Genomic DNA, 72,089 nt, shown 5'->3' with positions numbered 1-72,089 from the left:
GAAGTCAGTATTTTGAAGAGTTTCAAGTCTGAGTGCAACAAATAATTAGACACCAGCACACTCTGTATCTACCTGGGACACTGCCAGCATGGTTTATTTTTTTTTGTTCCACACCCTCCTTTTCCTTTTAAATGGAGACACATAATTTTCTGTATCTCAGATTGTTCCACCTGCCTTTGTCAAGCTATAAATATACTAATGCTATGGTTAAAGATGAGCCATAATGCACAGAAGTATGTTTATCTGATAAAGCTGTGCAAACAATTCTGCATGTAACTGATATTCATCAGCATTTCAACTGCTAAGTAAGTTAAGTTTTATGCATTTTCAGCATTGAAGAGAAATATTAGCAGAAAGTAATCATGGTACTGCAGAACCTAGAAGATAGTACAATAATAGCATTTCTTTCTTATTTAGTAGTTTGTATTTCCAAAGCACCATACAATCACGAACAAATTAATCTAAGGCTTACACTGAATTTTAGTGATAAGGACATTAAAAGCCTTTAGCAAATGTTTAATTGAAATAACTGCTGCACATTAATTCCAAGAAACTTGTTTTAGTATCCCAGAGATTTAGCAAACACCTAATGAGAATGAACTCAGTATGCCCCAGTGCACAGAATTCTGTGTGTGCTATTCTTGAGTCTCAGCTAGCAAGAAAATGCTTTGAAATGATATCTTAGAAGCAAAGGAAGGACACATTAATAGAAAGAATCTAATGATACACTATCTCACGGAGCATGAGCAGAAACCACAGTTTTTAAGGCTGTCTTTTAGCTGACAGCATAGTTTTCCATTGAAAGAGAAAAAAAAATCACTTCGTCTTTTCAGTAGTTCTGAATTTGACTCCCTCTCTAAAGCAAGAGTAACTGTCACCTATTTTCCCCTCCAAACTAGTAACTGAATTCTAATAAGTCAGTAAAACCTGGCAGAGGATGCACTGTAATGAACCCAAAGGTTTTCTTAGCAAATTATGTTTCAAGGAAAAGCATCACTGCTTCCTCCTCTGCATTCTGCTCCCGCTAGGAATCTGAATCCTTTGGATTCCCTGCTAAACACCACTGTCACGAATGCAATTTTTGTTCAGAAACAATAAGAGTAGTATGCCAAGAAAAGAAACAAAAAGTGAAACTGCTTAGACAGTAAGTAAAACAAAAATGATACCTAACATAACAGCAGAACTTACTAGGCAGATATGAAGTGGATTCATTTCTCTCAATGGATATACAAACACGAATGTTTGCCTTAGTTCTAGAGACATGAAAACTTAAGTTACACTCCCTTGCATTGTGTTAATTATTTCTACCCTAAATGATGTCAGAGAAAATATTTATTATCAACTCCAATGGAACTCCAATTTCTCCAATAAATTTGGCATATATAAAATTGACTGATTCCGCCAAACAAAGTTTTACATCCATGAGTAATTCTATTTTCAACATTTTTATGAAACGGGGAAAAGAAAAAAACCTCATAATATAACATTCAGAAAACACTACACTACAGGAGAATTAAAATGGAATAAATCGTGAACAAATGTTGAATTGTGGGGTGGGGTTAAAGCAACTTCACATTAGTGAAATATCCTATGATGCCTTTCATTATTGATTCTCTGTCAGCATCAGGTTAGTTCTTTTCAAATTAGTTCTGTGGCTTGAACTTGAAAAGATTGTGATGCAGAGTCCACAGGTTCATTCTAATTGCTGTTTTTCCTGGTGGACTTAACCATGCCAACCTGCCACTCATCAGGACCATTTGTCTGTGAACAGACTTAATTAAACACCTCAAATCCAATTTCTTTGATCCTTTCCACTATTAAAAAAACCACACGCACTCCACAAGCTACGAAGAATTTTCTAAAGGAAAAACTCTTTAACATAACCATTGGCATTATTCTCTACTGTTGAAGAAATGGAGAACAAAAAACCAAAAAGATTAATTAGGAAGGGAAAATAAAATAGTTTTAGAGACAGCAAAGAATTTGTTAGCTCCTAAGCATTCAGTGGAAGATTAAAGAATGATTCAGAGCACTTACACAACTCTTCCTTACCCCCCCACCCCGCTTCTTCAAATAAGATCTTCAATATCCTGCACAGGCTTGACTTGAATATGAATTTTAATTTCTCTTCCTTCAGATTTAAATGGGTAACTGCATTATTTTTTGTGAAAGAGGTAAGTATTTTCAGCATTCTTTTTCATGACTTAAATATCCAGCACATTGGTTCAAATGGTGAAAGTGAAAACACCTCAAATATAAATGTGCAGTTTCATTAGAATGATTCACAAGGTGCTTTTACTTTCTATTCTTAACAAACTTTATTTATTAAATTGTTTCCAAACTACATTTAGCCACGTCTAATCTTATAATTGCATCTCCAAAGCCTTTTGCATTTAAAAAAGAATAAATCTCATAGCTTTGTAGCAGTTTATTCTGCATTCTGCATTCACTGCACCATCAAGTACAGCCTTCAATGTAGATTGCTGAGTTATAATTTAAAAGCATTTATTAATAATTAATTTATTAATAATTAATATATCTTACATTGGGAAATAACTTATTTGTATTTCAGAAAATGCTATCTCTGTAAGTGTTTTCATGAAAGAAAAATTATTGGCTATGGGTGATTTTGTTGTTCCAAAGTCTTTAATGCCTAGTGGGGTAATTCTCTCTTCTTGCTCTTAGTTACATATTTTTCAGAATTTTATGTCTACACAAAGGAGACCTGGTCTCTGCAGCCATGACTGAAGAGGACTTCCTACATAACAGGTACTTCACTGGTTAAGAAGTGTTTTACTACTCTAATTAAGGCTACACTAGCATGCACTAAATAAATATTCAGCCCAACCTCTAAATTTGAACAATACTGTGAAAGCATCTGTGAATTCATACCCTTCCCAAACACAGCGATAGCCTTTTGTTTTATTGCTTTATCAATCTGAAGTTTGGGAATAAAAAGTTTATGTCGTAAAGACATTTAAAGAAGAAAGGCACTGAGGTTTCAGATTTACTTTGAGCTTCTAAATCTATGTTCAAATATTGCCTCAATGGGTTCTGTCATTAGAATTTAGATCTGTCATGCTGTAAAAACCTAGAGGCTTATTTTCATGTTTGATGCAGCAAATTATGTGAGCTGCCTTGAAATACAATAGTAATCAATCTAGGAAAGACACACATATCCAAACCAGTGCATACATCCAATCTGTGTAATGCCATGCCTGATATTTCTCTTCCATTGAGTTTGCATCACCTCCAAGAAATATAAAGTAACACGACAGTGTCAAATAAAACAAACTAATGTAACATGATTGATCTCTGGTGTCAGGAGAGCCAGATTCATCCCTCTGTCATTTCTAGGGCCAGACAAGAGACATTTCCTTTAACACTCAATAACATATTGTATCTCTTAAGCTGCTATAACATCTGCCTCATACAAATGCATACATTAGCTTTTTATAATACTGGTAAATCCTCCTCCATACAAAATTTTTATTAACCCTACATGTCACTGGGATTAAGGGAAGGAAAATAAAAGTGCTGGTTTTTCTCAATACAATCTTTAATATGAATGAAAACCGCTTCCTGTAACAGGGGAGCAGAAGTGACTGACTTAGCCAAGATTCAAAGTACTATTGTAGGTGGTTTGCAGCAGCTTCTGCTGCACACATGCAATGCAGTTTCTCTGAGACTGAGAAAGATTGAACATTCACATATTTCAGATATACTCTTCTGGCAGAAAGACAAATTTCTGAATTTGAAGACTAAAAATATCTATGCTGAAAGTGTCAGCCCATTCTCTCCCATTCTCCCATTCTCTCCCATTCTATCAGTCTTCCTATTCATTTCTTCCGTTCTTTAAATTCTATTTTACATCACACCAATGTACATATGAGCAGCATCACTGATATAAATGAAGTTAATCAGTATTCAGCACAATATGCTTGGCAACAGTACTTTATTTTCTAACTGTTCTGGTTTATTAGGCTTTGAAACATCAGTTCTCATTTGGAGGGAAGCATAATAATGAGAAAGCAGAATCTTAAAAATTGTATCTGCTTGATAAGACTGTAACTTACAAACCAAGTATGTATGATGGTAATGCTGCCATCCTTCACCATAATATTAAAAAAAAAGAAAAGCCCTGAGTCAGCCCAGTTGTCCTTGCAGCTGCTGTGCTGCATCCAACATGTTCCATGGGTGAAGCCATCCAGAGGCAGCACAGAGGCCTGGCTGCTTTCTGTGTTCCACTCTCCCTGTACTTCCCCAGAATCCACGACTGTAGGTCTAGAGATGTTTGTGGGTACCACCTGTCTCAGTGCTTTCAGCACTTCCAAGGACAAAAAAACCTCAAACATGTAACACCAGCCAAACAGCCAGACAGTGTATTCATCTATTATTTGTGCCCATTGTAACTCTTGTTCTGCCAGTGTTAGTGCTTTACAGACATTCAGAGACATCCTGTCTTGCAAACTGAGGATGCTTCCACATCCCAATCCAAACAGTGTTATTACAACATGATTGAACATTTCCAAACTCCAAAGAGGGTGATTGGTAGCAAGGATGTGGGTGACAACCCACCTGCAAACACTGTGAAAAGGCCCAGGTAATCAGCACGTCCTGAACTCCAGTGGTGCCTGGCAGCACAAATGGCAGCTGGTTCAGAGATAGCCAAAAAAAACTATGCTTTCAGGAGAAGATTTACTAATGTGATATTTTTTGTTCTCACACATTGCTGCCACAGATGGTGCTCAGCAATTACCACCTTCACCTTATACTTTCATACCTTTTAAATCCATCCTGACTCAGAAGATTCATCACTCCTGTTTCAGATTTGCCATTAATAATGAAAAAAGCAGTATAATTTTCTAACGTATCAAACCAGCGAAGATAGGAGGGAAAAATCAATTTATAGATAAATTACAATCAATTCAGTAAGTGGGAGGTCTCAAACCTGCCAAACCAGTAATAAGTTCCAGTTCAGGATCTTTTGTTCAGTAATTGCACTTGGAAACTTTTTCTGATTACTCAAGTAGAGATTAGCACAACTTAAACACCATAGTTTATGGTTTTAACGGGAGCAGTAAGTCCCACAGTTCAGCTCTTTTGTCCTCCAGAATAAGGGTTGAGAGGTCAAGTTTTTTAAATTGCCAGGTTTTTTCCCCCCTGTGGGAAAAATTCAGAGTTGGCTCTTTCTGTAATGCTAAAGATGATTAGGACCAGATCAACTTTGCACATACATTTGAATATAAAATATATATTTACTCTTGAATTTCAGTCTGTTTCTTCTATTAATAATCCATTACGGAAGCTACATACAAATCTAATTGAAGCAGAAAACTCTTTAGAATACGTTATACTTTTTTTACTAAGTTTTTAGGTTTCTTTAGACAATGAAAATATTACGTGGAGAACATAATAATTTCATACGGTCTTTTTAGAAGGATTTTTGTTTCTGTGCACAATTAAAAAAATAAAATTTATTTGAGGGTTTGTTTTTTCTAAAGTCCTAGTGCTTATGATAGAGATTTTTAGATTAGAAAATAGCACAGGGTTGATTTTTTTACTATTCCAGCCTCTATAAAGAACATGAGGTATATTTGAAAGTTTGAAGAATTGTAGGATAAAATTTATCATGATCAAAGCTGAAAAGTGGCATTACATTTGATTCAATAAACTGGCATTAAAAGAAGGTAGAAAGAGGCCTGAGCAATATAGTGAATTTCATGTAGTCTCAAAACATTCCTTTTTCAGATTGCAATAACACTCATCTGTGTTGTCACTCGTTATAAGAGCTACACAAACATAGCACAGCCAGACATTGCTGTATTTTCTTCTGAGCCTTGCCAAATTACCAAGACAGATTATTCTTTGTAAGAATTCAGCAGCAAAGTGCATATATTCTTCTTCAAAATGCCGGGCTTTTAGTGCTTTTTGCTTAAAATAAATATGAGGAGAAGAATCTTACATTTGTTGGGTGTCTTATCAGTAAGTCTCCATGTTTTTCCAAGGCATAATGACACATAGTCAGAAGACAGGACTTTCTTGTGACACATATTTCCAACACTAGAAAGCGAAGTGCAGCAACTTCTACTACTTCACAAGTTTTCAGAAAAAAAATGTGGCAAATTCTGTTGCACTACTAACTATACTTTTGTCTTGAAAACACTTTTAAAAGATTGTAAATACCTTTTTCTTTGTACACTGAAGTGGCACACTTATGTGGTTAAACTGCTATTTATAAAATGTCACACTGTTCTTAATCCCCCAATCTTCAAAGTATTAGGATTTGATCTATACTGCAAATAGTACGGGTCAATTTTTTTCTGCAGAATATGGCTACAAACAGTTTGAGGTTATGTCTTAAGACCCAAAGTGTACATTTTTCTCTGTTTCCAAACAGTGTGAATTGACATCATTCTACTGGATACCAAGGCATCAGTACTGAAGAGTTAAAAGAGGCAAATGGGTCTGAATTCAGAAAAGACTCTCATCTACCATCTCTCATTACCCCAGCAAGTCCTAAATATGGTCTATTTTAGGAAGGTACTTACTGGAAAAATATCAAGCACAGGTAGCATGTCTCCTGAATCAGAATTTCTTGTAGAGAAAGTAAATAATTTTTTTCAAGAGAAACTAAACAAACTTGAAGTTAAATGGTCTGTTGGTCTGCCCTCTTTGTCAATCAGTGACAGTACTTCAAAACAGAATGAACATGAATTTTTCTTTTCTTTTTCTTAACAGTCTTACCCCACAATCCATTAGAATTTTCTGAGAAAAATCACTTAAAATAAATTAAATATACTGAGTGAGTATCAGGGAAAGGTGGTTTAACACAGCCTGCTCTGACTTCCATGAAGTATTCAACTAGGTCCAGTCACCAAAGGGTCTTAAATTAAGCTGACATAAGATAAGAGGAAGGTCCTCACAGGGATAACTAACTAAAAGAGTAGAAAGAAAAGCTGCAATAAACAGTCAATTTTCTCTGTGAAGGGAAGTTACAAGTGGAATCCCACAGAGATCTTTGCTAGGGCATCAGCTGCTCAACACATTCAGGAATGATCAGGAAAAGAGAATGGAGAGGAGATTGAGTTTTCTACTAATGGTAAATTTTTCAGGGGAAGAAAAACAAAAGTTGACTTCAAAAACAGAGTGGCACTGAGCGATTGAGGATAAAATGGCAGATGACATTCAAACCAGACAAATGTAAAGTAATGAACTCGCAAAAAAACCCCAAACAGTTCTCATTTTATGCATGCAGGGATTGATTCTGAGCCAGCTACTGCCAGAAGCAACAGAGATCTTAGGTTAAAACAACAGCCTTATGAACATATCAGTTCAGTAGCTTCAGAATTATTTTTAAACAGAGGAAAACCTCAGAAAATATGATGCTACTGGGTAAAGTCTGTGTTGTGCCCATATTGCAATTCTTATGTGGAATTCTGCTCCTTTCATCTGAGAAAAAGCATATAGTAAAAATTGACAAAAATTATCAAAGATAACGAAGTACCTTGCACAAAAAGAAGATATTTACAGGCTAGAACTCCCAAACTAGAAAAACATCAAACAAGAGCCAGGTAAAAATCATGACAAGCATGGAAAAGGTGAAAGAAAAATCAGTTGCCTCTTCCATTACAATAGCAAGAAAGCCTTAAATACAAATTCATAGGTGGAGGTTCAAATTAAAATCAGGCAGGCACTTCTTCACTTAATGCAAAGATGAACTGTGTAACTCCCTCAGATAAGATATACTGAATGCTATAAACACGCATGAATTCACAAATTTTGAAGAATATCAACAAAAGAAAAATCTTACATGCCATTAAAATCAAAAAGCCCATCCTGGATTCAAGTAGTCCTTTTTCCTCAGAAGTCACGAAAGCATTCACCTGACTTACCACAAAGTGTCAACTCCTCATATGCTTTTATTTTTACCCAAATCTGAGCTGGCATACCAATCTAGATGGAGCATTAGTCTAGCCTGTTATGAATATTTCGTGGGCTTTACAGACAGGATGCCATTAGCCAGAACAGTCAGCATGATCACAAAGCATTGCAGTGCCAGAATCCCAAGGGTAACTAATTCTCAGTGTGCAATGTTAACCAAGCAGTCTGTCTATCTTCAGCAATTCTCCTTAGCTTTGGTTTTTAAAAGACATTTCTAGAAACAAACATGTTCGTTTTAGAGGACAGATTTCCATTCTGGTGGCAAAAATAATTTTAAATGAGAAGCAAATAATAATACACATATTAATAATCTCACAGTTATCAGTAGGTTCAAAAGTCCTTTATAAGGGAAAGGAAGACTAATAATCTGTTCTGCAGAGAGGAATAAGTGGCAGAGCGAGCTGTACATAAACCAGGCCTCATATGCTGGGTCAGTGTTCTGTAAATTGAGCAGTGCAGTCTCCTTGGGCGTACAGGAAAACTTCAGTGAGAGTTAGAACAGGGATTTTATTCCACACATTATAATAAAAGGGGTTCTTTTCCTCCATTCAAATTGATTTATCCTCCAGTCTTACAGCCAGTCTGAACTGCAAGAAATGTGCCATAAAAGTCTGAAACATGTCATAAAAAAAGAATTAAAAAGGAAAGTTGCATCTCCCCTATGCTACTTACTATACTGAATGCAGGGGGGTTTAATTATAATTTCTAGTAAATTTGAAGTTCCCGTTTACAAAAATGCAGTGGCATTTTTTTTTTTTTTACTTCATAAACTGTATTCAAAATATTTACATGTCTTCCAATTCTAGGAAGAGAAAACAAAGGCTACCATTTTATAAAATAAAGGTGTATTTGAACTTGAAGGTTGATATACTACACATTCTGTGTACAGGTTTTAAAATCATGACAAATACATTTTGTTTTTAGGAGTCCTTCTTTGAACTACTATGCATGAGCTAAGACTAAAATCTGTAAAATAGTTAAGACAGTGGGGCTTTTTTGGGTGGTTGTTTTGTTGTGGTTTTTTTTTTTTTTAAATTCAAGACAAAATCACAGTTGCACTTAATGGGTTTTGATTTCTTATCCTAATGTTGAGAATTTGATGTTCTATCAACTGTATCTTAAGCAGCCTTTTCTCTTTACTGAAAAAGGTCACTGCTATGATAAACAGAAATGCAGGACAACTTTGGTCATCCATCTCTATGCTGATCAGCTAAGACAGCTTCAGAGCATAAGCAACTGTTGGTTGTGAGCCTACAAAAATAACAACTGAAGTTAAACATTTTGAGCAATGGGTGAATGTACCTCAGCAAATACTGAGTGATATATATTTCTCCTCTTTTCCCATTGCACGATTTAAAAAAAATAAAAAATATCCATACCCTCTGAAAAATTAGATGTGGCATTTAAATGCTCTGACTTGCTAAAAAGGGCTGATAATATTATTCTCCATCTTTAGTTTAATTCTGTTTTTTAAAAAGCCCAAAAATGTTCAGCATAGTTCAGAATAGGAAGAAATTTCCCCATCACAGGCTATGAACCCATTCTGTTCAGCATATCATTGAACATTCAGATTCTTGATTTTAGTCAGAATTGTTTGTAGTAACATTTCTGACTTTGGCTCCACTGATTTTACAACACCATATTCAACAACTGATATACTAGAAGTCCTAAACAAAAACATCACAAATTTTGCATCAAAGTCACGTTAGGGACACCACTAAAGTAACAGGATATATAATGAGAAACGAGCTGAAATTCAAATATTTATCACCCAAATGCCTCTGGCTACCCAATGCACACCCCAATGCAACAAGCTTGTAGGAATAGTAGGATAATAGGCAAGGAAATTGTAATGTTTAAAGACCAGTATCTTCAAAGCCATAGCAAAAAACTAACTTTGGGAGCTAAGCACAACCAAGAATAACCCGAGATGCCATAACAATTCCTTGACTTTGTAAGCAGCACAAAAGGAAAGGATCAGGTAATCCCAAGAAGTAGGCTCATTACCATGCAGACTGTGCAGAGATCAGTCAAACCTCCCTAAGCCTTGCTCACTGATCATCTCTGAGTTGTGATGATTCACTTTAAAGATCAAAGTGAGCAGCTGCTTGAAGGAGCTCCAACTAAGTCCATTAACATTCCTCCTCCTGAGAATGTCTTTTTGTACAAAGTTCCAAATGCAGCCAAAACCATCCCACACTGGGAGGATCAACAGGTTAGAAACCTATATGGCACTGAGATAACTGTTCAGGGGCTACAAGGACAGGTAAGGAAGGAAATGTGTCCCGCTGTCATATCAATGCATTCAGCATCAGAGAAGGATTCCAAATGGAATTTTGCAGTGTAAGAAGAATTTATTGCAATGCTAACAGGAGTTTAAATTTTAAATGCAAATCCTCATGAAAATTGATTTACAAATGTACTCTTCCCTTTTGTTGCTGTGTTGCCTTTGCTGGTAGTAATTTTTGTTTCCCCCTGATATCCAAGACTAAAAACTGACTGCAGGTAAAAGATTAGAGGGGACAGAATTAACCATGCCCTCATTTATTTATGGATGAAGCTCTGTGATGTAACAAACACAGGCACTAGTAGGTTGATGAGTAGAGGTACACTGTTATTTATTGTACAGAATTCAAATTGTGAGCTGAAGATGTCATAATTATTTTCTCATGGGTTGTTTTGGTATTTAAATTATTCTCCAAAAGCAATTTAATAAACTTCACAACACTCCTTAAGGATGATTAGAGCCAAAAGTCTCAATACAGTGAGTATTATAGTATGACACAGCCATAAGGATATGTAAAATATAACTTTCTGATTTTTCTTTTTTAATTATTTTGTTTTATCTCTGGGTTCTATATTGGGGGTGGGGGATATTTTTTACGGAAATAGAAATTTTAGATTCACTTCATGATCATCTGCCTCTTGATTACACGGTTAAGTGAGAGAAGGATTTTTTAAAAATTTCCTAGTAAAATTGGCAATAATTTTGACCGTGAAATATTTTACTTTCCAAAGTAGGGAACATGGCACTTCTTTTAAAAGAATATGATATTAATGAGAGTACTTTGACTTACAAAAGTAAAAATCTGTGGGATTTAAATAATGTAGCCAGTCGATTCGAGAGACCATCCGACATCTGAATTAATATTGATGATAAATTATTTCTCAGTAAAATTATTCATCCTCAGTAGGAAATTGTCATAATATGAGAGTGTTAAAGAAACAGTATCTCTTATCTATGCCTACATATGTTGTATGTAATCACTGAACAGTCATTTTTCATAGTGTCATCTATAACATATTCTACTCTATACATGGAATGAAGTCATGTTGCTTATTCACTACAAGTCACTGAATTCATTAACTTTATGTTAAAGTCTTACCCCCCTCAATAAGTGATCAGTGAAGGAGTTCTAGAACAGCTGCTCAGTGATAGCATTATTACAGAACACTCTTAAAGTAACTCTCTACAAAGGTTTAATTTTACAAATGTACAGATGAATTCCTTTAAGTGATTGTATAGTATACAAACTAAGTATTTCTTGTAAGCTAAGTGCATCTTCTCCATTCAGTCTCCTCTTTCTGGCTCAGTCAGGGGTTTGGGACCATATATATACAAATAATGTTGGTCAGGAAGATCACCTTGACGAGTTACACCTTAACTGAAGAGGAAATGGCAACATCAGATATAAATACAACAAAAAATGAGGGATAGGTGAGGTTTTTATCTGGGCTTGGTGTGATGTTGTATAAATAATGGGGACTGCACACAAGTGAACCACAGTGGAGATGTCTCAGGTGTTTAGATGTGTCAGTCCAGATGTTCATATAGAATGGTTGCAGATAATTGTTTACCACCTGAAGCATTTTCTTGTTGTTAGGAAGATGGAGGCATTTCAAATATTTGCAGAAAAAAATGTTTGATAAACATACCTTCTGGTGATTATTACAATACCTGCTGAGTAACTCATTCTTCCTGACAAAATCATGAAGACTTTGAGATCCAGTAAAGTCACTAAAGTACACTTAATTTAGTTACTAAAGTCCTTCAAGTCTCAGAATGAAGCATGAGCATAAATTGTGTGAAACACAAGCAGGTCCATCACCACAAACAGACAATCCAGCTCTTCCAGGAAGACAGAAAACCCAAGCAGGTCTTAGAGACTTTTCATCAGCATTAAGATATGGAAACAGATAGTCAAGGAATTTAAATGAGACACATTCATTTGGCCAGAATTGATTGCCTGTCCCCCAAATTATGACAACTTGAACCTTCATAAAAAATTATTTGTTTTACCTTAGAAATAAGTTTATAAATTTGAGAAAATGTGAGCAATATCAGAATATTTTCTGCTCAACTTCAGGGAGACATGATTCCAAAGAACTGGTAAGATAGAGTCCAACATTCACAAATTCACAGGAAAAATAATGCCATATTCTGTCTCATGTAAGTCTGCATATCCTAATTAAAAAATCTTTTCTGTGTACTTGAAATTAATGAACTTTCTCTGTACAAAATTCCTCTCACTATTACCTTTTTCTTAAATATAATTTTGCTAAAGAAACAACTTCATTGAAAGGCAAAATTCACAAAATACTGAAGACAATGATGCGGGAGTTCTTGTGTTTATAGCTCAGGTGTTTGGTAAATGACATTTTCATCCTGAAGAAATAAGTTGAATTAAATTGAACTTTAGAAGAGGTGTGGAATATAATTTTGTTTTAAAGACCTCTTTTCCAGTCCTTGATATAACAATTTAACATGGTCCTAATCTTGTTATTTTCTTCTTAATAACTAAAGCACTCAATGAAAATGTGAAAGAGCATGAAGGACTTTCAGCTTAAGGTATCTGTTAGCCAATCAGTTTTGCTTTACTAGGTAAAACATACTCTTAATTTAATAAAAAAAAGAAAGATTTATTTCTATGTTATAAACAGCTCTTGAGAGAGCAAAGTCATCACTATGATTACATTTGACCTTCACTGCTTGAGCTGCAGGAAAAATAATCACAATTCAGGGAGTTAATTAAAAATACACAATGCTGAACAAAATTGGAAACTGTTTGAAAATAGAGAGAAATTTTTATTTGTTAACTAAAGCTTCAGGTGCAGCTCTTTCTCAGAAAAAATAGACATTTTTTAAAAAATCTCTATTGTTATAATTATAGTAATAGTTTTTATTCTGTAATTTCCCAAATTTGCCAATCTCTTGAATACTATGGTATAATCCTGCTGTTAAAATTACATCTCTTGATAAAACAGATGTTCCATAGATTGGCCTGAAGTACGAATTGGTATTTTGCAAATCTGACAGTTTTTTCCTGATATTAAAATCAGCATATGTACACACATAAAAACATATAGTTTGTATATGTCCACCTTGAAACACAACCATTACATCTAAGGTAGACCCCAATGCAACACTGAAGTAGCTGATTCTACTTCCTTTAACAGATTTAAAATATATTAATAGATTTATCCATTTGGTCATTTGGGGAGGCTTCTGATTATTTCATAACATTGTTACTTTTGCATTCACTGCTTATAATAAAGAGACAGAAGAGCTACAGCCAAAGGGCTTAGTCAGAATGGGGATCTCAGTAATGCCATTCACTGAATAAACCAGAGCTGGTTCCTATCAAGGAAATGGATACCTGCACATTGTGTGTGTTATATCAGAGCACTCTAATGAGAAAGTAAACAACACTGAGGGTCAAATCAGAGGGCTGCAACATTCTGCTCTCTATAGGGAAAATAAGGGTTGAATTAAATTCTCTACAGGTAGCACAGCCACAGGTGGGGAAGTATTTTACTCTTTAGACAAACAAGCTGTTTGGAAAAAACATTTCCCAGCTTATTGTCACAGAGATCTTCCACTGATCACAGAAAACAACACTGTGATTGATCCTTCTTGTCTGTAGTATTTCAAATATGCTCACAAACTAAAAGTCTAGATACCGTTTATATGGAAGTTCATGGGGCAGCATGTTTGAGCCTAGGTTACTAAATATATAAAGTTTTATAAAACAGAATCCAACTTCCTTATATCCACTGCTTTTACTGTAAAGGATCAGCAGACTAGTTAAACAGCATTGCACATAAAAATATTGCTTGATAAACCTATCAATATATGAACTTCTCCATTGAATCACACTGATTTTATATGAATTTCCACCCTGGACTTAGTAGTATAGCAGCTGTCATGTTTATCACCTCCGTGTTCAATGCTGCCTTCTGTTATTTCAAGTCTTACCTCTTCTATCAGGCTTTGTTCCAGGCCCTATATTTATCCTTGCCCTTGATCTTCATGGCAACAACTGAGGGCCTTTATTCCTCTTAAGAATTTAACCCAGTAGAATCTTCTCTGTTCTAAACCAACATTAACTGAACCTCAAACACTGCGACAATTTGTTTTTCACAAATCAGACTTGGAAAGGACCCCAAGTATTCCTTTTACTCAGTGATAAACTCATGCTTGTACCATAAACTTGGTTCTGAAAAAAAGTCATTCCTTTGGTGTAAAAAAACTTCCTTGTTGACTTACAAGACCAATCCAGTTATCTCACAACACATTTTGAGCAGATAGTCTTTGCTCACAATGACTTGTATGCACACACATAATCTGCACATTAAATATTATTCTGAAGTAGCTTTTAAAAATGTGAGTTCTGCACAAATCAGTCTACAAGAAATAAAACACTGATTAAATACTCAGCTCTAATAATTCACTGGGATTTTTTATTAGTCATTAGCTATGTTTTCTGCAGACTTTAACCTGATACCATGCCTGAGACCAGGGGATCACAGCAAAATGTTGCTGCAGTTGCTTCTTCTAAACTCACCTATTTGATAGTTCGAAACTTCTTCCCTTTCTGAAGCTCAATGAAGCCTCTCCATCTCCTGCAAGCTGAGGACTGTGACAGAGCTGTGTTGCTGTAAAGAAAATGACAGATGAAGAAAATTTTATAAAGATCTGAAAAACTTAGTTGGACTTGCATGAGAGCTCCAACACACAGCAGGTGTGTCCAAAGCACTCATTTTAAAGTAAATGCAAGTGACTGTTCCAATACAATGACTTCAACATTAAATAGTATTGCTTAATCAAAGCACAAATGATATTTGTGACCCTCCAGATTCTGCAGTAGCTTCCACTTCTTGATAGTGCTTCATGCTAAAAATATTTGCTTTTAATGAGGTCATTCACTTAAGAGTTGGACTCCATGATCCTTTTGAGTCCCTTCCAAGTCAGAATATGAAATGAGCATGCTATGCAAATTTTGATGGCCAAGATATTGTCTGAAAAGGGATTGTTTTACATTAATGTATTTATACAACACAGATTAACTATGTTGCAAGATATCAAAAAATGAATAAAGATAGTTATTAACACATACTGCTTGTCAGGAAACTGTGAATCAGGCTACTTTGCAATTCCCTTCTACACGGAAAAAAAATGAAGCTTTGTTTCCATTTGCACCATTGTATAATTTTTTTTATTTTTGTATGCATTAGAATATTTTTCATTCTGTGAAAAATAAATTTATTCAGAACAGCTGCAAAACAATGCAAAGAATTATTGTCTTAAAGCTGGCACTGATTTCAAAGAGATAGAACACTCATTATTCTATCTAACAACCAGCATACTAAGGATCAACCAGATAAACATTCCAAATGCATTACTTTATTCCAGCACCCCATTTTGGTGTAAAAGGAGAATATTCATCTATGCCAGAAAGCATATCTAGTGCTATGTAGGGAAAATGAATTCTTTGAGCAGAATGTGGGAAGTGTCTATTTTGATCATCATGACTTAGATAAGCTTATTTGGTAGGCAAAAAAATTATGAAGCTTTCACTAAGGTGTCAAGTTGTAGCATATTCTTTATTAGCAACAACCAGAAAACATCAGGTGCATGGATTGGCTTTTCCTCTCCTTCATTTCAGTCAGGCAAATCACAACTTTTTTTAACCTTAATAATGGTTCATTTAAAAAAGAACCTAAGTTGTCCAAAATCTGTTCTGTTTAGTACTACTAGATCTCTTTCCAGATAAAACACAAACCATATTTTCATTAAAACAAAACAACTAAATAATCAACCTGGAATTCCAATGGCTGACAGACTTTTGGAAAAGATGAAAAGCAGTATGTTCTGTAGGAAATAGTTATTTTCACATTATGGCGTTTTTTTTTAGTCCAAAGTTAAAGTATCTTCCAAAACACAACAAGGATAATCTGGCCAGTACTGCTGAGGATGCTTTTCTATAGACACAAATGAAGGTTCACTGCAGTGAGAGAAAAAACGAACCCTATGTCCACAAGGAACTCAAAGGAGGACTTCTCAGTAACTTCTGATTCAGGACACGTCAAGTGTACTCTCACAGGCTTTGTCAGTCCATAGGATAGAAAACTATCCAGTCTGAAGTGTAAACAATTCCCCTTTTAACTTCCTAGTTTTAAACTACTAATTCTTCATTTATAACTTAGGTAGTTTAATAGGAAAGGTGTCTTTTTTTTAGATACTTTTCATGATTTTCCTATACATACAGTAAAGCAGTTTGATTAATGTTTTCCTGGGGGGAAATCTGAACTTGAAGCTTTATTGTTCTGGAAATCTTGATATTTCTTGGAGAAGCACAATATTTCTACCATATGTTTTGCTTCCTTTGCTGCAAGTAGGGACCAGGTTGCTGTGGCAACCGAGTTACAGGATGACTAGAGAGCTGTGTTTGCTGACACTATGCAGCAGGATTCCTGTCCTCCTTGAAGGAAGAATGTCATATATTACATTTCAATTGTTTAAAATAGGGTTGATTGTGGTGTCTTCTTGTTGCTTATACTTACATCATCTTAAAGGTCTGAAAGAGTCTCAGGAGCCAGTTGTCATGATAACACTGAATTCCTCAAACAGAGCAAGTGTCAGGTCAACCTGACTGTTTAATCATAAATGTGGTTTGAAAAAAACCACACAAAAATACGAGAACTAAACTTAAAAAGAAAGATGGAAAATACCCTCCAATTTAGGCTGATTATTCAACTTTCCTGTGATATGTCAGAAAAGGAAGTTCACTTTTCTGTCTGTTTTCAGGTTTCTTTCAAGCAGTTGTCAGAGTCCTTCCTTCATCATACTACCTTGATTTTATTTATACTGCCCAACAACTTATCATTTATTAAAATGAAGCTTCAGGGCAAATTTCTCACCTTTCTAAAGGTAATAAATGGTTTATCACTCAGCTTCCTAGGGCCACAATTTAATTGCTGGAAAAGGTAAGACCAGCCTACAGAACATGCAGGTGTCACCACTGTAACTAACGTACTCTCCAAGGTAAACAAAATCCTGAAAATAACTTATTATTAACCTAACATTCCTTTAGCTCAAAAAAGGGCTTGTCTTCATTAAAATTGCATCCAAATATCACTTATCAAATTGGCAGATCTCATTATTTAGATTTTGGCTTTAAAATCTAATCAGTGTCTTAGTCCCAAATCATTTTTATGCTCCTTCCTCATTACAAAAAATGCTATTTTCAACTTAATCAGTTTCACTACATAGTTATATTTCATTAGACACTAAAAAGCTGTGAGATTGGGGTAGTTATTAAAGAAAGCATTAAACCTAGAGCTTGGTTTCTGAGAAATAAAGTGCTCTACAGGACTCCTAAGAGAAGAGATCAGTGGAAACATCATCTTAACAGAAATTTAGGAACTATACCTTGCAACATATCATTAGACTTAAAATGCATTCTGTTTAAAAGAACTCTCAATCACATTCAGATGGAATTACTGCCATTCTACAACTAGAGTGACACCTATTTTTCCTGGGTAGGAACCTCCTAAATCAACAAGAGTAGCATTCAAACCTCAGGTGAGTTTTGACACCAAAGGCCAATCATGTGTCAGCTTTACTGGGGTGGGGGAGGTGGGGATGAGGAAGGAGCAAACCACAACCCCCCAGAATTTCAAGTTTTCTTTGGAGGTGGCAGCCATGTCAGACGGCGGTGAGCAAAACCCCATCGTTCTCATGGTTGGTTGATTGAAGGTTATGAGCCTGCTAAGTTGGAATATCCATGAAAATCCAATGAAATTAATATTTTGGGACCTTATAGAAGATATATGTAACTGCACTACAAAGCAGATATCTACTACTATGTTTTGGTTTTGAACACAGCAGCAGTTCAGAACATTTGCCCTACCCAGTCCTGATCTAAACTATAAATCAGAAATAGACCTGCAAGTTTATATCAACAAGAGTGCTAATGTTTCATTTTTGGCAACTGCCTTGTCCAACCAAATCTTTTATTTTCTAGGAAACAATACATTTCCCTCAATGTCACTGTACAGAAACCTGGAAAATATAAGCATTAAAATATTGCTTCCTAAGGATAAAACAAACTAGGCCACAGCACTGCTTGAATACGGGTGAAAACGTACACAAAATAATATTTAGATATGAAAGAGATACTGCTGACATGTCTGCTGCTCAGAGAAAATTTACAGCACATATATAAGAGTCAGTGTGATGGCTGCTGTCAGCTACAAATATCATCTGGATATTGCACACCTACCACATGCAAAATACTCCTGCAATCATCTTATTAAGGAGGCTGTGCAATACATCAAAATAATGTTATACCAGCCTGTAGGTACTAAAATATGGCCTTCCTCCTTATTTTGTACACAGTGAAAAATGACACACTTGTGGGTAAACATGATCATTAATCCTAACAGATAATTGAGAGTACACACTTGATACCACAACTTTAGATATCTGAAAGCCATAGAAATATAAATGTTCTATATTTTAGTGAAAAAGAAAGGAAGGAGAGGAACTGAGACGACAATTATTTGAGCTACACAGAATTTTAGATGGGTAATAATTAACTTGGTGGTGAGCAACTGAGATGAGCAGTAGAGAAAATCTCGCAAGCTTTCTTGAGCAATACGAAAAAATATGTTGGGAAAAAAACTTCTCTTATTTACTTTAATATCTAAAAAGCAAAAGAAATTCCACACATAAACATTAAAGAACTGTGGACTGACTTGTACTCCTTCATGGCTTTGGGTAGATCAACATTCGTTAAGATGGGATAAAACTGAAGAGAGGAATTCTGAAAAGTTTTGTCGCAAAAAAACACAATTCCAGAGGTGCCTCATATGGCTGAGATCATTCCTACCTCAGTACCTTCATGCAACAAGATTCTCTTCATGTGTAGTTAAGATCCTGTGCATACCGCAGGGAATGGCTTCACTTCTGAACAGGAATATGCTTTGAATAGCAACACATTAGCATGGCCTTTTGAGTATCAAGCAGCTGCAAGAGTAACTTTGGCAGGACTGTCTCTTCAGTCCTTAATCAGAATTAAAGGCAACCAAGACAGAGGCTGAAAGCAGAGGAAAGTAGCCCCCATCCCACCATGCATGGGCAATATGGGTCCCAGAAGAGAGGACAGCAGAAACAGGAAATAACCTATGCTCAGACAGAATCAAAGCATTTCTTAGAACAGATTTGTGCCTAGACCTGAGCCTGCTCCTCAGGAGGAGGATTAGTAGTTACTGAGGAATCCTCAAGTGGATTCCTCTCCTCTACTTTTCCTTTGCTGTATAAAAGCAATATGCATAATCCACTCAGTTCCATATTTTCCAAGTAGCACCCACCACACCGTTCATTCAAAGGTCAGGCCAACACATATGGCATGCAACTGAGAACAGCAAACATGAAAACATTTGTCATTAATCATTATAACCCCTAAGTATAAACATAAATAGTTACCTACAAAGGATATTTCATTTCCTATGAAAGGAGGTGGCAGTGGTTGCTCACCAGCAATGAGTTGCAGCCAGTACAATAATTTGAAAATTTACACACAGTCAGTGCTCCAGTCAGCAAATAATGCACACAATTATTGCTACTGTTAATGTGCCTGCATGCCTAATTTTGGGAGCAGCATGCAGAGTGCTTTCCCCTTAAGGTGGCTTGAGCAACTGGTCTGTGTTTTAATGGAGAGAACCATATGTAATGAAAGCAGAACTTCCAGGAGACAAGCCACAATTTCAACTTGTTCTTGTTGCCAGAGCAGTAATTACAGTGAAATGGAAAAAAAATACCCACAAGTACACACCTACTATAAACAGATGGCTAATAAAAATTTGGGGAGCTCTTTCAGTACAGAAATTGAGTATTCTGAAACGACACCTACATAACAAATGCTTGGACATGTGGTCTCCTTTTACAGGCTACTTTAAGTTGTGCCCTCTAGCTCAAGAGCTGAACTGCTTTTTCCCTTTTTAACAATTATATGCAGAAGTTTCAGAATACATGTATATCAACTATTAACCTTTATAATAGAATGTACTGAATATTCTTGTGCAATACAGCCAGTAGGTATTAACTACTAATGTGACATACTCAAACATAGTCATGAATTTTTGTGTTATAGATAACAACTTTCTGGTCTACCATCTTTAGATAAAGAATAGTCTTGATGAAATTTAGAGGTTACAATATATGTTGTAACCTTGGTCCACTGAGGTTTAGTCATGCCTGCAAACATCTGCTCTGTTTTGTACTCCCATTTGAAGACAAGAACAAATCTTTCCATTTTCTCAAAAATGATGACAGGTGAATCAGTGTTTCAACGTTCAAGTAGGTCAGCCCATGTTGCATTATTCAGTGTAGCAACATGACACTTCTCAACAATAAAATATGGTCTAATACAAATTTGAAGTGATACAAGCATATATCTGCTTTTCTGCAGGAGAAGAGCTGCTTTAATTTGAAATTGTTCCTCCTCCATCTGTAAGAAAAATGTGAAATATTACAAATTAATTATTTTTGCCTGCCTATCTTTGTACTAGTTGAGAGCAGGGCAAACACATGAAATAAGGAGAAGCACGTCTGTTCCCAGGCAGCACAAGCTACACCAGATTTAAAGGGACTTTATCAGCTTCAAATATAGTCAAGTAAAAGCAAAAAGAATAAAAAAAGCTATTTCAGGTATTACAAACATCCTGGAGTCTCCCCTACCAATTTGGGGAGGCACAACCAAGCATTTTCTGTATTTTCAGAGTGTTTTCTATCCTCTATTTGTGTTTGAAAAGCAATGCCCCTGAGGGAAATGCAGTCTCAATGTTCTACATTATCTGTACGCAGAAACACTTGTCAGTGGAAAAAGTAAGCAAAGTAAAGTTGGCAACTCTCGCTCCCCTCATTTGCAACAATTCTATGTAGCACTTTTAGGAAGAGGAAGGTGGATATTCTCAGGAATAAGTACTTGCCCCTGAATATAATAAAGAGAAATCAAAAGTGTATTTCTACAAGAAATGAATAACGTGCTTTACACCAAAACTGAGCTTGGGCATCCTGTTTTTAATTACATGTCCTCCGATCCAATACTCCTGACAAATATCTACATGAAATCACCAAAACATTTTAACTCTGATCACATTTAAGATTAGTCACACCGAGATTATTCTTTTAAACTTTCTGATTAGCTACATCTTAAGAGATTTAACATATGAACAGGCTTCATTGCTCTATTTGTTCTAGTCATTGTATTTATCAAAAGAGTTGATCTTATTAAGTTTTTAAGCAGTCTTTTATTTCTCCCTTTCCTTTAGGTCAGTTATCACAGTAATTTAGAGAGTCGAAATGCTGTATATGGCCATCATGTTGTCACACAGCACCAGACTGGGGGCATTTAAAACACCCCTGACAGCCCTCACTTCCATCCAGGTGATTCTAATTATGTTGCCCAGGCAAATTTCTTCAGAACTGTCATCAAAAAGCACGGATGAACAGGTTCAGCAGCAGTTTTTCCAAGCAGGAGTTGGAAGTCCCTGCACTGGAAAAGAACAATACCATTTGTTTGAGGTTTTTTGCTTAGGTTTTGCTAATCTTTTTCCCCACTCTGTTCCCTTCGCTAGCAGCAGTGGAACGGATGGCACAGAACAGTCACCTCCTTGCTAAAAGAAACCTCATGATAAGGTGATGCATCAGTTACTAATTTTAATTTGTTTGTTTTTATTATGTCTTGAGAACACCAAAAAAAGACTGGTTTTCCTAATAAAGTGTGATTCTCCATAGAAAACTGACTAAACAGTGACACCATGGGGTGTCTTGCTTATTCATGCTAATTAATTTTCACCTAAAATTACATAGCATGTTAAGAATTTCAACTGCTAGCTCTGTGTAATCAATCAGAAAAAAAAAAGTGCCTTTTTTGCCTGCCTAAACCTGACTAAACACTAAAGTTTATTAAATAATTAGAATATAATTGTGATGTCAGTCAAACAGCACTGCCCATTTGCTCTTCCACTGGTGTACTGGACTGTCATGGGCAGGACCATAAACACCAATCTGCAGTGATCTGGATCCCAGGGTTAATCTAAGAACTCAAGAGATTAGAGCTGTAGCCCTGGGTTAGAGAGATGAGAATCAGAACTACTCAGACTGGTGCATCACATGCTCAAATTATAGCTTATTTTAAGCAGAGGTGCTTCACCTTCTGTTAAAAATTATTCAAATACTTCCATGATTGTGGCCCTTACTGCTGCCTCTCTGTGTGGCACAAGCAGGATATTAAATTGCCTTCCAGGGCTATTTTCACTGGATGATGGGTATGGTATCCATCTGACACCTCCTTTGCTACCCTGATTTAGGAGATACAGCTATGAGATCAGGAACCCTCACCTGGTTATTTGCCAGGCACTGTGACAGACCAACACCTCTCAGGTTACTGTTGTTCAGTACAAATAACATGTTCTCCCCTATCTGCAAACTGGTCTTCACATAAGCTTTGTAACTCCCCTATTTTTCACTATTGTTTTGAGATACCAACTCCTAGTTGGGAACTTTTCTTTCAGGAGTTCAGCTGAGTTCTCAGAGCTGTAACCCTTGACAGTACCATGACTGTCCAGGTGCAAGGTTAAAGTGTTCAAGCACAGCTGAAATGAAGACCGAGAATCCTGTGGCAGAAAGTCTGGCTCCCCGGGACCCAGTTGAAAGCCAGCCCTGCTTTAGGCACTCGTGCAGCAAACCAGTACCTCTGAAGGCATCAGCTTGGACAAACTCAATTTCAAATTACCAATATTACAAATGGGACAGCCCTCCTCTAGAAAGATTAAACAGAAGCATATATTATACACACCAAGCAATTACAGCTTTATAATGACTTAGTATTTTCGTGAAGGTATCAGTGGAGTTGCTGAGCAACTCCATGCTCACATTCTTTCGTTTTCCCCAGACATTGTATAAAAACTGCTCTATTGCTTTCTCAGTCAGTACTCCCCAAAACAGCAAAATAATGCTGAATGCAAATTAAGCTGAGGAAGCTGAAATGGATCTAAGTTCAGAGATAGGAAGGTGTAAAGTGATCATTAAAATGCTGGTGGCAGAGAGAGGCAGAAAAATACATTTGTTTTCCTGTATATTTTCTTTCTTTTTCCTATTTTAAAGCACAAATTATTTGCATTGATTTTTTTCACTTTTAGAGAAAAAAACCCACCAAATCAGGTTAGAGGTGCTGTTTTAAGAGCAGACATTAAAAGATAATTTTGGACATGGAGACAGAACTACAGATTAAGTTCTACATTTTTAAAACAGTTTTGATAGCTACATTTATATCCAACACATTAATTTAAATGTCTCTTGTAATTACAGCTTGATGATGTCTCCAGTAGAATTTATGAGTCCAAAATCACATTAATACTTATTACTTTGATTTTAGTCATATGGATGAATCCCAAATCAAAATGTAGGGCTACCTTTTTTTTTTCTTTATATAGACAGATGTTTCTCTCTTTGTTACTGATCAATATCTTTTCTATTTCAATGGAATTTTCAGTTCTCACTTGCTTGGTGAGGTAGCTTTTCACAGGCTCAGCATCCTTCAGAGAAACTTTAAGTGGTATATCTTATCCAATTGTCACTTCAAACAACTTCAAGTCCAGTCAGTCCCAGAGGCGAGATCCACATGTCTGAGCTTGCCCTGCTGAAGTGAACAGGAAGCTTGGGACTGACTTCAGTGGACCTCAGGTTTCATATGCTGTTCTAGAGGTCAGGAAAGCTAAAGCTGAACTTTGGATCAATAAATTCAAACAAACTTGGGAAATGACCTGGTCCAGTTGAGCACTTCCAGTCTGGAATCTGCCTCTAATGATCAAAAACATTATCCCTGCTCTAACAACACATGAAGAAATAGGAATACAAGCTTTGTTTGCATCTGAGCCATTGCAGCTGAACAGTAAAGTACATTCAAAATGCCATCAATGAACATATCCACTGTGGGAAAAAATCCACCATATTGATGCTACACAGTATCTTCCAGAGGTAAAATACACTTCCTTGTGGTGAGTTGCTTGAGCAATCTCAACTTTGGAGAGCCGAACATGAGATATATCTCAGATCAGCTCACTGAAACCAGATGCACTGAGGAGGTCACAAGCTGGGTATCCCAAAAAAGGAGGCACTCAAAACGACTTTTTGACATGGATATCAGCATGTTTTAGATGAGGAACAGAAAAAGAAATTATTATTGCAGAAAGTTGTGTTAACTCATTTATAAATGAAGTTCACTCAAGTGGGTTAAAACACCCCTTATGTTCCCCACGGAAGTGAATTTAGCACACTGGTCTTGTTCTGTCCAGAAGAACCTACTTGTTTTGGGTGCACGTCCATAGACACAATGCCATGGGTTATTATTTGTTTTCTGAAACAACCCTTAACTGTGCCTTTCTGAAATCTGTGTCTCTTTATATTTCTCAGGGTGACACAGTATACTGTGAGAGACATCGTGTCTGATTACATCAGTCAGACTGCATTAAGCTGTGTCAGTAATGACTGCCAATGTGACTGATGTAACTGGATGTGACACACCATCACTCCGTTTTCTCGTCTGTGAAATATGAGATGGATTTGGGGGCAAGAGGAAAAAGAAAAATCACAAAAAATTTCACACCAATAGAAAATGAATTTAAAGAAATCTGTTCCTGTGCTCCCTTTCATAACTAAAATTGATTGAAAATCTTTCATTATGTTAGGGACTAAAATAACAGGAGCGAGGCATAAGATATCTCTGCAGTCAGATGTGGAGACATCTCTCTTGTACTGAGTACATTTTTTAAAAGGAAAAACATGAAAACTGCAGGGTGGAACTCAAAAAGTTTTGCGTGTAAGGATGTACTGCTTGTTTGAAAGACTTCATGGCCACTTCATTGACACTTCTAGAAGATGATCTCTTCTTTAATAATTCAATATATGTGAACACAGCAGGTAAAACAAAGCAGTCTATCACCTGAAAACTTCTGGAAAACTGTAAAAATTTGGTGGGTTGAAACATAAAGGTTTCTGGTTATTGCTTTTTGATTAAGTACTTTAACATTATTAACATGCCAGTCACTAACAAATTTCTAAGAACTCTTTTTGTGGCCATCTGATTCTTTTGGCACTGGCTCAGGACCTTCAAAAGTGTCTCCTTCCCTTGATGACTGACAGGGGATTAGGATCTGAGCGTGTCCAGGGCCAGGAAAGCCTGTGGTAACAGACCTTTGAAAGGCCTTGGTCTCTCATTGCTAATGTAGGCTCACAAAAAAGATTTAAGCTATCTCCAGCAATGCCAATATTACAGAAGCCAGCACTTTATTTGCCATGGATGCATCCTCCCTAACCCTCAAAAAACCAGGCAGTCATGAGAATCCAAAACAAATCAAAGCCTGGAAAGCAGCTAGAACAGTAAGACTTTCATATGGCACACAGCAGAAAAAAATCAGCCTCTTTCAAAGCAGACCACTTTCTAAAATCCCACATGAAACTAAGGCACAAAAATTATGAGTAGTAACAAGCACATAAGGGCCATTTATCCTTTTAACTTTCCACAATATATTTTTTTCCCCTGGAGAGTTGGAGAATTCTCTCAATGAAATCCTCAGAAAAGTTAGCTGTATGAGCTACCACACCACTGTTTCCAGTGTAAAACACTTAGCTTGAATTGGCAGTCACATCTTGAGTAACAAGATGAATCAGTGGCTCTTCATCTTCCATCTTTGCCTCTGCTGAAATTACGAGTTATGTTAAAGTCCTTTGTACCACCAACGTTGGAAACTGGAGTTACCCAACATTTTGTATAGACTGACACCCACCTAATCATAAGAATTAACTGGTGTCTTACTTTTGTAGCAAAAGAAATCACACATAATCAAAGAGCTATGCTAAATGCAGCTTTCTAGTAGAAAGGATTCAGAGGAAGAGAGTAGCCAGCAGTAGCTGGCATACTTATGTGTATGATAATATGTAATACTTATATACTTATTAAGGGGGGGTTGTTGGGTTTTGTTTTACAGTAATAAAGACCCAGCAAGGTACCTCTTGGTTTCTGAGTTTGATACTACACAGTGCATACAGAGTACAGCACTGCCAGGTAAATTAATCTCTATTAATTAAATCCATTATAAGCAGCAGGAATTGCATCCCATCTAATTCTGGGGAAATATAGTCTTCTTTTTCTTTTTTTTTCAATTACCTCAACAGTTCAGAACATCATGACCTAACAAAACAATTTAGAGCCATGAAGTGGGGCAGAGAAAATATGCCTTGCAGGAGGAGGACAAAGTCACACTACAGCAAACACACCCACCCAGAGAAATGCATGACATGTTCAAAGCCAACACAGTGATCCCTGGTACCCAACCCCACAGTGTGCTCTCTGCTCAGCCCTGTATCCCCAGCTGCAGGGCTGGATTTGCCTGTAAACCCATAAGCTCATATGGCCCCATGATCTGCAGGGAGGGGAAGAGGATTGTTTGAGTTAAACAGATCTTTGCTCTGTTTACAGCAAAGCAGACGACAAGATTTTTGCCCTGTCTACAAACGACTGTGTGCAGGTCCTTAAGCCAGCTTTGTACTTCTCTGGGAACTCAACCATATATAAGCAATGGATAAAAATAATCTTTTGAGTTCGTTTACTGTAGAAATAAAATAGACTGAAATATGTTTTTATATGGGTAAAAAAATGAATCCTTAAAAAAAGAGAAGCATTCACATTTTAAAACAGTTTTCACATTTAGACCCTCTTTCAGACTACACATGCAAGGCATTTAAGTACCTTGATCACTCTGAGCTTTCACTTCAAAGAGTAGTATATGACAAGCAGAAGAAAAATAATTGTCCAGGTAATGTTTAGAGTCACACAGGTACATTTGAAGGTCCATCCCTGCTCTTAAACTCCATTTCTAAATGCATCCAAGTGTTCTGATAAAAATCAGCCTCAATGTGAAATAGGAAGAGAATGCATTTTTGCTTCATTTCAGCCTTATCTCCGAAGGTCATCTCTCCCCCAACACATTTTGCTTACTGCAGAAAAGAGACTATATTTTCCATGATGTTGCCTCACTAAATTGCATGAGTCAAAATAATTTGTATGTCCATTTTCCACAAAAAGTTTTCTCAAGCCTAGAGCTCTGTAACGAGAGTCTATGCATAAATTAATTGTCTTCAGAAAGAAATCATGCGAATATTGAAACTGGGAACTCTGTATGCAAACTTCAGCATTAAAGAGCTGAACAGAATGCAGAGCATAACCTACAGGTGGAAATATGATTTCCTACAAATGTCTTTATATCTCATGCAGAAAAGTTGCATTTACCACTTCTCCAACTTACATTTCATTGAATAGAAATGGAGTCACAAGATATTGCTCACTGGACTTGTGGCAGGGAAGAAATCAGTGATATTTCTAACTTCAACTGATCAAACTTGAATTGCAGTTTCTAATTCTGCTTTCCAATTTTACAACCATCCTTGGAGAGACAGAGTTTTTAAGTTTGTTTGAATATCTAGTTCTAGTGACACTCAAACGTGTCACTTTAGGACACAGGAATCCTTGCTGCTTTCAAGAGTTTTTTCCTGTCCAGAACAGTCACAAGGCTGCACAAACTACTGCCTTGTACCAACACACACATTAAACAGCAGTAAGGTCGCAAAGTCAAGAATTTATTGGCTACAACTTCTTATCCAGTGTCATTTAGGAATCAGTCCATATTAGCCATGTTATATTTCAAAATACTTGTGCAGAATTTTAAAATAAATATCAAAGCTACAAGGGAGTAAAGGAAAAAAAATAATAACGTCCTGCAGTTAAATGCAATAGGATCTTGTTCTTTTCCAGAGCAAACTCACAGCTAATTTGGTATCCTTTGCTAACCCTAATCCTAACCCAAAGGCAGCTTGCCTGGTTGCACACAGAGGTTGCTATGTTAGAGAGCACATACACATCCTAACAAACATAAACCTACAGTGATACTTGGAGCAGCAGAAGGAAGACACAAGACTGTGATTCACAGTCTCCTTTCTGGTGATGTGCAAGCTGAGCCAGCCATGGTTGGTTCCAGGTACTCTCAGTTTCCAAACACTGAATTAGATTTGAAACACTTCCAACAGCAGTCAGGCAAAATACACTGATGAGATGTTTCTATGAGCATCCCTAATTTGCTACAGACCTAGAGTGTCCTTGACCACATGCAGAGCACAAAAGAAGCTATCAACCCTGTGCAGAGTACGTGGTGATCTAAGGACAGTTTTAAACATATTTCACAGTAGACCAAGACGTACTCTCTAGAACAACACATACTAGAAAGCTAATTCTTTGACACATATGAGTGCACTGTAAATGAAATTGTGAAAAGTTAACCAGCCCAATGACACCTTGTTGTCCAACTACAAGCAATGAACACTGACACAGCTGAGATGTCTGCCTGGAAGCTATCTTCTAACCCAGATGACAGCAATAGAAAAAATACATTCAAGAGGTTGGCATCTGAGTCTTGCAGCTGTCAGAGCTCACAGTGGCCACAGGTGCTACTCCCAACCATGAAATCCACTGGGGAGGGAGAAGGCAAAAAATGAGAGTAAAAGTGCTACCAGCAAAACAGGGAGTAAAGGGCAGACATAAAAACCCCTTCAACTGCCAATACAGTGGCACAGATGCCTTCTGACTGTGTTTACACGGTGACATAGTAACAGCAATCAAATTGGTAATCTTAACATGTTGAGCATGTCCCTTTAATGTAGACAAGTCAGCATCTGCCAGAGAGTCTCAAAACTAAGAGCAGAGGGTAGGAATGTAAAAATTAAAATATCTATATATATATATTTAGTTGGAGCACTAAATGGGTGAGGGGAGAACACAAAGCAGTTTGTGCCTTTCTTCAATGACTGCTCAGTAGTGTGGAGATGTACCCATTTCTACCCATTTATCCTTTTGCTCTGTTTAGGCCTTCTCCTTTCATCTCTTTGGTCAGCTGTCATTTCTCATTATATGAGCCATCCATACAAGATGCTACTTCTGAGTGTCAGCCTTACAACTGTACTCATGTCCTCTACAGCCCTACATAAATAGCTCCATGAAAATTAGTAGTATTGGAAGTGACTCTGTGAAGTGGCCAAGGAACACCTGTAAACTTTCTGTAGTTAATGATGGACCATTTGCAGCATTCATAACAGACGAAAGGTCACTCCCAGTGAACCCAAGTAAAGTCATTCCCTCCCTTTTCCTTTCTTCCCTCCAAATTACACCTATGCATAAAGTGGAAAGTTTCAGCAGCAGAATATTGGAAAAGTCATTACAATGATGCAGTTCTGCAACACACAGAAATAAATCAGGCAGACTTGGTATTGCAGCCAAAGGAAGATGAAGGTCTCAGCCACCCTCCTATAAGCTGCTTACTCACTGCAGGAATGGAATCCACCATTATCTCATCTCTATACATATTTTAATTCCACTCTTTTAAAAATAGAACTTAATATGAGAGCAGTAAAGGACAATATTCCTCATGAAAAATACCTTAATAGAAAGTATTACATCCATCTCATGGAATTTCAATTTTTAAAAAGTTCTTTAATTTTGCCATAAAATAGTAAATATATATTATTAAAAAGTATCAAATCTAAATGTTTTGATAGCCATTTTCCTAATTTTCTGTTTGTAACCTTTATTTATAAATACTTCTAGAATAATCAAGTATATACACAAAACTAACAGACTTGATTCCTTAATCCATACAAATTCTGAAGAATTAGCTAAATCTCTTCCTGTTATTTCCTATCCAGATAAAAAAGAAAAAAGTACACATTTGCTCGAGACTAAACAGCTGGACATAAATTCTTTCATGTAGTCTTTTGAAAATGCAATTTATTTTAAAATCCATTTATTTTAATGGATGCTGCACAAGCCAGCCACTCCTGAACTGTATCTCTTCCTAAAACCTGTCAGTTGTATTTCCTAACAAAAATAACCTCAAGTAGCAAAGTTAATTTCCTTGATGACCTACACTCAGTTAAAATCTATGTTGTTAGATAGGATGGGTAACTATTTATAATATTAAAAAAAGTTATTAAGCCACTTTACAGTGGAACTAACAACACCTGTGTATTTTTTCCATATTGTAGAATTTGATTAAATGCCAATTGTGTCAGATACTGAATTTACTGAATTGGATTGGTACTTTGTTACTTGGATTCAGAAGCTCAGGACAATACCTTGAATGCTATTTAAATCTTAAAGGTAAAATGCTGTGATCATTTAAAAGGCCATTTACTGCTGTGATCAAGATTTTTAGGAATCTGAAAATTTATTTTGAACCTTTAGAGGAGCTTCTTCTCTCACCAAGCTTGGGTAGCTCTTTTAGACTTTGTATATATCTGCTGTATTTGCTGAAGATTAACTCTCAAGTCAGACTTTGTATTAATGAGCCGTGACTAAACACGGTGCTCTGTTTCAATTTAGAATCACAGAAGGGTTTGGGTTTATAAGGCACCATCAAGATCATCTCGTTCCAAGCCCCCTGCCATGGGCAGGGACACCTTCCACTAGACCAGGTTGCTCCAAGCCCTGTCCAACCTGGCCTTGGACACTTCCAGGACTGGGACAGCCTCAGCTTCCCTGGGTAACTTATTCCAGTGCCTCACCACCCTCACAGGAAAGAATTTCTTCCCAATATCTAATCTAACCCTGCCCTCAGTTTAGAGCCATTCTCCCTTGTCCTGTCACTTCCTAACCTTGTCAACAGTTCCTACCCAACAGCCCCTTTAGGCACTGGAAGGGGCTCTGAGGTCTCCCCAGAATCTTCTCTGCTCCAGGCCAAACAAGCACAACTCTTTCAGCCTGTGTTCACAGCTCCAGCCTTCTGAGTAACTTCATGGCCCTCCTTTTACCAGATGAAGGCCCTAAACATGCATTTTTCAAATTAGGTTTTACATTGTAAGCATTTTCATTTGCATTCTGGTGTGAGTAAAATTCATCAACTAAAAGACCTCTAAACTGTGCAAGTCCAGGTCATATAGTCTGGAAGCAAAAATAGATCGTCACTAGACAAAAGCACATGTTAGCTATCATATAGTTTCCAGGAGAGCATTCAGGTGCTCTCTGTGTTACAGGACCTGTGGGGATGCAGTGAGACTTCAGCATGACACAGTACAGTCAGACTGCAAAAGCCATTCCATGTTATTGTTAGAAACTGAGACCACTGAAATTCTTAAAATTTAGACCAAAAGCTAAAGGTTTGCTAGAGTACGGATTAAACATCAGTTTCCAGCCTGCAAGTCAAGACTATTTCCCTAGGTGAAATCCAGTTGGATCAGGGTTGGTCTCATTTGCTAACTCCCAATGCTCATAGGTTTCATAACAAAACTTTCAATTAACTAAAGCTAAATTCATGATTGTTCTTTTTTGTTTGCTTGTTTGTCTTCAGCTATAAGCAACAGAGTATTTGATTTGGAACAACCCAAGTCTGTAATGTTTCAGTTTCACCTCATAAGGACACAGGAAAAAATATTTACATTTGATAGGAAGTGTCCCCTTGATCAAATGTAAAATATAAATACGGCTTTGAATGGAATCATTTGGATAAAAGAAACTGTCATACACAACAACATAGAAGTGTGTAATTTCTGGTAATTTCTCCTGTCTAAATGCCTGCTAAACTCTCAACAACATGACAAGCATCTTATTTGCTACATACAAACAATGTTTCCAAGCAACTTCTTGGTTTCTCTGAAGAGAAATCTTGAAATAGCTCAATAAGGCCCAGACTGTGTGCATTCACCTTAGGCAGGGGCAATTACCAGGAAACCTATAGCTAATTGCTATCCACCCCTGACCTCGCAGACATCACAGTTGGGCTACAGGATGATTTTGAAGCTACTGAAGGCAAAAAAATGTTTAATTTTTTTATCCGCTTTTTCCAAACTAGAACTTTCTCCACATTAATCACTATCTCAAATCCACCACACGCTAATGAACTCTTAATACACTGTGAGTACACTGACAGACAAAGTCCAAACACTTTTAAATAATTGCTAACCTCATGGATGTCAAAATCACTTCACAGGCAGTGCAAAAGGCAGTGGAAAGGCAGTTATTTTGAGGTAAGATCCAGCAACAAAGCCGTATAGGAAAACTATTTAAAAGAATCATTTTTCCAGTCATGGGAAAGTTCCTGTTTTTTCTGACTCAATCCAAAAGCATTACATCTGTACCTTTCCTTTATGATCTCTCCTGAACTCCACACTGCTTTCCCTCCCAAGTGCTCTGCTGTCTTCCCTCTCCCATCCTGTCTTTACTCCCAAGTGTCAGTGCTATATTACCTCTCTATCCTTACTCAATTTCCTATTTCTCACCTGTTATCATCTCTACAGAAGTTTTCCCTTCACCAGACAAGCTTTCCAATATGTACTTCTATAAACTATGTTTCTCCAGAACCTCTTCAGGTAAAACTTGCCTAAATTAAACACAGAGAAATGGAAAATTTATGTAATCTGCAATGGTAATTATTATAACATTATGTCTACTGTTTGCTTCTTATAACATAGTTCTGCCAGAGCAAACCCAGAGAACAGGAATGAAGTAAGATCTTCCTATAAACTGAAGACTGAAAATGGAAGAAATATCCCTGTCAGAATCAACCAGGACAGTGGTTTTGCTCTGGTAAGAGATTCCCACAAAGACTCCCACAAATTTCCATTCAGCATTCACCACAAATACTAAGGACAGAGGGTGCTGGACTATCTGCAGGACCAGAGCCAAACTCCATTAAAGTGATTAAAGTTTTGCAACACAGAAAACACCTGCATGAAGGTCTGAAATCCTCAGGACCTAGAAAATTAACATGTACATTTAATTTTAACATAGACATCTGTATATCTTCTGAAGTTGTATTTGTTTCTTTTTATTATTAAGGAGAGATAATATTTGATCATTTACATGTGGAGGATTCTTTAAGTATAGTATCTCCTATGTGCAAATTTGTTTACCACAAGGAGCTAAATCATTTCAGGGCAGAATTGTTGATAGTTTCCAAAGACAAACAGAATTTCTGACTTAATAAAGAAGTTATGTATCTATCGGATTTATGAAGCTATAGAAAATATTAACTTCCAGTGGTTCATAAGTGTTATTTCCAACTGCTAAGTTAATGTCTTATGGTATCATTATGGAACTTTCCAATCCCATTGGAGAATTTCATCTATTCTCACTTCCTGAATAAATAGCCTGAAACAATGTACTCCCAAACTGTTCTGGCTGAAAATCCTATGACACCCTGTTGAGAATCATAGTTAGATTATTATTTCTTGCAAATACAAATATTTGCCTCTCAAAATATCCGAGGAAGCAACATTACTGAACATTTACTTCTTATTCATCTTTCAGCTATCTTATTAAACCTTTCAGAAGTTATTTTCAGGCGATGAATAACAGAAAATGAATACCAGCCACCTTGTTGTCAAACTTAAGCTTTATGAAAAGCACAGGGGTGATTAGTTGGTCTGTATTTAGAATGTTTGTCAGTATTTGTGTCATGTCACAGTGAGTGAGTGCAATGAGGGGTTCCACAGAGAGGAGGTTCCCTCCCATGGCAGTGCCACTTCACATTTACATTGGCTTCGGTCATGGAGAGCACTGAATGCAGAGTGAGCAAAAGGACACTGAGAAAGACTTAGAAAAAGATGAATAACAAATCAGAACCATTTGAAAAGGTGTTGGCTTGGCATTATTTGACTCTTTTGTATTCTAAATTGTGAGATTTTTAAATTAGACTTGATTTGCTTGTGGCATTGTATTGCATCAAGACTATGCTGTCACTACCCCTATAGTCTTTGGCTATTTTTAGGGTGTAAATAAATTGAAGTTAAACACTGAACTTAATAGGTCCATGTTAGAGAAAATTTTCTTCTGTTTTGGCATTCAGTTGCTCCTGTTAAATGCACATACTGTGTTTCCTCTCACAGCAAACTTCCCCCACTGGGCAACACAAAGGCATGCACAGAGCACCACTTGTTCATCCAAATCTAACAAAAAGCTCATTTGGTGCATTAACCTGTGGAGTAATGAAATGCCTATTGTATATGGCAAATTAATTTTTAGACGATTAATTCAATGAGAATTTGGAGCTGACTTCTGATGAAGCAAAATTTTCCTCCAGTACCTTATCCATCACCATTTTCTGAGAAAGTTGTCTGTGGTTCTGAAGCCTCTCCCTGCAAGAAAACTACGTGTTCAGTTCCAGTTGGGACAAAGATTACAAACTGCGAAGAAACTTGTAATTGAAGTTAACTTTTTTCTTCTAATTGCTGAAGCAAATGTCTCTTGAAGACCAAATACTTCGAAAGAAAAGTATTGTGTTGGATTTATACCTGGAATATTCATGTTCTAATGCAAGAGCAATTTAATCTCTAAAAATATTCCCTTGTCAATCTGTTGTCCTTGAAGACTTTTGTGCATTTTATCCAAGAAAAAATTTCCACTGAGAAAACATAATGCATTAACTTGTCACTAGGAAAACTTTCCCACTATTTCAGCTTTCTACATGAATATTTAAAGGCAAATGCTGCTACTTTTTTCTGGTAAACTCCTCATACTGTGCAACATTTTACAAAAGAAGCTCAGAACACCTCTCTGGTTCAAGCTAGACAGAAAACTAATGGAGTGGAACCTCCCTTTAACCTTCTTTTTTTAAAAAATTGCACTATATTAGAGCTTTAAATGTAGTCTATATTGTTGAGAAAAACATTTTTCCAAACGACAGTTTATTTCGATAAAGATGCAGTCTAGATTAAACTGGTAACAGACAAATGAAAATATATGATACTAGAAAATTGGTTTCTAACTACTTTATCATTATCTGAATCAATGTTTAGCACAAAATGCTATGAAGCACAGAAAAGTAAACCGCCAGTGAAAAATGTTCTCTCTGATGGAGAAGTGAAAGCCAGCAGTGTGACACAACAGTGTTCATGTAGGTGTGAACAAAATTGCATCCTTGGTCCATGTGCTGCTGACAGTAGCTCTCATCTCTTTTTAATAGCATGAAGCAAATCCTAAAACAGAAAACCACACTACTTCCTTTGGACCACCTTGTAACATCCAGTGTAATATTTTCAAAAGCAATACAGACATTTTTTTAAAGTTCTTATTACACACAATAAGCTTGAACTGAAGTTCCCTATTTTTGTTAAGCACTTCTCTTCCCCTCTAGAATCTCATTTTCTTTTTTCTGGACAGGAAAATCATTCTAAAGGAGAAGGAATTTTGACCACATAACTAATAAATAAGAGAGCACTGTGGCACATACGGATGCAAACACACAGTAGCAGAAATTATTTTTCTCCTGAGTAATAATAAATCCTTGTTAGACTAATTGCATAAACATAAGCAAACAAATAAGTAAAATATCTAAGCTTTCTTGGTTCTTTAAAGTACTGTGATGCAAATTTCCTCCCACCTGGTTATCTGTGAAACAGGGTAAAAGCTTTAGAGAAAGACAGGCCTGAACATGGATCACTTGAAATGAGCACAATAACCATTGAAGGGGTTTGAAACTAAATGAAGATGTGGAAGATTCCTGCTTCTCCTGGTCCCTTCCACTCCAGACACACACAGACTGCTGGGCAGAAAACACTTCAGAAACACTTCTCTATGATGTTTAATCCAAAAAGATTTTAAATAACATTCTTAAAAAAAAAAAAAAAGAGTCAACAAGTATGAGCAAATCCTAATTAGGTCTATCCCACAGATAACAACTGTTGCAACAGTTTACTATGAAATCGAAACCACAACATATTCCCCTGAAATGCAACGTCCAGTCCTGCTATGACTGAAGTAAAGGGTGTCTAGGTCATGGTTTTCAATGAAAACAACGTTCGTTCTCTTATACAGTCAATCTGAGTGATACTAACAAGAAGAATTGGATTTTTATTGCAATAGCTAGTAAAAAAATATACAAAATCAGATACATTCTGCCTCTGTGGTTATTTTTCTTTTCACCAAAAAATATGTTATTCAAGAGGTGGGTGGTTGGTTGTTAAGGGTTTTTTGTTTACATTCCCTAGAACAAAGTGTCAATATATATAATCTGCAAAATTCATTCCTGCTAAAATTGATCTAGTCATTATTTCTTAGTTATACCGTGAAAAGCCTCCATTGCAGATGACTTTCAGGAATACAGTAATTTCCTCTCTGAAGCTAACAAGGTTACAGTCACTGTTACTTCAGGATGATATAAATCATAATAGTCCTCATTTTTTTCCAGATTATTTAGTATTTAAAAGTTTCCTAATAATTCTTCCCAGCATGGAAAATTTACTGCTGGGAAACAGATTTTTCCATGCCAGTTTTTTTTTCATCTCTGTCCACATGCCCTATTCTACTTTGAAGATACATAATTATATTTCTAAATTAACTTTTTATTTTAGCTAATTGATTGTATTCTTCATGCAGGCAATGCAGTTTATGAACTCTTTATATTTTTAAACTGTTGCTCTTCTGTGTTTAAAAAGAAGGAATCAAATTTCTTATCTGTCATACTTCTTGACATTGGTTTTGTCATCTATCTGTACACTAAGTAAACAAATGCATCATCTTTAAGCTTTTTTCATCATTTCAGCATTGTGCAAAGATATTGTATTTTAAATAGTGGCCACATATTCCACCACCTTCGGGTTTGATTTATACTGTTACTTTACTTTAAAAGACTTTGAGCTTGTAAAACTTGGTGCCAAACTCTGAAATATTATGCTGGTGAAAACAAATGATCAAATGAAAGAATCAAGATTCAAATGGAGAATTGGCAGACACTGAGTCAGATTGAGGGAAAAATAAAAGAATATGTACTATGTTGAAAAATAGAGATTACAGCTCTGGATACAAGTGGAACAGAACAGGTGAATGTGAGAAGTTCAAGAAAAAAACAAACAAACAAACAAAAAACCAACTAAATAAAACAGAAATTCACATAACTTGGTCTACTAAAGGTCCAGTCAATGAGAAACAGCCTCACTCCAGGACCACACTTACTATGTTATTTTTACTGAAAACTCAGTAACCAACTTTCTTTAGAACAAACATGTTGCCCTTCATTCACTTCTGATCATAAAGCTGAAAAAAATACGAAAATACCTGGAAAATACTTGTGACTGAGCACAAATTCAAAAACTTTCAGGATGGTGCACCAGGGCAGTAAACAGCAAGCTGTCTACTTGCAGCCATGCAGCTGACTGCTGCCACAGTGCTTTTCACACAAACCACCTGCTTGTCAGCAGTCAGCGTTAGGAGTGGATATTCTGTTTGCCTGTAATGCAGAAATCCACGGCTAACACAGGATACAGAGGAAAAGGTTCCAACACACCTCTGCTGGAGAGAAAGAAAATAAAACAATATGGCATTCATCGATTCCCCACTTGGCAGCAGAGGGTCAGACAGTCAAATATTTTGTTTTATGAACTGATTACAGCACTTGTGCTTTTAATTTTTTGGCATTAAAGTTTCATAAGGACTTTAATGTTGACTTACTGCACACTTACAATGGCCACACGGATCCAATCGACCATGATGACTCTAAAAGCCTTTTAACAAACTGTATGGACTATAAACTAGCCTTGACAAAGGAGCCTTTAGAGACTTCCCAATGTAGTATTGTACACTTTAATAGGGTCTGTTGATAATTCTTTACAATAGTCTGAAATTCCATCAGGGGTTCCTTTTTGCTAAACTTCAGGATTAAAAGCTGTGTGAACAGGGAAAGGTGTGACCTTCTGTGGGCAGCTTTGAAACTTCTCACAGTTGTTTTAGCTCATATCACCTCAGTTCCAGTCTCATCATCTTTCAGGAGATACAATAACAAGCCAGAAAACAACCAAATGCTCTAATCACACTCCTCTATAACTATGCACAATTATTTTTTTCAACTTTTGCCTCCATCCATAAGCAAAAAATTCATGAGCAACCAATTCATGAGCTGCTTCTGATTCTTGAGAGTATTCATATCTCATCTTACTTCACAGCTAATAAACTAAAAATTTCTTGCAATTAAGCTAACTACCTAAAATTCGCAGTAAGATAATTCATTCTAATTGGAAATGCAGTTCACATGGTATTATTTCTCCTCTGAATTACTGTAATTCTTGAATTCAATGTGCAAATACCTACATTTTACACAGGCAATTTCCACTTTTTTAATATTTACCTAAAATTTGCTTTAGTTTATTTTTCTTGAAATTTTATATTCATTTTTCGCACATGTGGTATTACATAAAGGAAAAAGTCTTTCTTTTTTTTCTTGTTTTACAATGTAAAAAAATATACACAGATAAAAACTAGTGGAAATAATAGCAGTCTTACCTAATTTCTGTAACTTACACTTTGACAAACAGATTTTTTGAAAGATGTCACAGGCAAGGAATTATATGTATCAGATTTTATTATTTATATGGAGTAGTGCAGGTAATCCTCAAGGACATTAAAAGGGAGGACCGAAAAAAGGCAACTGTATTTTAAAGTACCCTTAATACTAAATACCCAATCTCTTAACAAGGAGGTCAACACATTAATAAACAGCTCAAAACTGCTCTGTGTTAACACATGATCTAATAAAAAATGGTCAGTCCCACCACCTCATTTAGAGCATAGAGGTTTCATCATCATTCACTACATGACCCTTGAATTCCCCAATCCACTTCACTCTGTCCACACCACCTTCATCAGCCCGAAGGTTACAGCTGTTAACAGGAACAATGCCCACAGTAAACTACTCTCAGACAACTGGTTTCACCCAGAATATTCATACCAGGAATCAATGCAAAATGGTACCTCAGTGAAACCTTTCCTTGGCAAAATAAATAATGGAACAGAAACAAGGAGTACCCCTCTTTGTATTTCCTGCCACTTTACAGAAAATTACAATTTACACGGAATTCCTGCATGTAGATATTATTTTAATATTACCATAAAATATATATATAATATAATAAATAAGGCAGTGTACTTTAACTTGCAGAAAAAAATACAGTGTTCTAGTTTTCTCTAAAGTTGACAAAGATGATACTGCCCCTCACATTATACTCATTCACTTCATCCATACACTTTTCTCTTTTTAGAAATGTATTTTTCATTAAACTCTCCCACTACATAACAAATATAGTAGCAATATTACAAGTAAAAAATTTGTCTCTAAATGGGATTGGGAAAGGCAACTCAAAGACAAGTGGAAAGGTGAAGAGTTGAAAAATCTGCTGGAGTCTTGTTTGTTTAGATTAGCAACTGATTACCACTTGCCCACATCAATTGCAATCAACTGTATTTATATTTATCCTTGGCATTTCCTTCTGAGCTATCAATCAAAACATTTCTTTCTGGTTTTCATTCTAACACACACTTCTAATCTCCAATATATGTGCATTTAGGCTTGCACTTTAAGTGTGTGTAAGCCACTTACATTTAAAAACACATTACTAAAAGCAAGAAATAGTGAAATATTTTAGTGAATATAGGTAAAAGTCAATTCTTTCCTTTAGGGTTTAACTGAATTGAAGCTTTATGAAGGTCAAAATTACTCCAAACATTGAAAATTTACTTTTACAGTCAAAGGACTACTATTAAAATTCTATTATTCTGTATATAGCAGTATACTGTCAAATAAACCCTCAGCTCTTTCATTTCCTTAACATAACTTTTTAACTCACAAAGTTTGAGCTCTACATCCATCAGCTCTTCATGCCAAGGTAAAAACGGTTCAACTTTATGACCATCCTTTAAAAGTGATAAAAACTAACAGAGATTATTAGTTTCCATATGATATAAAGATTTAAAATACACACTCAACACTTGATTGGTTTCTATTTTCTGGAAGAATTCAGGTTTTGGCTGTCTGGTTTACTTTTTAAAGTCTACTACTCTATTTCTCTGTGTGCTTGCAGCTGTTCAGAGCTCGAGCTGCTCCTTTTACGTAAGGCCCATGGTATGATCTATGGCAAGGTTTCCATGTAAAAATTCCTGATTATAAATTGTTCTTTCTACCTTTAAACCCAGATATTTACAGAAAATACAGAGCTCTAGCGGATATTGAGTCTAAGCAATATAAAGATATGCACACAATGTGGATTCTTTTGCACATTTACTTCACGTCTCTGGGTACACAGGGATTACCACCTACTTTACCACTTCTTCCAAGAGAGGTGGAACATGCAAAGAAATTACCTTCTGGTATTGTCAGAATTGTCCTAGAGCTCCTAATTTGTATGATATTCAGCTCCCAATAATGCACTGGATTACTTTTTTAAATACAAGTGTACAGAACTTTCAAACTGATAGAACCTTATGAATTACTTTTGAAAACTTAAAAGCCAGGCAAAGACTTTGCATTTAAATTGATTTTTTGAAGGGTTTCCTGAGAAGGCCTATTTTCATGACCATACTTAGTGATATCTAGCAGGATACCATAAAGCATGGGTAGCCTAGAATAGAATGACAGTCATTTACATACAAATGAGCTCATTACTATTGGGTTTTTTACCAGCTGTTGATTCAAAACTTGAAAGATGTTTTATGAATCTACATAAAATATTAAGCAAGGGCCATTCTATTATCAGTGTCCCTTATTAATTCTTTGTGCTGGTTTTCATCTGCCTTTTAGTAACTGTCATTCCATATGTTGATTTTAATCAAAACCATCACACGCTCGAATTTTAATCTTTGTTAGGAACTATTTCTGACTGTAAAGCACACTGCATTCCCTTGTCATGAGTTTAAGCTATGACATGACAAGCTAACAAAACGTACACTCATTTTTAATGAAACCAATATGCTACATTTCCTTTCCTGGAAATATATATTCTACCCATCGCTTAAAGCAACATCAAATTTATGGGCAATCTCTGCAAAAACTTCCTTGAATAAACATTCACTTCAAAAGGATTAACATACATCTTTTCAGAAGTCAGCTCTTAATCAATATTCTGGTTGTCTTGCTTTGAAGCAGCGGGAACTCTTATTCTTCATCTATTGTATAGCAGGTAATATGCTAGACCTCCTTCCAGAACCCTCATCTGGGTAACTCCAGGGAATCTTGAATTTAGACACACACAAATCTTCACTTAGTCATTAAGGACCACTTATTTACAGAATGACTTTGACTAGATTGATGTTATTTTTCATGCACAGTGTCACACTGTAAGAGTACAGGGAGACCTAAGGAACATGTCCTGGCTTCAGAAAAGATTTATTAAGCAGTGTCTGCCAGGAGGCAATTGCTCACCTTCAGTGGTGCTGGCAACACTTCCCTCTGCAGGTGGGCAACAGTAGTTTTTATTGATCATTTAATATGAAAAACTTAAAAATTATCCAGAAACAAAAATATCCTCTCTTAACGCAGAAGCGCGAATTCTGGATCGTATGCAATAAGCAAACATGGTGTTGAAAACTATCCCTAAAGAAGGAAGATCCTCCCAAGCAGGGGTGGTGTCACTGAACAAGGGCTGTGATGCCCCAAACAGCAAAAAGATGATGCCAGGAATGTAACAGGAGTTAACAGGAGAAATTCCTGTCCCTGCTACCAAATGAGTGCCCTTAATCAGAAGCACCCAGTGATGACCAGAAGCTCTTCACATCACAGAATTTCTTATGTCCCAGAGATACCAGATTGTGTTGCTTTACCACCTCAGAAAACCCAGCTCCTCCTCTTGCCATACTTAGATCTATCCCTCGCCTTGCTCACTGCCACTTTCAGCCTTCACAAAAAGACTGAGTGCAACCTTTCATTGCTGGGAGGCACAATTTGTTTAAGCGGCAATTAGGCACCCACAGAATCAAAAGATGAACAATGTAGGACAAAAGAAAACAAAAAAGGCTTGGAGCTTGCCAGATGATGACTAAAAAATAGCCTAGTTTGAGGGCCTGACTACAGAATTTCAGAGGAATTTCAAGTGGTGGTTTAGACAGACACCACTCTTGTATGCCAGATTTTGATTCTCAAAACTGCAGCAGCGCATCATCCTTTGGATTAGAAACTTCCCCATCACTGAGCATGAATTAATAACTTCTAAAATGGTGGATTTTAGTTTGAATATTGCAGCACACTCCTGTTAACACTACAGCCTCTGCAAGTGCAGATTCTGTACTATTGTTCATGAGTTTCCTTCCTGCAGAGTTTTTGGAGGAAACAAGCATTCATGAACAAAGCTTTGCTAATTAGCTCGGAGCCTGCCTGTCTGAAGGGGCCATCAGTAATGAAAGATGAGAAGCAGAAAGAGACTTCAAAACATAAGAAATTGGCAAGAAGAGCACAGCACACCAAAACATAATTGTATTCTAAATATTGCATCAGGCCCGAAATTAAAAATAAGAAAATATAGGAAGATTACTAACAGATATTGTAAGCATAATTGGAAGGTATATAGCACATTCAAAAAAAACACTTTTATATTTTGAATACATTATTCTTCTCATATCTTGATGGGTATGTATCTGGCTTTAATTTCAACACTTTTCATGAGGAGCCAAGCTAGAAAACCACTGAGAGTATCAGCAAAAACTCACTAGAAATTCCATCTTATGTACCTAAAACATAGGTTATGCCAACTGTTTGTCATTGAGAAGATCTTGACACATGCATCAAAATATAACATCACACCAAGAGAGGCTGGTGCAGGTTTACATGGAACATTTCAGAGGAGATGCAAAAAAGATTCACCCCTGAAATGCCACCACACAAACACACAATAAAAAATGTCACCCCCACTTCACACTGCAATACTGATGCATCTTCACCCCAACAGAAATCTAAACTGATAAATGAGGAAAGGTATATCCAAAATCCCACTGTATAATATGATTATTATTAATAATGACGTAAAATAGAAGAACCTGCTCTATTTCAGGAATTGATCAATGAAGTGATTACAAACTTGTAGGAGTGTGGAAGCAAAACATGTAACAGTGATCCAGCATGTCATAAGACCCTAATATACATGTAATCACTCAGCTACATCCTGAATTGTTTCTGAGAAACTGTTTATATTCATAGAAAATACTAGGGTTATCCAGACACCTTTTAGATCTACAGATTTTTTGTGTGTGTATTTTCTGCTGTGGGTTCTCTTCTGTGCTAAGTTTCTCAGTAAAATTCAAAAGCCAAACAGAAGTATCTCCGTCAGAAGAGATTTGCTTATTTTATGCTCAGACTATTCCCATAAGAGAAAAGTGTTGTCAGAGGTTCAGCAGTGGAAATTAAAATATTTCCACTACATTTAACTTTCCAGAAACATTCTATTTGAGCCAGGATTGTTGTCTCTGATGAATAGCTAAGAATTGGACTGGGCTCTGGAAGAAGACACTGTTTCACTGTATCTTACACGTCAGTAATGCCTGCCCTCATTCCATCTAAATAGGCTGCATATAACCAGACATCCAAAAGACTAAAAGAAATAATTGCTTTAAATTTTGAAGTTCTAAGAAGAGAGAAAATAGGTGTTAATTAAAATCTCAGATTTGGATTCTTCGGAGAAGTCACATGCAGATATTTTTATAGTATTTATTCAAAGTTTAACTGAGTCTTTAAACCTGTAACTAATTGTTTGTGAGATTGCTGATAATCTTCTAGAAGGTATTAAGGTCTATCATATAAACTTCTTCATGGAGTTGGAAAATCTATATTATCAGCATGATAAAACATAAAATCTTTGAAATATAAATGTCTTAGGAATAGACAGAACAGGAAATATTTACTACAATCCATACACCTACTTAACATAGAAAATAGCCAATAATATAGAAACTACTGTGAGAATGGAGGGGTGTCCCCCACCTCCCTCTTCTGACCCAAAATTATATGGAAGTAAGGAAATTCAGAGAAAAATGTGTACTCTAAAGTTTATGTGCTACATGCTTTTTCATGTTCCCAGCTGTCTGTCATCTTTTATTTCGGAGTCATTGCGTCAGTTCTCCTGAAGGGCACAAGTATTGCCTTGCCCTTCCCATATTGCTTGCACAAAACAACAGTCCTCAGGCTCCAGGAACTATTTTCCAAAATATCACAAAATAATATTTATGCACACATATACACAAATGGAGATATGCATCATGTATAAGCACCTCAGATAACGGGTCATTAAGTTGGAAGGAAGTGACAGAAACCAAAGAGAGAAATAAAGTACATTCTGCAGTCCTGTATTATTTGCTTCATGTAATAGTAAAATACTACAAATCACTTCTATAACAGTGAAAATCATAAAAGCCAGAATATTGAAACCTTTACAGAGTTCAGTGGTTTACTCATGTGAATAACCAGCTAAAATAACAGTAATTTTTAAGGCCAGTAAGAAACAGCACATATTCATCTGTAAAAACTACTTTTTTCTATTTTAAAAGTAATGTTTAATAATCAGTCACACATCCATGTAACCCAAATTGCAGCATTCTATTCCAGTTTTTAAATTTGGATACCAACAGAAATACAGCTTTACTGTTAAAAAATAAATAACAATAAACAACATTGACAATTATACGTTCAATTGAAAGGCATAAAAAGTTTTTAAAATATTTTTCTAGATTGCAAGAAAGTGTGGTCTTGTAGAAATCTGTCCACAAAAAAACTACTCTATATAATTGTAGGTGAATGAAAGTGCAACATAAACACCAAACTTCAATAAGGCAACTTCATATATATTCATATATATATTTTTTTGATAGACCGCCTTACCATGTCGGAGACAACATACTCATTTAACAGACTGCTGCTCTATTTCACTACAGAAACTCAAGGATTTCTAAAGGCTCTTTATTCCAATTGTTAAAGCAGAAGCCTTTACTGTTGTCCCACAGGGCTCAAAATAACCTTGAATATTTTTATCAGATATTAGGATATAAACAACTTCTACCTTTCATGAAAAATCATATTGTTCATACTGGTATCAGTAGGACACTTTCAATTTGAATTTGTTTTTTTTTTCTGAATGAGAAAGAAGATTCATTTTTATTTATCATTGAAAGAACTTGCACAATTGCAAAGGATACATGTAGAAAATAATGATGGAAACTTTTCTGACAATAACATTTTTACTAATTGCTTCAATCCACAGGACAAAGAAAAATATCCAAAAGCTGTTGGCTTTAATCCCCATTTAACAACACCTTTTTGATAATTAGCTATTAAGTATCTCCTAATACATTGTGCCTGCATGATCCTCTGATATTCTGGCTGTAATATATAGCTCCTTTTCTTTCCTGTTGATAGACTTCCCTCAGTCCATAGGGATAACAAACTGGTAAATTTTTGAATACTTGTCGTTGAGGTGTACTAGGTGGAAGGGCCCAACACAAGAGGGGAAGGTATCACTTCAAATTGTGCATGAAATGCATGACACAATTTCCAACTAGTGATGGAAAAAGTGATTAAATAATTACACAAGCTTAGCAAAGTCCAACACAGCTCTTAATAGGTTCAAAGGCGGGTTAGTAAAAAAACTTTCACCTGATCAATTTTGAGCAATAAAAGTTCCATTTTTTAGACTAACATTCCAGAAGTTATTGAATAAGGAACTAAATGCTGTAAATATGAGCAAACACCACAGCACAGGGCCAGGTAATTTCTCTGCATCAGTACAAGCGAGTTTCTCCCTGCTATCACCAGAGATCACTAATTTGTAGAGAATTGACTGTTCTGCATAAAGAAATAGCTCTCAGATACAAATCCATGAGAAGATATGGTTTCAGGAAAGCTTTCCTGAAAGAAACATCCCTTTCATTCAAATACACCCAACACTACTTTCAGCAAAAAGCGCAAGACTTGTTAGGCCCTAATGATTTCTAAAATGTTAATAGCTCAATTATATGAGAAGAGAGAACTGGATACAAGGAAAGGGACCCATATTTTCCAGCTGCATGACTGAGACATCCAGTACAACTTACATCAGTCTTTTCTCATGTGCTTAAAGGTTACTGTAACCATTGTGTAATAAAACTGCTCAGTTACTGGGACACCAAGTCCCAGTGTGGTGATTCCTCTCATCAGCCCTGTTAGCAGCTCCAAACACTCCAAACCATAACAATGCATTTGATGATACGAGAAGAAAAAAGACTTTCATAACATCTTTCACCTTCAAAGAATATCCTCATGGTAAACCTTGAAGTTGCTGTGGAAAAATATCTTTTCCTTTAAAAACATCCTCTGTCATCAGTGTGCAGTTACAGATGCCAGAGAAGATCTTTACCCCTTCCAAAACATCGAGTTTATTCAAATTCAAGCCCAGTTTAGTGAGTTTCTTAATTCTGTCTTGGGTTTCTGCTACCAAGTGATCCTAACACACAGATAGCATCACACATCTGCTTTTTAAAGGCTTAAAACACCAGATAATTGTTCTACTCTACAAATATAACCTAGCATTTGCCAAATTTTGCAAGCCTACTATGTTTTTTCAAAACTCTTCACTTTTAAGCATACGATACTATCTTGCTGTTCACCTTTGGCTGCACAAAATCAAATCTCAGGGAGACACTCGAGGCACTGTCACTGTTGACACCGACCACAGCACCGTCCTTGCTGCTGACACCACGTACTGAGCACAAATCTGAAATAAAACTCACAGGGGCCATACATGCCACCCCCTTTTGAGCAGATGGAAGCAAGAAAATAGGACTTGGTCAAACAGAACAAGCATACAAACTTAATTATCTTAAAATGTTTGCCACTGAATTTCAAATAACTCAAAACTGCTGATGGCTTGTCTTATTAAAACTGTATTATCATCTAAATGAAGCAGGTTTTTAGGCACACAACAGTTTCTTTTTTATTTAAAGCATTGTCTCTCTTGAATAATATATATCTTATGCTTAGGCTAACTTGAATTAAAGCCTAAGAAACAGGTCTACAACAAGTATTTCTTTCACAAGAAGTCAGAGAAACAGTGCCAAAAAAGAGAACTCTTCAAAGTTTGTGCCTTACTAACACTACCAGTGGCCCCTCCTCAGCTCAGGTTTCATGGATTAGTGGGTGGCTGTTACACTGCAAACACTGATCAAAGCCCTGGTGTGGTGAGGACACTGACAATATTTGATGGGATTTATTTAAACACCACATGATTTATTTAAAATATTTTAAATAAGAGTCATTTAACACTGACTGCGCAGTGCTGGATCAAAACCAAAACCAAACCAATCCAAGGTATCAAAGAAATCAAAAGCAAAACTAAAGATACATTTTTTCAATGAAGAGTAAATCAGATTATTTTTTGATGCCTCTTATTTTCCTTTTTCTCTGGATTTATATATATACCTACCATGAAAAACATGAACTTATGCTCCCCAAAACTTTTGTTGAGTTATTAAAATGCTTAATTTCAAAGGAAAATCAACTTTAAATAGTTAAATGTATATGCTATATGTACACTGCATAATTATTTTTATATCGATCATTTTTATTGCTGCATTTTACACTTTACCTTATTATTTATTGGATACTGTAATGAAATTCCACTGCCTTATTGCATTATTTAGTAAACAAGGTAGCAAAATACAGAAGTGCAGCAATAAAATTAAGGTGACTTAGCAAAAAGGCTGAATTTTAATTAGATTATGAGAAGATGGTTTTGAAGACACTAAAGCAAGATAGTTTACTCAACAAAGGCAGAAAAGGCTGTTCTTTCCTGAAAGACAGAAATTAAGAAAGCATTCTAGTAATTTCTTCATCTAACACAAAAAAGAGGAAGGAAGAAGGGAAAGAAAAAGCCAATAGTACTTTTCCTTGACAGAATGAATATGGATTCATCATCATCATGGCTAGGCTTACTGCATATTATAAGGCAGTTCTGGGAAGAAAATGAAAATTAACATTACAGCAGATTCCCTTGCCTTCAGCACTTCTTCAAGCCTTTATTCTCCAAGAGAGACATTCATAAAACCCACAAGTGATGATGACGATGATGAAAAAACCCTGAAATCTAATACATAACCCCCATATGGTCTACAAGTATTAATGCATGCATAACATTTATACAGCTTTCCATTTATGTACAGGTGACCAAATTTTTCAGCTTCACATTCCCTTTCATAATGTGCTTCCTATCTGTAATATGAAACATGGATTCTATAAGACAGCTTTCCTGGATTTCCTATCACTTGGACAAACGACACTACCACAGTGTTCTGAGTTATAATAATTTTTTCTGAGCTTATGCACTTCACACTGGCTCAGCTCCAATTTCACTGGCCTCTTGTTTCTTCACCACACACTGTTCGTGTGCTTTCGCCTTAGAACTTATGTTTCCAGCTCTAGAACAGGGTCATTGTTTGGACACACATTCACTTCCTGAAGAAGTCGGGAAGTGTTCCCTGGAAAGCTCTTTCAGTAATCTACCTAATTAATAAACTCATTTCTTCTCTTTAATTGAGACGCCAGCAATTTGCTTTTCCTGCAACATATGTTGGTTGGTTTGGTTCTTTAAGGAATCTCTGAGCAAGTTGGAGAACAGACCAAGCAGATCAGGCTCCTTCACTGTAAGTAAAAGTACAGTCAAATCCCAGAAGAGCAGCCCATGACAATCTAAGGCATTCATACACTGATACAGAGCCAGGTGTCACTGTGCAAGCAGCATGGAAGTGTCTGCAATATACTGTTCTTACTCCTGGCTAGATATAGATCTGGTATTCAGCTGGCATTTGCACAAAAAAATCAAGTTTTGACAGGTATTAACTAAGTTCTGACTAAAAAATTAACTATTTCAACCAATGTCTGGGTGTCTCCATTCTAAAACAATACCCACTGGTAGAGCAAATTCTATGAAAACCAACAGTGTTACAGAGAGCTGCTTTTATACATATTTTATATATATACATACACACACATACTTTTTATGTCAGTGACATTTTGTGCTCTTTCCAGCCCTCTCTATTATTCAAACAGATATTCCAGTTTATTTCAGCTGCGGAATAACACTCTGGTTCACTCTGTTTTTTCTGAACCTAATTTACCCTCTTGCTAGATAATGGGAGGATGAGATTTTTTTGGTTGTTAGTGTCACTCTTTAGCTTTCTGAAGGCAGAAGTAGAAATTTATACCTGAGGTTTCAGAAAAGTTATTCTGACTACACCAAAATAACCCAATCAAACATGAAGACCGAAGGTTTTTTCTTGCTAATGCAATGACATTGTGTAACTTTTATTCTCTTACGAAAGGAACATAAGGAAGTAGAAATACAGCATACTCTATGGTCTAAGATAAAACAGATACTCTTCTGTCCCAAAAAGCATGCATCATGTGCAATAGAGGGTACATAGAACAGATGAAAGACATGAGTCTTTCTCACTTGGAACTACTCTTCAGATATGTTAACTTACATAGTTAATGGATTTACATGTGAAATAAAGGACACAGAAATAGCAACACTGAGAGCCAATATAACACAAACTGAAATGACAAAGTGACATTGATAACTGGGATGACAAATGACAACATTCATATTAATAAGTGCTAGATGACATTCAATCACTGTCCAGTCCTGGCTTCAGTGAAAGACAATACAAAGTTTAGGCATAGCAGCAGAAAAGAGATGACTTTTTTTTTAAAACATCTGCCGCAGCTGCAGGGAAGGGACAAGGTTACATACATCTGTAAAGAGCTCTCGTGGAGTTCAGCAATACAGAAATTACTCAGAAAATGTATATGCAGTATTTTTTCATTGACCTAGTTAGCTGTGTTTTCTTTTTTGAATCCATAAGTTGGAAGTTCTCCTTTTGCATACCAAAAGGATGAAAGAGAAATTAATTCTTACCCTGAAATGAAGGCATGAGAAATCTCTAGGCATCCTACACCGCTCTTTCAAAAGACTTTTTGCTGATTTGGGCCATATACTCCATGGACCAAATTGCTGAGTTTATCCCACTCTGGCTGCAGACTGGGTTTCACAACAGGGACATCCAAATACCCTTCTGTTCCCTGCTATCCCCCACCACCCTTGGTCCTTTCTCCAGGGAGGTAAAGCATCTATTTCAGCCTCTTGGCCAAAAACATTGCAACAAAATATTGCCCCTTCTTCAAAGCATGTGGCCTTTCCCACTCATTCAGCTGGGAATAGACCCACACAACCCCTTGAACCACAACTTTGTACAATGCTCCTTGTCTCCTTTGAGTTGGCCAACACTGCATCCAGGGAATGTACCACCACAGGTGAGCCCTTCCCAGTGCCATTCCTGCCTGGTAACTCGTTGTCCCAAGCTCAGGAGGTGTTCAAATGCTCTGACCAAACAATTACAACTGTGGCAGCAGCACAGCTCTGCGTGTCCATATGAAACACAGTTATGTCCCACTGACACACTGACCTGCAAGGCACAAGCTGGGGATTTTATTTTCAGGGAGAAAACCACAACATTTCCAATGAAAGGCATCATAGAAGTGTAAAACTAGATGAAAACTCAACAATAAATACATAGTAAATAACATTTAAGGGTCTGAAATTTGCCACAGACATCAATAAAATCAAACACCACACAGCTGTTCCAGCCAGTTTCCACTGACATTGCACACACATACACACACAATTTTTTTCTCAGCTATTATAAAATTTGTTATATTTTGATATTGTAGAAATTATCATCAAGCAATTTTGCATATGGCCACAGAAGCCAGACACTTACTTGCCTTAGTAAAAGGTGTGTTACAATATAGCACCTTTTATGTATGGAAAAATATTATATATAAATTAGCTGGGAAATATCAAGAAGCAGAGGGCCATGTTTTTGTAAATTAGAAAGGAAGCATATGAAAGCAGCTTGTATTAACAAAGCAGTAAGAGCTGTACACCTTTTGCAGTAAAAACCAGAAAGTACTTGGCAGTGACAGACTTGCCATTGTAGAATACAGAAAACCAAAATAAAATGTTGACTAAAAGCATAAACTGCAATGTTCTGTTTGTTACTGCTGATGTTATTTACCCAGGAAAATTATAATTGAAGAATTCTGAGGCACATGCACCCAAAAATATTAAAGCAACATATATTTTTGGCATATATAGCACTGTGTTTTATCCTGTTTCTTTACAGAATTGCTCATAGGACACCAATAGAAAAGGCAGACACTTTCAGAAAAATACTAGGAAAAAAAGAAAAAGTTACAACTCTTTTTAAAAGCCTGTAAATAATGAGGCATCTGAAGTAAAGAGTTTAGCCTGAAAGACATAATTATGTGTGTTTTGTCTCCTTCCTTCCCCCAGCAAACCTTCCTGCTCACTCCCTTTTTTTTTTAGGGGCCAAACTGACATTGGGATTGGAAGACCAACAAGGTCCTGGCTAAACAAGGTGTTTTCCCCCTGCTTCAGTGAGGTACAGAACACTCTGTACATGCAGCCTGGGCAGCTGCTACACAAGATGGCAGGTTTGAGTCTTGGGAAATTCTTTCGCCCTGCCTTTGAATTTGCCGTGGTCTCTCCATACCTGGAATTTTGCAACAGGGATAAATCCCACTAGCGCCTGAGTGAAACACAGGACACTTGGCAGTATAGGTAGAAGATTCTCATATAATGCAGCAATAAAATGGTTCATCAAGACTGACAAAAAGAGCATCCAATTGTCTATCTTTGGCCAGAGGATCAATATGCTCAGATGCTGCACTGCACACAAGGGCTTTACAGATACTCCTGTGACAGCCACTGCACTGTTGGGCAAGGGTAACTCTCACTACTGCAGGAGGATTCTCCTCTGAACTGCATTTGGACCTTCTATTATAATACATAGGCTTTATAGAAGAAGGCAAATCAATGACATATGTTGTTTTTACTTAAAGCTTTTTCTTGAAAGATCCAGCCTAATGTTACCTAATTCCTTGTTGGCAGCAGAAAGTCATCTAGAGGTCCTCTAAGTACTTCCAGAGCTCTTCTAAAACAACAAAAAGTGTATGTATCTATGAAAAATTGATGAATCAAGTCCTGTCATGTCTAAGTAAACACATAATTTAGATTTAGTGCAATGTTTTCTGAATATTCAACAATCTGTTGATTGTGGAAAGCATTTGGAGTTTAATAGCCATATTAAAGTAAAATATACATGCCAGAAAATTATTTTTAAAAAAAAAAGAAAAAAGAAGTCTCATGATATATTAGCAAGTATAAGGATGAGGATGTGATGTGGTTTCTCTTTTAGAACTGTATTTGAGTTCCCTTCTGTAAGACATGAATAACCTATCCTTCAGTGCAGCTCTTCTCTCTATTTTCTTTTGTACTATATCAAAGCATGTTCATAGAGTCATAGGATAGTTTGGGTTGGAAAGAACTTTGAAGATCATCTTGTTCCAACCCCCTTGCCATCAGCAGCGACACCTTCCACTAGAAGGTGTGCTCAGAGGCCCATCCAACCTGGCCTTGAACACATCTAGGGTTGGGAAGTGTTCAAGTTATATGTTCATGTTATATGAATAAAGACAAGAACAGCAGACTCGTGAAATCATCCAAACTGCATTTGAATTTAACATAAATGCTGGGACCTAAATTTGACATTGTTTTACCATTTTGCTGTCTTACAGTTTCAAACTTTCTCTTCCCAACCAAAAAAAGCTTCACTACAGGGATATATCAGCACTGCCTGTATTCTTTGCCAGACTTCACAGCTCTTCCAGCAGCCATGAGCCTTACTGGCTACACTGATGAGGGGTTTCCTTTAAGATCACTGCTTTTCCTATGATGGAAATCATTCCTTTCTGTTGCCACTTTCCAGTGCAGTGTTCCTCCACTTTTTATTCAAACCTGTATCCCTGTCCCTCTCCACCTACTGCTCCCATTTTGCTCAGGCTGCCATCTCCCAGAGCAGCTGATTGCTAAGGGCTGAAGTAATGAGGTACTTCAGTGTCACCTTCCAGACTGTTACTTGGAGTCATTATATCCCATCGTATATTTATTTCCATCAGACAGTATTTTTCATGGATTTTCCATTTTGATTCTCCTAAGAAGGCTCCTCCCAAGCCAGAGTAAAAGACTCAGAATCTACCACATTCAGTGGGGCTGTACACCAAGGTCCAATAAAATAAATGAAGCACTTCCCACAGAATAAAAATATCCTCACAGCTGAGAGAACTTTTAAGCCTTGAGAAATACACATTAAAATAGAGACATGAAAAGATACAGGTTTTTACTCTACAGGATGTAGGCCACTACAGCAAAAGCAGGAGACAGTTCCAGATGAGTGCATAATCAGTGTGAGTCCACACAGCTACAAACGCTTTCCTCGAGGCTGCCAGCTCAGCTGCTCTTCAGCCAAGCTCCAACTACCTCCCCAAGCTTATCCACAGGCACTCTCCACCTCTTCAAAAAGGGAAATCAAAAGAAAATGCTCTTCCTTACAAGAGGATAACAAAATAAATATATTTATCCTAAATTTTCTAACCTGCTAGAGCTCAGTTTAGCTTTCAGACACTGTTCAACACATTCCTGAAACTATATTATTCCAGTAAGCTTTGTTCCCATGAAAATGTTCTTACAAAACAATGTTAACTCAATGTGCTGTCCATATATTGGAGATGAAGTGAGTTATCCATCATCTACCAAACCTTTCAATCTCTTTGTGGCATGAAAGCTATGAGACTTTGTTCTAGGCAGCTGGTATTATTGAAGGGGTCAGGGTGTGTTTATACACAGATAAAACAAACAATCCTCCTGCCTTGTATCAAAAATATGCTAACACTGATTTTATGAAATATATATAAAAAACCCGCTGGCAGTTGGGTGCAGAGATGCTCTGTAGTCAGAGTACTAACACAACTTTAACCATTTCATAAAGAAAGCTGCCTGTCATAGGAAGAAACCAGGTGAATGTTAATCTACTGTTTATGTGTTCATGTATAACTGTTGCAGTTACAAGCTCCTTGTGAGGGGAAGAGGAGGGGCAGGCACTGATCTCTTTGCGGTGACCAGTGACAGGACCCGAGGGAATGGCCTGGAGTTGTGTCAGGGGAGGTTTAGGTTGAATATTAGAAGAAGGCTCTTCACCCAGAGGTGGATGAGCACTGAACAGGCTCCCCAGGGCAGTGGTCACAGCACCAAGGCTGCCAGAGCTCAAGTGTTTGGATGATGCTCTCAGGCACATGGTGTGACTTTTGGGGATGGTCGTGTGCAGGGTTAGGGGTTGGACTCAATGATCCTTATGGATGCCTTTCAACTCAGCATATTCTGTGATTCTGTATTATTTATATAATACTATTAGCAAGCATAATGCAATGAAATAAAGTATTCGGATTTAATCTGAATTATAAATTATTTGTACATTATGTTTTCATGTTTTGCTATTACAGAATATGGGCTCAAAACTCATTTCAACATACAGAGTAGAAATAACTAGTCACCCCATATGCTCTGAATCTCCTCTTTTCAACACATTTGTGGGTGTTTGTATTTCTGACCAAGGGAAACAAAGCTTGTTTAGAATGGGAGTGCTTCTGCAACTAGTACCATCATTAAAAATATTATACAGAAATTATTAAATTCTTTTACATTCCAAGTGACTCCAGGATTTTAATACCATGGAAAATATTCCAAGTTCTGGATGTAATCAGATTACCCTATTATGCTGAAACAGACAGTATAACACTTACTCTAGCAATTTTAATGTCTGTATAAAGAAATTATGAATCAAGCAGACCACGGCCAGTTATTTTAGTTAAATCAATGAAATGGGAACTAAACCCACAGATTACTCTATGCACAGTTTAATATTATATACAGAGTTTCTAAGTAAAAGTAAAAAACAGAACTGACAAAGGAAATAGTGAACACTGACTACATTTACACAGACAGCTTAACCATTCCACTTGAAAAAATTCCGTCATCTATTTTTTATCAAAAAGTGTAGTAGCACGTTTCATTTAAAGAATTGATACTGAAACCTGACCACCAGTTACTGGGAATCTTAAAAGCCCCAACAGACCACACAGTGACTCACAGATGCACAAAGAAGCCAAAACTTGAACCCTGAGCAAATCCAGCCCATCTTATGCTCAGCCATCTGAAAACTATTTTAGTGTAAATAATTTCATCCACTCTGCCCTAGGAGTAGACCACGAGCTTTCCCACCTGCTTTGTCTGTGCAGGACTGGAACGTGGGGGAATTCATGACCCAGAAGCTCAGTTTTGTCCCAGAAGATTTTAGAGATCTGCCCACTTGTCAGCCTCTTACCAGATTTACACCAGTCAACAATTCTTTAAATTTCTTCTGCCTACCAGTGAAGAATGCTAATGACCAACATGGGTGTGTTAATTTGTGTTACAGTGACATATAAAACCATAGAGCAGATTGAAGCCTGTTGTCTTCATAAATTTCAGGAGTGCAACTCAAGCTGATTAGGCACAGTTTAGAACTTTACCAGGAAGCCCCCAGGAGACAGCAGAAAAATAACCTAATACATGCAACAAAGAATGTATGAAAAAATAGACTTACATAAATATAGTCAAAACATATCACGTCTAAGTGCTTGGAATGGTTAGGAAAGCTGCTGAGGCAATACAGCCATGGAAACAATTTTTTCCTGTTTTTTGGCCAAAGCAGCACAGATAGGAATTTTATACCTAACTGATGAGTCCAGTACGGTACTAAATCCAGCCTGTTAGCACAAGAAAATAGCTTTTCATGGTGATGGGATGAATGTATCATGAGCTGCATGGGATGGCTGCAAATTCAGCACGGCTTGAAAATTGAAAACTGGTTTGAGATGTACAGCACATCTATCTAGACCCAGCCACAATCCTGTGAGATACTCTGTGACGGGTAAGGATGAATACAAACCACATAAAGAAGACTGACTTTCTACAGCAAAGGATGCAATATGTCTTTTCATACTGCACTGAGCTGTGCAAGAAAAGTGGGCAAAGACTGTGTTGACACCTTATATTAAAAGTTTTCCTTTGAAACACCACTAGTTTTCACTAAAAGCACAGTGTATAATATCCATTACCACTGAACCTCCCCCCCCCACCGCGAAAATAAAAATACAACTTATTTCCTTGTTTATTCTCTTTCATAATTATCAGGCCATTTACTCTTACTGCTTTCTTTGATTAAGGTCTGAAGTTCTATTATTAGACTAACACCACACAAAAACTTTTATAAACAGTTTCTTCTCAAAACTGACTATGATCAATCAAGAAGGTAACTAATTGTCAGCACGGCTACTTAATTTGGGTCATAAACACCTGATTGCAACAGTGCATCATGTATTTGCATGACTAAGTACTGTCACTTTTATCTTTAGCTGGTTTCATAGATAAAACTGTAGGTGCTGGAAGTTAAACCTTAACAGCAACAGAATCCCAAAGGAAAAAAAACCTGTGAGGGATTATCACTGTGAATGTACTACTGGCCTTTGCTGGAGTTATTCAAACACGTGCTGTTTCTCACTCAAAAAAAGAAGTTGCAGTAGGTGCAACTAACTGCTTCCAGCCATTGGAGCATTGCTATTTATTGAATGACATTTGATACAAAGAGGGGACTACAATGTGTCCTCTGTGTTAAAAATCCATACCTAATAAATCAAAAGTATGACTTATGAAGACCTTTAAATCCTTTTTACTCAAGTGACTTAATTCAATCTTTACCCATTTTTTTTTTTGGAGTTGACAATCTCTTATGATAAGCAGTGAGTTTTTTGTGCCAAAAGGACACCTCTCAAACACTCACCTACCATTACAGCACAAACAAATCAGCTGAAGAAAACAGAAGTCGTTCCACAGCGCCCCTCATTGTTCTTTTCAACTCTGTGGCCCAAAACATGTATTGTCAGTATTTTTTCCAGATAATAGGCTTATCTAGGTCCTAATTTCTACAAACATAATATATAAGACTAATCATTCAAGAAAAAACTCACCATTTAGCAAAATCTTAAAGAAATAAAATAATTACTCATGGGTAAACCAGAGGTTAGAAATTTTAGTTAATCACAATACATCAGATTTTACTGATATAACATAATTTTACAGTAAATTACCTTTACCATTTTGTGGAAATGAAGTAGAAGGAACTGCAATCTCTATTGCAGCCTTACTTTTCATCTCAGTTTTGATCTGCTAGCTCAGCTCCCCTTAAGAAACCATCCCAAGCCCCTGAACATGTAAAGACTGGCTGATGGGTCATCACTGTAAGTGAAATGGGCTGGGGGGTTCTCACATGATTATCTTCTCTTGAGCACTTGGGCAGGGGGTTAACAATAACCAACAGAACAAGAAGGTTCTATGTAGTAATTTGAGTCCTTGTCTCATAGTCTTTTTAGAGTATTGAACAGCAGCTCGATAGGCACAGGCCAGGCCCCAGTAGAGAGATACTATGATATTATGAATACTGTGAAGATACTTGCTGGTCAACTGTTTCATTCCTTCTGTTGTTTGTTTTTCACTAGCATTTGGCTGGAAAAAAATTTAAACAGTAGATGGAAACAGTGAGTGGATTATATTGAGTGCTAGACAATAATATTGAAGTAGCTGTTGAGTTATAGTTTAATGGCACCATTACTTTGAAGATAAGTTGTTGTATTTTTGTACTGTTCTACTTTTTTCAGATAATAATGCTGCTGTCCAAAATACAATAAGGTGCAGTAATTAATATTGTGTTCATCAAAATATGATTTACAGATAAGAAGGAAAAAAAACAAGCTGGCAAAATGAAAAAAAAAAACCCCTATGATGATATACAGCAAAGTTCTTTATGGTTTAGTAATTATCTGATGGGCTAAGGCATACTGCTTCAATAAATCAGAAAGAAAAAGGAATAGGAAATATTACTACATTGTGGCTACTTAGACATTCAAAAGAAGGGAGAAACAATGAAAATCCAAATAAAATTAATGGCTATCAAAAGTCAATGCTTCATTGCCATTATTTCATAAACAAGAGAAATGTTTCTGTGGTTTTGTTTATCCTGAAAGCATGAAATCCTACACTTTCTTCCAGTAAGCTGTAGAATTAGTTCTACAGTTACAAATCTCTGCTCCTGTAGTGGACATAGAGAGAACAAAAGCAAGCAAGACAGAAAGACAGACAGTTGTGTGCTTTTATAAAAAGAAAAGTAGAGAGCAAAAATGTGAAACCCAAAGTGGGGAAGACACTTGCCAAAGGCTAATCTGCGGACCTTTGGGTGAGTCAGAAAAGAGAGCCCAGCATCCTGAACTCCAGTTCAGTACTTCATCCTCTCAGTCACACTCCATCAGAAATGAATAATTTAGTGTCTTCAGCTATTAAAGGTGACACATTAAAGAAATGGACCTTTACTTCTATTTTTTAAAAAGTCACTTTGTTGTACATCCGAACGACAACTAATGGAGCTGAGAAATAGGAACGCCATCATTTTTAAGACAGCACATATATGAGAGGCCTTATCACTCAGTATTTACTGCAAGCAAACTGCCAGGCTCAGTTTGCCTGTATCCTGTGCTGCTTGAATCCCAGACATCATCCAAGCCCTCTGTGTCTTGATTACTCATCAATAAATCGCATAGTATATGCAGAGTATGTAGTTAGAAGACAACGTTCAGTTGAAAATAAGCATTTTTAGCTTTTAAAACCAAACCTTTCTCCATTTACATAAATAAGCAAAAGAAACTGCTTTTGTTTTATAGGGAAAATCTCTGGATGTTGCTTTCAGTAGAAGAGTTTAGGCAGTGCAATCACCAAACAGCTGCATCTGCTCACAACGATGGCTGCATCAAGGGCTGAATAGAAAGATCTTTTCTCTTTTCAATACGTTATAGTTTTCAAAAACTTTTTCCTCAACTGACTGGAAAATCATTCCCAATTCCTTTCACAAAGCATCACAAGTTAAATGTATTCAGTAATAGCTTGTTGGACACAGCTGAAAGAAAAATCACATATGAGGCTGAACAAACTATCATCTTATGAGTAGATATGGCTTTCCCTTGATGAGCTATATGCAAAGTAGTCATATGGGAATCCTCACTACACTGTTTTGGGATTAATGCTATTTCTCCAACATTTTAAAAATTACTCTACATCTGTTTGATATCATTTACAGTCAGTCTCCCTCAGCTGAGTATGATTCACAGCTGAATATGCCAGCAGTTATTATCCAATTACATGTAGTTCATGGTCACTTGTATATTCTTGTAAATGTTATTTATTCTTGCTGCACTTCTAATGTGACCTGCAGACCACACAAATACACAGCTCCTAAATCACAGACTAATTTTTCAGAAGTGCTGAGCTTTAAAACTGCAGGAAAAAGATTCCACTGCTTAATATTGGACTGTCAGCCTTTTACACGACCATGTAGTTACTGCAAATGTACTTTCAACAGCTTAAACAGAGCAATACATGAAGGCTCTGATTTAAACTATAAGTTAAATATCAATTTAAAGTTAAATCAGTTAAAAAAGTTATATGCTGCTAAGCAGGTATAGGACTCTTCAGTCTTCAGCTGAGAGGTGAGCTCATGATTAAATACTCTGCTAAAGAATACAGCCAGGCTTATATTATCACTATTACTATTATTGCTACAGACCCCTGTAAATAAGAACTTCAGAGAGCTTTCTATTAAGACAACAGAAACAAGATTTTCTTTAATACACTCTGTTCTTTCAGTTATCATAAAGTATGTTTTTATCAATACAAAGTATAATAAATATTTTATCATTATGGTTTATTTTACAGTAGCCACATTTTTCAATTTATTTCTATAAAGTAGCAAAATATATTTCTCTGGCAATAAAAAGGGTGTCATAGCAGTATGCTAGTTGATGAAATCTTAATTTAATAATATACATACAAACGTAAAGTGAATAAATCTGAACTGGAGTACAAAATCTAATTGAAGATTTATTAAAAAATTATTATAAATTGTGTGTTTACACAATCCCTCAAACATTAATTAAAATTAATTAAAATTACTAATATTGGCTGTGGTAACTCTTGTTTTGAAATGCTGCTTCACAGGGGTTCTTCTATGAAATGTTTTGTCTAATTCTACAATTTCTTTTTAACATCATGACTGAGTGGTAGGATTTTCTGAAGTAATACCTACCAGAAAACTGTGACATCAGGTATTAATATAAAAAAGTTCAGAGGACCAAACACAGGCTCTAAACAATTAACAATTATCAGATTTTTAAGTCCCAAAGCTGAAGGTTGTCAAATTATTACAAAAAGTAGTTAAGTTGGGATACAAACTTTAACAGTAAAAATAATTTGTTTACCTCTTTTATTAGTCTTGCTATTAAAAAAATCCGGTCTGACAACTTTTGTTGAAAACAGCTTCATTTGCTGAGTTAGCAGCACTGAATAAAGACCAGCAGGTCACTAAACAGTGATTTCAGTTTTCACATGTTTGGAATTACACAATAAAACTCAATTCAGCCACTGTAACATTATGAATAGTTCAGTCAGCAACATTAATACAGCTGGTCAAGTAACACACATCTCTTTGTGAGAGGTGTGTAATGGATACATCAAGAGCATTGTTAGTTGAAAAAGGACAAAAACTGAAATGAAAAATCAGTTCAGCTTACCATAACTTTCCATCTAAAACTCTAAGGACTCAAATCTGCCCATTTACCACATAAAATAGAAACTTTCTTCCTTCTACTTTCCATTTCCAGTTTTCTATGAATGGTTTGGTTAGTGTAACTACTACGGAATCATCTGCTAGACTGGTAAGTATTAATTCACTGATGATTTTTATATAGCTGGTAATTTATTATATTGGCTTTTTCTTTGCCTGGTTGACAAAGAATATGACTATTACAGGTCCTAAAAAGAAGTTTGGTTTTAACATATGAAAGTTTACACCTTTAACTTCATATACATATAGAAATTCAAGTTTTGGTGCCTTTTCTGTTAGATCAGGTGATGGCCATTTTATCTATACAACATGGTCTCTGCCTCACCCCACTCTGCTGGATGTTGCAGATGTATAACACTCTACTTAGTTTTCCTGTCCCCAGAGTCCAAAATTCTAACCCCAGAGCTTGTCACATCCTAAACAAAACCGGGAATTTTTAACTGATCTAAACCCAAGCCACTTACCCTTTTTCTTAACTGCATAAGACTTGTATGACTTAGCAATAAGCTTTCATCTTTGGCCCTAACAATACAAAATCCTTCACCCCTAGGCAAGCCCAGAAAACCATACTTAGCCTGAATTTACCATAAACCTTCACTGTTAATAATATTCTCCCTCACTGAAAACCAGTAAGCCTGTCTGAGCCATGAGATTACCTGAGATTTATTCTAAATCTAATCCTAGCCTGCTCTGAAACTACTGATAAACTCTTCTTCCCTGCTTGTATTTCACCCCAGCAAGGCTTGCAGAATCCCAAATAAAAATTTTGCATTTTTATAATCAAAAATCTATTCAGCACCTACAACAGCTTACAGCCCTGGCAGGAGCCCAACAGCTAAATCAACTCAGGGCACCCTATAAAAGAATGAGTAGAGTTAATAAGCTAGCAGCATCAGTTACTCCTTCCACCTTCAAAACTTTCTGGTCAGACTCTGCAATGCTGGACAATCACATTGGATACACACCTAAGACTTGATCACTTACTAAACTTGAACTTAGCCCATGGACATTTGGTTCTTTGCTCCCAGTCCCAACTCTAGGTTCACACCAAGGCAATGGATTCCAGCCATAGCCATTATCCCAGGCTTGTGGACTTTGAAGGATGAACTGATAAAGCATTTGCTCTGTAATTCAAAGCCCTAACCCCAGAGATCCCTTTTGGTCACCAGAACTTATAAAGAAACACTAGTGACCTCAGCAGTAGTTTTGATCTCAATTCCAAGATCTGTCACCACTATCCCAGTCTGTCAACTTTTCTATTCCAACCCCTAATGTCACTGCAAATATAAAACAGGGTTTTCTCTCATGTCACTGGGTTACAGGGGTCTATTCATCTCTGCTGTAATCAGCTGTAAGCCCAACTGACACACACTACAAACATTAATCCTAAAATGAATCTGAAGAACCTTGAGTTTTATTTAACCTTAGGAATCTGTACCCAACCATGAACCATAAGTTTTCCATCATTATTATCACTAGATTTTATCTTATTTCTGTCCTAAAATGTAAACCATAGCAGAGTTTACCTGATATTTCCTTTCAAAGGATTCCACAAGGTATTCTTAGGACTACAGATTTATCCAGGGCTCAGGAAATAAACACAAGATCTTGATATATTCCTTGATCTTGCAAGGCTGCAGGACTAACATGGACTGTGTGGCAGTGGTAAAAAATATGGTTTTGTTATTTCTCAGAAGACTGAGCAATGCTCATGGCTAGTGTGAAATAGGTTTGAATTTGCTAAGGAGGACAAACATTTATTGCTGTATCTCAAAAGGCAGTCAGAACCAGAATGCATGTGAGATGGGCCAGACAGTTTATGCTTAGCTTCAAGCAGAGATATATCCACTAGACTGTGGTTACATATAGAATTAGAAGTGATCTGGCAAATAGAGGTTGAGGATCTCAATTTACTGCATGCTTCTATACTTGTAAGTCTTCTGAAATCCAGGAATAATCTTAGCTGCTCAAGCACTGCTTTCTCTGCTTTCTCAAATGCCAGTCCCTATTTTGTCATTAAATTAAATACACCTTAAAAATGAATTTTCACTTTCTCACCCACCCTCTCTGCACAAACCTTTCAGCCCCACCTAAGTCATCTCCTTCACATTAAATCCAGAAACAAGAGTTCCTATTGTCATTCTGTAGTCTCCAACACTGATTTTTAACACATCTCTAAACTTTAAGCTTAACATCATAGCAAAGAAATTTTGCACATCCTGGAGCCAAGCCCAGAGTTTCCCAACAGGGTGAATTCAGCTATGCAGAGCTCTGCTCCTGCACTCCTCATCTGTGGGACACCTCTGAGCCACACTACACTGAGGTCTGTAGAAAATCCCTTCCATATGTAAGTGACTGTCAGAAAGATTTGGATACTGATGATCAGGGGCCATTATGACTTTTGAAAATATAATTCAAAATTTGTTAAAGCGCTGAAGCATGTCAAGTGGTTTAAAACAAGGCCAGGCTCCCAGAAAATCATTAGATGCACATAAAGAAAAAGCTTTTCCTTATCCTACAAAACCCTTTCTGACTGCCTTTGCCATTCTTAGAGCACATATTTATTATTTTCACACAGTATGTTACTTCTCATTAACCAGTGGTAGTATTTTGAAACCTCACAAGTCTAATTAAAAAATGATTAACAGTTCTTTTGCATCTCACCTTTGGTAAACTTTGCATTCATTACTCCCTCAAACTTGGAATAATCAGCAGATTTGCTGCTTCATGTTTGTATTCCACTGCCTGAGCCATTTATATAGGTTAGAGATAAGGATAACAAGTAGCTCCTATGAGAACACAATTCTCTCTGCACTTAAACATACTGAATGAGTCCATTTGCAAGTACTCTGTTCCCTCTGTTTTAAAATCCAATTTTTTATCCATCTTCACAGTCTGCACTCTGGCTTTAAAAAGTATATACTGCCTATGGAAACCTGCCATGTGGAACAAAGTTTTATATACACCCTGGTGGTGTGTGTGTTACACTGGCTACTCAAATCTAAGGTCACATTCCGCTTCTCTTACTTGCAGGTAGTTCTGTACAAGGCAACAAGGAGAAGTGTGAAGCAAACCTGGTTTTCTCTGCAGTTTTGAAAAACAATGAAATGAATTCTGCTACACAACGAATGCCAAAAGAGAACTGCAGCAAGTGCACATAAAACAGAGCATTTTGTGGAGAAAACTACAAATGAGATCTATGACATAGAGCAAATCAACAGCATGTTGGAATTAAAAGGAACACTCTAGGATGATATAATTAGTGCTAAAAAATATCACTGGTCAGGAGAGCAGGAAGCAAGTGCTGAGACTTTTCAATGAGAAATGTGCTTCAGAATGAGGCACCAATACCTGCTCAAACAAGAGATTTTCATGGTACCATAAAATTTTTCATCTCTTGAAACACAATTCTCAGACTTCTTAGAGAGATGTTTTAGAATGAGTTGCAGGAAGGACAATAAGAAAGTGACATCTGTGTAGATATATGCTTCAAATATCACAAGGAATAGAATCAGCAGTATAAAGCAGTCACATGAGGCAATAGTGAGAGCAAATAAACCCATTCTCTGCTGCAATATATGTCGATGCTTACGGTGGGATGTTTCTCAGATTCATCTTTATTCAAGCTCTCAAGTTGGTAACTCAGGAACTTGCCCCTAAATTGCTTCTAAAAAAAGTACAAAGAGACATTTATTCAGTCCTTAATAGAGTAGGCTTTGAAGAGTATCCAGCACAGAGGACTGCAAGTTGCTTCTCATCTGAACAAGCTACTCTGAGATATCAAGGCTAAAGTGATCCCAAAACTTCCTTAGGTGTAGCATGTTTACACGTGCACAGCATCATCCTCATATTGGAGGATTAACTGAGACTGAGAGAACAGGAAAGAGAAAGAGATGATGATGTCACTCTAACCCAACCACAGACACAGTTAACTCCAACCAGCACTAACTGCTCTTTTTCTGTCTGTGAAGACAGAACATGCTGGATGGGGCCTTAAGCACCTTAAGAGTGTAGCGGAAGGTGTCCCTGCCCATGGCAGGAGGTTGGAACAAGATGGTCCCTTCCCAGCCCAAACCATTCTGTGACTCTGTGACTGGACTGTTTTCAGGCCCTGCCACACTCAAATTAATGAGAGCCAGGTACCATTTGCTGCGTGTCTCTTCTATGAGGTCTGAATGCATTAATAGCACATTTCTACTGCTGAATTCAAATGTGATGACCCCCACTTCAGAGTGTTTCTCTGAAGCTATTCTCAAAAGGAATGCTTCCTACTGTAACAGCTTAGCTCATTCTGCAAAGTTGCCTTAAGGCAAGTCCCGAGGACCACTGGGAAGTCTGTAACAGAATACAATAATCTTAAAGTGATTTTGAATGCTGATACTTAATATATGATTTAAATGTGATAACTACAGAACACGTGATTTCAAATGCTGCCCACAATTAGGCTATATTGAATGAGATGCTTAAAATGGAAGAAATAACAGCATTTAGAGACAATTTTCTGAACCAATAAAGTTTCAGTTCCAGCAAACACAGAAGTGCGATGTTTGCAAGCACATTGGTAGACTGTGAAATTTAACTAAAGGAACAGCTGAATGCCATATGACGCTACTTCTCAACCCCACCCATACTTTTCTCAGTTTGAAGAAATTTGGGTTCTTTTAATATTCTTAGAACTCTTCAACTAGCTGTTAACTACTAATGCTTCCCATTGTTTTTTCCAGTCAGCAGCTCACAGGAGAACAGCTGTATTTACCTTACTTTGTTCTTTTTAATCTGCACCTATTACACAGTAAGTGCCCAGCATTTTACTCCTGTACTCCAGTATCCCAATTATATTCTTTTACTGCCTTCTGCCCTAAAAAATCATGTAGGATGGTTGTTCCTCTAATATAAAAATTGCATTACAAGGGAAGATACTATGAAGTCAGTCCCAACACCACAATGTACAAAAATATCCTCGGGGCACAAATGACTGACAAGGATGATCAGGTGGCATGAAAGGACAACATGTCTTTTGTAGTGGCAACATTTTCTGTGTGGGCATCGAGGCTTAGGTCTCCTGAGGAACATGAGTACCATGTTGTAGCAATTCTCAGACACAGCTGATGCACACAGATGTACATATTTCTCATAACAAAACGCCTGTTGAAGACAAAGTATTCAAATAATCAGGCAGTTTCAGTTCCCTGCAGATTTTACTGAGCAAAGGACCAAAGCTACATCATCATCAGTACAACTCCCACTAGGATCTGCAAGGTAAAAAAGATGCCAGTGTCTGAGTTCTACCAGGCAATAGTCATGCTCTGTGTGTATTCATGGTTATTGACATTCCTGTTGAGGTACATGGAGGAAAAAAAGCTAGAAAGATTAATGAATCCTTAGATTCGTAGATCCTAAGATTAAAGAATCCTTTTCTTAATTGTAATCATATTCTAAACAGGTATTTCCACGAAAATCATTGCAAACATCTGCTGGGCTTGAAAGGAAACAGAAATGGGATAGGTTTAGGCTTAAATTTTATAAACAGAAGTAAAACTGATATAGTACCAGTGAGACATTTAAGACAGGTAACATAAGAACCTGAGAGTGCTCTTTTATATTTAAAGGAACTAAATGAATGTTTTTGTTGTCGCTGACAAAGCACACATGCACACAAATTTCCAGGTAGAATTTGGGCAGTGACATGGACTAATAAGAGCCTTGGAACACCTCTACTAATTTCCCCGTGTTCCCATGGGAGGGCTGGTCATAGTCTTCATCCCTGGGCTCTGCAAGGTCACTGTCATGTTCAAAGGCTCTGGACAAGATACTGGTTCAACCTTTGTTCTTATCAAACAGTATAGACAAATAATTGGCATTAAAACTTGCAATATGGCTGGGGGACAAAACCAAAAACTACCTTCTCTCTAAATACACCTCACACATAGGCAAACTGGAATTGAGTCCTACTTTCAAAAGGAAAACAGGCAAGCCTAATTGTAAACATATTCTTGCAAGACATGAAAGAAACACATATCCACATAAACAATTTTGCTCCTTTGGAGCTCCTTATCCCTCTTTCTAAATTAAAGGAGTTCTCAAAGTTCAAGATAGCTCAGAAAAATTCTGATTTCAAAAGTAACCTGTGTCATAAAAGCAAAAAAAGCAGATGAAGCTTTAACTACTGTATATGCTGACTGTAGCAGCTCTGAAGTCTGCACTTTATTGCTTTGACTCTGATCAAGTGCATGCAATCAATGCGAATTATTACAAAAGAGTTAGGAAGTAATTTTCAAAATATGTCCAAAATGCAAAAATTTGAAAGTTAGATGAATTTGAGATGGCCTTATTGATTTCGAAAAGGTTTGTAAATTACACAGAAATATCACCCTGTTTCAAAGTGGATCTCAAATCTTTTAAAGCAAGGTCTAATGTAATAAACTGTTTCCAGTGCTACATTTGCAGCTGTGAGCACACGTACTCTTAACCCTTACCCCACCTATGCGATTACCAGCTTCTGAAAGTGAGAATGAGCTCCTTCCCTCTCCCACCTTTATGTTGTACTAGAAGAGGAACAACATTGCAAAGAATAGCTGTGATTTTCCATTTCACCTCCAACAATTGTCTGTGTCTTCCAAGAATTTTTCTAACCCATAGGAGTTATCAGATCATCAATTTCAGCCTATTTTCCGTACCTTTAAATTGCATGACTGACAATCAAAACTGAGGTCGAGATCAGCAGTATATACTTAACTGTTTGTTGGCTCAGAGAATAAATTTGATATGTTAGAAACATTTAAAATACCCTGAAGCTATAGAGGTAGAATAAACATAATTTTTCCAAAGGGTAAATATATCACTAACATATTATTTGAAATTTAATGCACAAATATTAAATTTTTAACTTTTTTTCAGTAAACAATCAGAGTGCAATTATCATTAAAGGGAATTAAATAATGATTACTGGAAATTATTAAAGGTAATTACAAAAGACATTAAGTGTAAAGAGGAACTCATCTTCAAAAGAATAATATTTTTCCTATGCATTTAAACTATGCCTTTATTTCTATTAACGAGGTGCATAATAATGACTCTGGCCATTTGAAAAGCTAAAAGTCTGTAATTGAACAATTATTAGTGTCATGCTGCCTAAGGGCACTATTTGTCAAGAGATTTATATTATGGCAATTATATCCACTCAGCCTTGAAGGATAGGTAACATTATCTTCTAATGGAAATAAATTGTCCTTTATGTTTAATTTTTTAAAAAAAATTTAGAAGTTTAGATTCTCTGTTTTATTATTTGAATCTTCCATACTAAGGTCTTTGAGAACACTTTTTTTCCCCACTATAAAGCACTATCAATTTCACTAGGATACAATATGGAAAAGTGGTCAGTGTCAACTCATTACATTAAGTATTGGGAAAACAATAGAAGATTTCTCTAATTCATGTTTGGCCTATTTTATTTAACTTTCGTAATGTACAGAATTCCATTTATAATCCCTATTGGTAGACAGAAGCAGCTTAATGAACATACAAAAGTTCTTCAAACCTTTGAACATATTTAATTACAAATTCATTCATTCTTTAACAATTTGAATGAATGAACAGAATGTTATGGTAAAAAACCAGACATCCAAGTCCTTGACCATTCTTTCCTAAATGCTTTTCAAGTCCTCCAGAAATGTAAAGATAATCCCCACTCCCTCCTCCAAATGTAGCTTTATCTCTTACAAATTAAAAAAAAAAAAAAAAGGAATAAAAGAAAGAAAAAAGAAAAGAAAAGCCTTAGAATTGCTTCAAATAAGAAAGACTGTGGGTGGGCTCTCATAGCATTACACATTTTGTGAGGTCCAAATCCTAAAGCAGATTTAAAAGAGCTTTAAAAATATAAACACAGTGATTTCTAAATGCAGAGTATTTTTCTTCTGTTTTCTGTTGATTTTTCAACTGAGACTAATTAAACTCAAGGAACATGATTGGACTCAGTAGGCCATGATTTGTAGGAGAAACACTTAAATAAAGGAGCTTCAAACCCTGTCAGGACATTGAGCCAGAGCCTGAAGGATACTACAAAGTAACAAAAGCATATAGGTGCATTTTTTTCCTCTGTCTACCTAAAGTGAAGAGTGATTAGTCCTGGAACCATTCATTAAGCCTACACATTGTGTGCTTTAACTACTGCCTGTCCCTGGAGAGGTGATCTGCAAACTGGCAATCTTGCAATAGATTTTTAGATCAGAAAGGTCCATATGTCTCCTTAAAATATTTCCACCACAGATAATCAACCTAGAACTTATAGGGAAAGCCAAACCCCACAAATATAGTCTGTCACAACGAGTGCAGAGAGATCTACAGCATTACAAACACTGTGTATTCTTCCACAGAGAAAATAAAGCCCATAATGTGCTGAGCCCAGCCATCCTCAGCAGATGGGGCAGCATGAGCAGGGCACTGGCAAGGACTGGCATTGCTTAGTGCAAGCCTAAACCAGACAGAATTAGGAGATGAAATTCACTGTTACTTCAAGACTACTATGACTGTGCATACTGCATCACGAGATAGGAAAATCAACAGCCACATACTAAGAAGCAGGACTGAAGGTCCAATTCATGCACTAAAAACCCCAAAACTTTCCCAGGAAGGAGCTGGAATCTACCACTCTTGAACTTTGGCCACCAAAAAAAATTAACAGCAAAGCTGCAAGTTCTGTGTTTGGAAGATTTACTCCACATGCTTCACTGACACATAGCTATTATCAAAGTCTGAAATGCTCTTCACTGTTATTATTTGTGTTAAATAAAACACAGTGGTAAACACTTCATTCTTTTCACAAATTCTATTTCTGTCAGCTCAGCCATTATTGCTTTTCTTCTTGTTGGTTTCAGCAAATAGCCTACTAAAAAGCTATCTGCAACTTAATTAAAACACACATTATTAATGCCATGTTTATATGGAAAATCTTTGGCAAAATAAGTAGCCTCTAGCTTTTGAAGCAATCGCAATTAAGTCTGTCAATATGTACTAGTTGCTGAAATACATGAAGAAAACAAGACTAAGTGAAGCAATTTGACCTGCTCCAACCACCTCTGCATACACTGCCTTTTCACAGAGCATTTGATCTAGAAAACTACCCACGGATCAATGATAAGAAGCTGTCAGTTGTGCACCATAATGTATAACTGAAGGCACTAGCTAATTTTCTTTTAAACAAAATGGATAAAATCCTGCCTTGTACACAGGAACTTGTGCTTGGGAACAAACCCATAATTTCTTGGTAGTGTAGAAGAAGTAACCCTAATTTAACTACAGAATAAACAGTGACTGCTCCAAAAATGTATAGCCACATGAAAGCATCCCAAATCCCAAGGCTAGTATTTTGAAAGATCTGTTGGTGTTGCTGGTTCCCTGCTGCCATCCCTCAACTTTGTGACTACTCTCTCTAGTTTGATCAGTAGGTAGCTCAGCCTTTTTTCCATGGATGCCAAATCACCACAGTTCTTATATGGTCTTCTGCCTCTGAATCATTGTAAGGGACTGTTGAAACTTCTATTGAATAATTTCCATGTCAAGAAGAATATATGTTGAGATTACTCTACGTGTTATACAGATTTTTAATTTTTTTTTGGCCAAAGAGTGAATTTTTCACTCCTTTCTTGTTATTGTTTCCTTCTTGGTACCCCTGAGAGCACACTTTGCCTGGCACATACTGGTATATTCCTCCCCATGGAGCAGGAACCTTGGAGAGGTGAGACGGAGCAAAGGCTTAGAAGGATTTCTTTCCATTTGGAAACTAGCATGTTTCATGGGAATTCATGGGAATTAATGGGAATTCAGAGGCCATGTCACAGCACTGGGGGAGATACAGACAAGTGTGTGTGCTCAGACAGCTGGTGTGGAACAAATTCAAGAAGCAGATTCAAGTGTTTGACTTCTCAATGTGTTTGTTTTAGGCAGGTGCTAGAACCCTGAAAAACAGGGATCTTTTTGTATTTTCAACATAGCTCTGAAGTGTTATCCAATAGGAAATTTTTCTAATATTGTGTCCAATATTCATTATATACACAGAAATACATAAAAACATCAGCATCTTGGTATAAACATTATACACATGAACAGGCCAATCCAATCAGTGCCACAAGCTGGATATTAGAAAAAGGTTCTTCTCCCAGAGGGTGATTGGGCACTGAACAGGCTCCCCAGGGTAGTGGTCACAGCACCAAGCCTGACAGAGCTCAAGAAGTATTTGTATGATCCTCTCAGGCCCATGGTGTGACTCCTGGGAATGGCCCTGTGCAGGGCCAAGGGTTGGACTCAATAATCCTTGTGGGTCCCTTCAAACTCAGCACATTCTGTGATTCTGTGAGTGGAAGTCCTAAGACATTACCAGAGAACTATTTCACGCAGCAAGTAGACAACAAATGTCGCGTTTCTCAACTTCTCCTGGTTGAGCATAGGGTAATGGCATTAAAATAATATTAAATGAATTATGACAAGTTCTATAAATTTGAGCACTGTAAAATACAAGGGTTCAATCTACAAAATACATCTTGCTAGAGCCGGTTTTTCACTAATGAAATGTTGGATCAACATTTCACTGCAAATCGCTAAGGGATATTTATATATGACAAAGCACAAACAAAGGCTTTCCTTTCTATCCTCTGTTAGGAATTCCATACAAGAGTCATTAAAAGCTACTCCCAAATTATTGAAATTGCCTAGATAAATAAAGTCATCATAAATGAGAAGAAACTGAAATATTCAAGCACATGTTAAAATTATTATCCAAGACCAATTCCAGCAAGCTGCCTCTGATTACTGTAGTGTGCACTTCAGAAAAGTCTAAGTAAAATCAGAGCTGCTGAGAATAAAAAGCTTCTTTGTCTGCAACCTGCAAAAGTGCTGCATTCCCCAAACACAGGTTCAGTAGTAAAATACAAGTTACAACTTTAAAGTTTCATTTTCACCAGTAAGAAAAAGTAGAAAAGCTTTCAGGAGAAATCAAGTATTTCACTGTTTTATTAAATGCTGTCTTCAAAGACATCTTCAGAGGAAAGCAAATCCCAAACTGTTCTCATGCCTTGGAAAACCTATATTAAACATTTTTCACTCTGCCAGAGGAGCAATGCAGATAATATATATCTTAAAAAATATCTGTATGGTCAGACATTCACATTTGCTGATGTACTGTCTATGGGAGTAAAATATACGTTTTTCGCCTTCTGAAAATGTTTACAACTCCTCCCAATAACGAATTAGTGCAACAAATACTTCTTACAGAGTAAAATAGAATCTTAATATTTCTTGGAAGGAAGA

The sequence above is a fragment of the Manacus vitellinus genome, unplaced genomic scaffold (assembly GCF_001715985.3).
Source record: "Manacus vitellinus isolate BGI_N305 unplaced genomic scaffold, ASM171598v3 scaffold_19_pilon, whole genome shotgun sequence".
Classification (NCBI taxonomy): domain Eukaryota; kingdom Metazoa; phylum Chordata; class Aves; order Passeriformes; family Pipridae; genus Manacus; species Manacus vitellinus.
The sequence above is the reverse complement of the archived record's forward strand: the minus strand, read 5'-3'. Positions refer to the sequence as shown.